Source organism: Rhipicephalus microplus, chromosome X (genome assembly GCF_043290135.1).
Source record: "Rhipicephalus microplus isolate Deutch F79 chromosome X, USDA_Rmic, whole genome shotgun sequence".
Lineage (NCBI taxonomy): Eukaryota > Metazoa > Arthropoda > Arachnida > Ixodida > Ixodidae > Rhipicephalus > Rhipicephalus microplus.
The window spans coordinates 423,643,729-423,715,817 of NC_134710.1; positions in this window are offsets into that span (position 1 = coordinate 423,643,729).

Below are 72,089 nucleotides of genomic sequence, written 5' to 3' on the forward strand. Positions count from 1 at the left end.
ACGCATGTTCACCTGCTCACTCGCTGTGACCCACTAAGTTATTAGATGGTGAATACTTATACGAAGTGCTCTCCATAAATTCCTCAGTTTGGCAGTAGTCTGTGGGGTCTTCAAAGTGTTCGCCAAAATTATTTTTGCTCAGTTGGGACACTTATTCCTTGCTTCAATTGTATTAGTATTACTGCATGCCCTTCAGCCTAGCAAGAGTACAAGTGTTTCCTGTGAATTGTTTGTCATAGCAAGCAGAAAGGATCTGTGTAAAGCACTTGAGGATTTCAAGCGCAAAATTCATGCTGAGCTTTGGTCTTTCAAGCCGTGTGAGACGAAGCCGCGCTATTTTTAGAAATAAAGGCTTTGCTTGAAGAGCCTGTTACACCGTGAAATAGTATAAAAAACTTCCAGGTGAAAATAAGCAACTTCAGATGAAAATTCAACAATTGAAACTGTATCCAAAGGCGAACTATCTTGACATGGAAGGCAACACAGATGAGGGGTTTGCCCTTTGACACTGATCAAAAGTTATGTGTGGTGATGGAAGAACCATTAACTTGTGATAATTTTGATATTTGTGACAGAGTAAGAACAAACAAATCTGATTTGAAAGACAGTAGTGCGTTTTGCCCAATGTAACAAATGAAATGTTCTGACTAAGGCAAAAAAGGCACGTCTGTCTACAGTGGCTCTTAGTTTTAGATTAAAAAGTCCTAGTCATGCCAACGAACACACATATCATAACCCACTCGTTACCATTTCTAGTTAACTGAATGCTGGAAACAGATACATTTTCCTTTGCTCTTTAAGTTGTATGTGTGAAACCAATGTATAAAGGTCAAGTTTTTCGTGTAACGGCTAAAAACAGGATAATATTCATTCAGCCCATCTTGTCTGAAGTATTTGATAATGGTATTATTGAATGGCTCATTAACCTTTTGACTAAATTATAAGGGAATTGCGTAGTGGCACTTCTGGAAAGAAAACTCTACCGCAATAGAATTATTGCAGTTGAAAAACAAAACTCTGAGCAACATAGAAAACGAACTTTTGAGTGTTGGCTTATTTAGTGATTTAAAAAAAGCATTTTACTGGGTGAATTACAATATTGTGTGCAAACTGCATGACTATGGTGTGCATTGCATTGCCTTTGAACCCGTGAAAAGCCGTGCATCATGAAGCAGTGTGAGAACATCAATGACTTCGCATCTCGATAAAATATGGGGTGCCCCAGGGGTCAAGATGGGGCTTTTGTTGTGCATAGTCTGTAATAATTATATATATGCTGTGACCGATTCACCGAAACATCTCATGCGTGCCGATGACATGAAAATTCTATTTAGGTGCGGTGCCTATCTTTGCGTAATGCAAGCATGTTTGGCTTCTATCTGCATCTAACCGCACATGTCTGGGTGCTATCATTATCATCCCCTTAACTTGGAGTACATGATAATTAGTACAGGAGGGTAAGACGGGTTGACAAATACGACGCGCGGCTCACGTCGCGAAAATTCGGCAGATCCCACGTACCTGGAAATAGACGTTATGCGAAGCATATGGAGGGAAGGTGACCATGCTGCAAATTTGTTAGCGACACGTCATTATATGACGCTAAATATATGTCCGAACGTTGCACGCAAAGACTTATGTTGAAGAGAGTCACATGTTTATATAACAAGGTGTTTGCACTTCTGCAACAACACCAACTGGAACAAGCGTAGTAGCAACACTCGAAGCTGATATGAAGCGCTGATGCTCGCGAGGATGCTGCTACATAAACCAACCTAAGCGCACAACAACTAACCACAGCATACGTTAATTCGACGTGACAGCAGTATCAAAGGTGTCCTGATAAAATTTCTTATAAAATTGGGTAGGCATCACTGCTACCACTATTGACGTTTCAAGAATATTAGCATTTATTTGAAAACTTGTTCCTAGGCCTGGCGTGGCTCTGTGGTAAAATACTTCAATGCCACGCAGAATGCTTGGGTTCAATTCAACCTTGGACCCCCGCATTTATTCTTTACATTCGTCGGATTGGCGCTACCGATCTCGTGAATTTCTTAACGCTCGCGTGTTAAAAATGACAATGTGTTCTCGTCGTTCATGGGTAGATATTCAGTGTCAATCACTTGTGGCACTCACCCGCATATCAGCGACACATACCCGTCAATGGGTATGTACCACTGTCTGGCGGGAAGTGTTTGACAATGTACGCGACGAGATTGTGACATGATTCATGTATTGACTAGCGCGTCATATTTGTCAAACCATTTTGCCCTCTATTGCTAGTTTTGGTACACGCCAAGTTAAGGGGGTGACCACGTGAGCACCCAAACGCAAGCGGCTAGGTGGATAGATAGATGGATAGATAGATACGCTCAAAGTCGCCCATCTTCACTGAGAAATACTTCACATTTATTAATTTCACAGTCTCGTCCCATACGTCGTCCGACACTTCCCAAAAAACAGTGGCACATACCAAGAAGCAGGTCTTTGCTACCAGTACGCGGGTATGTGCCACAGGTTATATGTGTTTAATATCCACCATTAGGCATTATATCTACCAAGAATCGCGTGAAAAAGCTGACATAGGCAGCATTGACCAGACAAATGATAAGAATGAATTTGTCCCAGCAGAAATTGAACTCTAGTATTGTGCTTGGCAATCAAGTACTCTACCACAGAGCCTTGCCGGCCCTCGGATATGCTTTTCAAATAGACCTTAATGTTCGTGTATCATCAACTGTAGTTGCTGTACTGGCTACCAAATTTTATAACGATTATGTATGCACTCTTATGATGCAGCCATCATGTCGAATCAAGGTCAAATGTAGTTAGGTGCCATCCTGTGAGGTATATTTGTAGCAGCGTTGAGGGCTACCATTCTCGTGAGGCCCAGCGAAAACACTGCAGCTTCTTACCAGCCTGCCACTTGTATTGTGGCTACTATCCATGTTTCTGGTGGCATTGTAACAAAACTGAAAATAACTGCAACTGTTGTCACAGGTGTAACATCTCCCCATAACTAATAAAACATATGCGGCTGTTTAGCGCATGCGTGTGTGAGGATTTGTACATATTGCCACCATTGATGAACAAGCCGCCGTGGCTCATACTCGTTCTTGGGCTGCGAAGAAGAAGAGAACAATTCCGTTGCTCTGGTGCAGGTGAACTCTTGGCTATACGTCTTGTTTTGCTCGTGACATTACTGGTGGAGACGCTGGGTGCGTGTACTTCGGCTGTGTCGGCCGTCTTGGAGAGAGCTACATCTCCCAGAGCAAGAAGCAGCCACCGCCTGCGTGGGTAACCCCCTAAATTTGGTCCCTTGGCATCGACATCCAGAAAGATGGCAACTTCCATGACAAGCCAGGCGGTCCAAACCAGCGATGTCCATGGTTCTCTTCTCGCGCATGTTTTTCATGCGCCACAGACATTAAAGCTGTTTCATGGAGACATCTTCGAGGACGTTGATGACTGGGTCGACCACTTTGATCGGTTTGCCAGTATCAACGAATGGGACGATGTTCGCAAGCTTCGCCGAGTTGACTTCTACTTGAAGGATTCTGCGAAGACGTGGTACGAGAACCACGAGGGCTCCTGTGCAACCTGGAAAGAGTTTAGCCGAAAGCTCCGTGACGCCTATCGCAACACCGAGAGGAAGGAGAGGGCCGAACAAGCCATATTCTGCAGAAACCAGCGGCCGAACAAATGAGTACCCATGTTTGTCGAGGATATGCTTCGGCTCTTCAAGCACGCGGATCCTGCCATGCCGGAGGAAAATAAGGTGCGGCATTTGATGCGTGGAGTAAAAGAACAGCTTTTCTCTGGGCTTGTGCGCAATCCACCGATGACACTCGCCAAGTTCATCAGTGAGGCAACCACGATGTAACGTACTCTGCAGCAGCGGTCGTCACATTAGAAACGCCAGATCCTGGCCACCACATGCTCTATCGGCTCTGACAGCGAGCGACAGGCCCTCGCACACTTTATTCGAAGTATCGTTCGAGACGAATTGCGACAGCTTCAGGCAGTGGGATTCCATCCACCTGTTTCAGCCCTCGCAGATATAATCAGACAAGAAGTCCGGCAGGCCGTCACACCCCTGGCTCAAATCGCACCACCGGTTCCCGAGGCCCCAGTCCTGACATATGCAGCGGCATTGCGATCCTCTGCGCCACCGGCTACAGATCCTGCTATCCGGCCAAGGTACCAGGCTATGCAGCCATTTCACGACACTGCTTCAAGCCCGCCTCTCGTCTCAAGGTTTCCGAGCACACCCACCTATCTGCCATCTGCCTCAAGACAAAGCGGTAGCAAGGCAAGCACGTGGCGCACCTTGAATAACTGTCCGCTCTGCTATCAGTGCGGCGAAGCAGGTCACGTATACCGGAACAGTCGATACCGGCAACTAGGTCTCCGCGGCTTCCACACTGATGCTCGATACCCGCGCTACTGTGAGCACCCCCACGAAATCGAAGCCTATCTTACGGGCCAGCGAACTCCTTCGACTATTCAGAACCACCAGTCGAGATCACCATCGCCTCACCGGTCTACGTTACCCAGTTTGCCCTTATCGTCTTCCGCTTCTTTTAGAAGCCGGTCACCAAGTCCCTGCAGGAGAAACTAGGGACGGCGGCTTCTGCGAGTGAAGTCGCGGCCCGGCGAACTATAAAAGACCCTCCTTCGACGCAACGAACAGACGAGGACCATTCCGGTTTTGCAGTATTCTCCGACAGCGGAAAGGTCGCTTCTGCCGAAATCGCCGTCTTCGACGACAATCATCCTGTCAGTCAACGCCCTCGTCTACACCGGTGCCGACTATTCCGTAATAAGCACCACACTGGCATCTGAACTGAAAAAGGTTACCACGCCATGGCAAAGACCCCAGTTGCGCACAATAGGTGGCCATCTTGTGATGCCTACTGGTATGTTGTGCACGGCACGCATTCGAATACGTACGTCGACATTTGCGGGCTTTTTCCTCGTATTGCGCGTGTGCTCTTGGCCAGTCATTCTAGGAATGGACTTCCTTCGTGAATACGGCGCCGTCATCAACCTCCGTGAATTACTTGTGTCTTTTTGCGCTGCAACTGAGTACACAATTCCGGAAAAGAGCGCTCCGTGTTACGGACGATTCTCTGGCTGTTCCACCTCGAAGCAGCCTCTTTGTCAAAGTAGAACTGGGACAGGACATGTCTAACGTGGTAATTTCAGAGGCCAATTTGTCTTTCCTTATTTCACGACAAATCTGTGTTGCCCGAGGAGTCATTTAGCCTAGCAACAGGCATGTTCACCTGCTGGTCATGAACTTCAGTGACGAATATCGCCGCCTAACGAGACACTGCCATTGCATATTGTGAAGAACTTGCTGATGCCGATGGTTCGTCCACGTTAGCTTCATTTTCATCGAATGACCACCCTGACGAGGCTTTCGCGAGCACTCTCTACGTAAACGAGAGACTACCTTCACCTCAACAAGAAAGCCTTTTGCGTATACTCGGCTCATTTCAAGACTGCTTTGCCACTACGTCAAAGGTTAAACAGACACCACTTGCTCAGCTTCGTATCATCACGGAACCCACTGAGAGACCCATCCGACAACAGGCCTATACAGTGTCGCAAACAGAGCAAGACGCTATACGTCAAGTCCAGCAGATGCTTCAGGACGATGTCATCCAGCCATCGACCAGTTCCTGGGCTTCGCCAGTTGTGCTAGTAAAGAAAAAAGACGGTACGTTGCGTTTTTTCGTTGATTCCAGTAAACTGAACACGGTCACCAAAAAGGACGTTTATCCTCTACCCCGGATAGATGACTCGTTTGACCATATACGCAACGCTAAATATTTGTCCTCCATGGATTTGCATAGCGGCTAATGGCAAATTGAAGTGGATGAGCGACCTACGCCGATTTCTGTGGCTCTGTGCGTATTACAGGCGCTTTGTCAAAAACTTTTCAAAGATTGCTCAACCCCTCAACAAGCTTACAAAAGATGGTGTCTCGTTTGTTTGGGGTCCTGATCACTTCCACGCGTTCGACACCCTCTGAAACCTCCTCCAGGCTCCGCCTGTACTGAGTCATTTTGACGAAAACGCCCACACAAAATTACACATTGAACTAGCAACGTTGAACTAGGAGCGGTATTAGTTCAGTGGCATAATGGCGTAGAGCGCGTGATCGCTTATGCGAGAAGAACGTTATCCCCAGCGGAGAAAAACTATTCTGCAACCGAAAAGGAATGCCTCGCTGTTGTCTGGGCCATAACAAAGTTCCGCCTATACTTGTATGACCACCAATTCAGGGTAGTTAGTGACCATCATTCCCTTTGTTGGCTCGCCGATCTCAAAGACCCCTCAGGTCGTCTAGCACAATGGAGCCTTCGGCTACAAGACTTCGATGTCGCCATCGTCTACAAATCTGGGCGAAAACACACCAACGCTGACTTTCTCTCACGTGCACCGGTAGAAAATGCCAACACTGACCTTGAAGCCGACGACACTTTTCTTTCTGCCGTAACAACAGTCCGCTTGGCTGAGCAACAGCGTCATGACGCGGAGCTCATCCCGCTCATTGACTTCCTGGAAGGACGCAATTCCCACCCTCCTCGAAGCTTCGCACGCTCGCTATCCTCCTTTTGTGTCCGCTATGGAGTGCTTTATAAAAAAAACTTTCATCCTACACAAGCTATGCACCTGCTTGTTGGGCCAACTACACTTCGCGGTGACAATTTACGTGCGTGTCATGATGAGCCATCGTCCGGACACCTCAGCTATACGCGCACGCTGCAACGGATTCAACGCTCCTACTACTGGCCCCGACTCGCAAAGACTGTGAAGCACTACGTTCGCACATGTCGCGACTGTCAGCAGCGTAAGGTTCCACCTTTACGACCAGTGGGACTGCTGCAACCAAGAGGCCCACCAAAGGCGCCCTTTCATTAGATTGGCATAGCCTTGCAGGGGTCATTCCCCACGTCTTCGTCTAGAAACCGATGGATTGTGGTCGCTACCTACTACCTAACATGCTACTGTGAAACAAAGGCACTTCTAAAAGCCACCGCAGCCGACGTCGCCCAATTTTTTGTTAACAGTATCGTCTTACGTCACGGTCCGCCAGCTGTTGTCATAACTTATCGTGGGACAGCTTTCACCGCAGAGATGCTGCAGGAAGTCTTGCGATTAAGTCCACGGAACATCGTAAAACAACGGCTTTCCACCCGCAAGCCAACGGGCTAACTGAACGACTCAATAAGACAATTGCCGACATGCTGTCAATGTATGTGGACATCGATCACAAGAACTAGGACGCCATACTTTCTTACGTAACATTTGCATATAACACTGCTGTTCAAGAAAGTACCGGTTTCACACCTTTTCGCTCAGTCCACGGTCGCGAGGTCACGACAATGATTGACGCCATGCTCCTGCCCGACAACTTGAGAATATACCACACGGATTCCGCAAAACTTGCGCATTGCGCAGGAGAGGCCCGTCGACTTGCTCGTCACGGTATTCAACATCACCAAACCGCAGACGCCCGCCGCTACAATCTCCGTCACCGTGAAGTTAATTTCAAGCCTGGTGACGAAGTCTGGGTGCAGACCCCTATCCGAGAGCGTGGCCGTTCAGAAAAGCTTCTTCGCCGCTACTTTGGCCCTTATAAGGTCGTACGACGTCTCCGCAACGTCACTTAGGAGTTTCTCCCAGAAGGCACTTCGAGAAGTTCCCGTTCCACCCCGCAAACTGAAGTCATTCACGTTTCACGGCTCAAACCATACTCTTCGCGCTGTGAATCACCAGCGAGTGACTGGCATTATTGGCAACTTCGCGTCTTTCTTTTTGTTTCGTCTTGTCCTTGCATTTTTTTCTATTTTTCTTATTTTTCATTTAACTCTTGACTCCACAACCAACTACGTTAATCCGCCTTACGCTATTTATTCAGCTTGAAAGGTAATTTTTGTCCCATTTCCTTTTTTTTGCCTTCATGTACAGCATCGAGACGATGGTTCTTGGGAGAGGGGATAATGTCACCATTGATGAAAGAGCCGCTGTGGCTCATACTCGTTTTGGGGCTGCGATGAAGAAGAGAACATTTTAGTTTCTCTGGTTCAGGTGAACTCCTGGTAGTAGGTCTTGTTTTGCTTGTGACAATATATTGAGCTCCACTTCATAAGATCACTCAATAAAAAAATTAAAATACGCCTCTTAAAATTTGTGGGATCTGCCGAATTTTTAACATCAATTTTGTACTCTAATGCTACCATAAACAATTAATTATTTGAACATGAACAACAGCTGTAGTGCAAGATACTAAGTTCTAGGTATTAAGAAAACTAAATATATTCATTACTACAGCATATATAACAGGCAAACACTAGTACCACATACATGACACACTACAGTAGACATAGACTAGAATTTGCATATTGGCACTTCACAATTCTTTACAAACCGTAATTCGCTTGAGTGTCCCATTCGGTTTCGTCAAATCAGATCTGGGCTATTACTTGACAAATAGTTTTATTTTACTAGAACCAAGCTAATGTTTCACGCGTGCATCATGCTGAAGCATTGCTCAATGGTTTCTTGTATATACATTTTCTTTTTACTATATCGTTTGCTTTTGTATGTGAAATTTGTTGTATGTGCTACCCTCTGTGGGCCCCAGATGTTCTCAAGTTGTTTACACAGAATTTTGCCTGGGGGACCCCAACAAGCATGTTTCCTGTTGAAAAGGAAGTGGATTCTGGTGATGAATTCTACTCACACAGCACTAAGAACACTCCAGCATGACTGAGTATATGGTATCTTGGACACTCTGTCTTGTGAAACTCTTGGTCATTGCTTATGTCTTTATTTTAGGCTTCCGGGTACGGATGTGCTGTAGAGAAGTAGCGTCCTGACCCCAATTATGTCGAAGGATCCAAAGTCGCTGGGGCAGCTGAAGATGGATTGTGCAAATGTTTGAACAATCACATTATAATAATCTAACACCGCTTGCATTACCTTGCCAGTATTTCTGATTTTGTAACGCACAAGTTTAGAAACACACTTTTTATATATATATAAAGGGAGAGCTGTAAATATGCCTTATGCAAGTTTGCAGTCAAGGTTTTTAGCATGATGACAAAAGAATTTTATTTAAGCACACATGTTTTACCACACAGCTACTTTCCTATGCATTTTTTTAATTGTATGGGCACTGGCAACACCCACCATATGCGCCTTTTGACTGCTGGTGCCTCTAACCTAAATTTTTATTGTTCTAAATAATTTACTTGTTACCTACTATGCAAAAAAGAAAGTCAGAATTTCAAGAGTTAAAAACGAAGTCTTCTCACAAAAAAGGTGTCTCGTAATAAGAAAAAGGTTCGAAAAACAGAAAATTGATCCTCACACAGATGTCATCGTCGCAATGCGAGCTGTTGGTCGTAGCTCATGTTAATTCTTGGCAATGTTTTTGGGTTGTATGCTGTGTACAACAAAATAGTTGATGAGACTATTTGCATCAGGTTAATTTATTTTTAATAAATTTTATTTGGGCCTAATACTTTGCATTCTCACATGCATAAAAGTTCACTTCTTCTACACATTATATACAAGAACACAATGTGGTAAAATGTTGTATTTAGTGCATATTATTTGCGTATCTTTTAAAGTGAATATACGGCTGCTGAATTGATCACTAGTATTTAAACCTTGCGAATTTTTAATTTGCAGGCATGCATCTCTGTATGATGACCAAGCATCCATAAATTGGCCATGCAAATGTGCAGGAAGGGGCCTTGGATAGATGTCATTCATTCTTGTCCAAAAATCGGTAGCTTAGGCCATATACACACTGTGGGATCAATGTGATGGCTAATAAAACACACATATTTATTCAATATAGCTTGCTTTAAGGTATATATTTAAATATTGCCCTCTTCCTCCTTGACCATTATACCATGCAGCCGGTACTCTGCAGAGTGTTTCTCGATGGCACTTGGGTAACTAGCACACAAACGTACAGACAGCTGTAAGTGGGGCCTTCACTTTGTTGACTGCTGGAGAACGGCGGCTTTGCCAAAGCACACTTCCTTTGCGGTGAAGCTAACTTTGCTCTTGCAACAGTGCAAACTTATAAATTCAGCACTGTTCTTAAGAAGTGCAGTAAGTGCGGCTTGTTTGATACAGATCGGCAAAAAAAAAACCGAGGAGCAGCACCTGGTCAGGGTGAGGCACAATTGCAGCACTTCTCAATAACAGTGCTGGTTTCTCTACTTGCCTACACATAGAAAGACCAAAACACTGCAGCCAACTTAACAGTAGCTTCACTGAAGAGCTATTGCGTTTTAAAAGACGATGACGCAGAAGCCCCACCTAGAGCTGTCACTGGGCTTCAGTGCTAGTTTCATAAGCTCCTGCGAGAGGCACTCCGTGGAGTGCTGGCCATATGGTGCACGTCTTCAGGGTGAAATAGACGTCATTGTACATCTGTTCACACCATAGTACACCATATTTGGCCAGTCACACAGCACGGCCCACATGGTATAGAGCATTCTGCATTTATAACCATCTCCAGCATCAATCCTAGGCCACGGGTACGTGGATGTGTAGCCCCCTTACAGCACCCATTTAAAAGAAAGTTATGGCATGACAGCACCCTTAGTCAAAGGGTGCACCCTCTACACCGTTTAAACTTTTTGCTGCACATTTTGTTAAGGGTGCTGAGCTCTGAACCTTTTCACGACATTCTTTTTTGAACACTCAATAGAGAGCAAAGGGTGCTCGTCTGGCGATAGGCTTATTTACACTCTTATGGATGAGATTTGGTTTAGAGCGTTGGCTTTCTGTCACTGTGAGTTTAATGATATGTTGGATAGTTTTTTAGGCGGTAGGCTATGCTGACATAATCTTAGGAATCGACCTAAATTAAGGTATTCAGCCAAAGTTTTGTGCGTGAGCGTTTGGTCATAAGACATAAACTTCTGAGAGACTTCTGCAAGAAATCCTACTTGACCCATTTACCTGCAATAGAATGCACTAGCTTGGCAAACATTTGTTTTATAGAGCGCTTCCTGGAACACTTCGTCTACAGGACACCCACCCTATATGGACCATGCATGATGGCGTTCAATCATCAAACACTTCTTCACTTGGTGACAGCTGCCAGAACCTTTGGACATCTGTGGACGCACTCAACAATTGTTTTTGAGCATAGGAACGTTAAAGATCTGAGAATGGTAACATCTGCTAAGGGAGTGCCACAGCAAGTGCTAGAGTGAATGGTAATGCTACAACAACTTGAACTTGCCATGACGTATTTCCTTTGCGGAGGAAAGTTGCACACTTTGCTCAAACTCTTCTTGGTACCCTTTAACCACAAGTGCTACACGCGTGCACGGTGCGTGCATGTTTGGCTCATGTGTACTACCTTCTGAGCGCTCAAATTAAGAAAAAAATGTATAATTCTTGGTGTTTAGATGTGTAGTTTCTGTGCAAGATCACTTTAGTTTTTAATGGAACCATGTTTACCAGTACTAGGTATAAAAGAGCCAAGAAGAGCAACAGTACAGTAATGCATACGAAAGAGAACTTTTTTGTAAATTAGAGAATACTTAAAGTAATGAATGGTGGGAATGAGAGCTTTGTATGTGTTTTAATATGTAAAAGACGTGTATGCACTGGTGAAGGCAGCAGGCTACCTCCTCACATAAAAGAGCGTTTCTATTCATAGCCAAGTGTTGTTGCCTTGACAATATCTGATGTAGCTGCACCATGCCTTCTCATTGAATTTGTTGCCGATGCCAAAGCTTACATTTGTATTTTGCCAAACCTCTTTGAAAGAGATTGAAGTGTAATATGAAGTCCTAAATCTTCTTAACTATCTAGTTGTCATGGGTTCTTTAAGTATAGGAACAGATACCCAAGTGCTTGTTTAGTGCCAAGGAAATACTAGGTAAAAAGAAAGCCACATCTGGGTGGTCTGCATACGGTAAGCATAATTTGAACTGTCCACATTTAACGGGCCAGTCGAAAAGCTCCAACTTTTTTATACATCCTCCAAACAAGCTTGCGCATCCTGCCTACGCCTGACCAACCTCCTTCCACGCGCTGTGACGTAAACTCGGCGATCGGTGAAGTTGACTTCATTACTGTTTGTTGAGACGTGGTTTAGACCAATCTACGAGCTGCATGCTGCATCACGTTGCAAGTTAACGTCACTGCGCGTGAAAAAAAATCGGTGGAGCGTAGGAAAGATGCGTGAGTTTATTTGGGGGATGTAAATAAAACTCTGAGCCTGCTGACGGGCCCTTTAAAAAGATGTCTGATGAGCATTCCCCAATTTCATGTTTAGCCGGCGCTGTTCCAATGCATTCCGTTCTCCCGTAGTTTTTCACTAGCATCCTAAATGCATTCAAGAAAACTTTGTTATGTTTATTTATGTAAATACTACTTTGTTTGCAACTACTGTACTATATTGCAATGTCTTCTGTGAACAGAGTAACTCCAGTGAAGCGCACAGCACTTGTGTAGTACCAGAGAGCATGAAGATCTGAGTCTCAGTGCTGGAGTACTGCAGTTCAAAATAAAGTCCTCATTTAAAAGCTCTGAAATGTGGGCAAGCTTGTACCTAAACATGGTGTTTAGAGCGCGTAAACAGGCAAGAAATGATCAAAAGAGTTATATAGATGAGCGCCCATCGAGAACTTTATTTCATGGCACCATTCGGTGTCGTAGAATGAAGAATTCTGTGATTGTGACAACGCACTGGCTGTGATTTTCTCACACATGCTAGGAGCTTTTCGATGAAGTGAGAGTTAGGCAAGTTGAGGCATGATATTGTTGCGGAACAAAGCGAGCTCTGTCGTCTGCCTCGCACTGAGCACATTGTTCAAGGACGGTCAGTGCTGCCGAAATTCTTCAGCATATGCGTGACATCACTGTGTGTGTTGTAGAAGTGGTAGTTTTTTTATGTTTTCTGGGGTGTTGTTACAGTTGTCTTGATCTGTGGTAGAGAAATATTTCTTAACAAAGCTAAAGTAATAACAAAAAATACAAACTTCATCTGCTCATTTCATTTGGCTCTCATGTTTGAGTACCTAAGGTGCAAGCCCTTAGCTGCAGGCAGGCCTCATAACCACAGTTCGCTCGTTTTTTATGCTTGAGTCATTTCAATCCCGTACAAAACAACTGCCGCAGCACATTGTAGCACGGCTCGTTGAACTAGTGCAAATGTTCATGTTCTCTTTGATTTAAAAACATGGCATGCAGGAACTGTAGCTAGGCCACCGCGAACTTAAACGTAAGCACCTTGTAGATTACATTTTGTAACTCGTTTCTCCTGTGATTGTAATGCACATTCGTGTTTCGTGAATAAAAACTGGCAGCCTGCAACGTGCACACATTTCACGCCACACAAAATAAAAAGAAAGTCCTTAAAACCCAGACTCTCATATTCAGAAAAAGCTTTTGTTTTTGATGCCCTAAAATGGCAAAACAAAGAAGCAAACAGCATGCACAGGAGCAAGCAGACTGTTGCCACTACAATTATATTAGTGACGTCAGGAATCAATTCTCGCTTTTGAACCACTTGTGGCTTTCAGTGACCCGAAACTTTTTATTATCAGTGCAGTTCATGGCATTCTAGGTACTCTTCTTGAAGACCTTGATAACAATTGTTGGTGATATGTGTCATGAATCCTTCACCATTTGTGTCAAGTCCTTCAGAAAGGCATGCTTTATTATGTTACTGGGCGTGCCTACCATTTGTCAGTGTAGTGTTTCTAACTGATCTTTAGTGGCTTGTTTTGGCAGACGTCGACTAGTAGAAGCTGCGATGTTATGCCGCCAAATATGATGACTTGGTGCTGCATATGGTGTACTTGTCCGCCATCCGCTGGTCAAGTTGGCAGCTGAACGCTTCATGCATGAGCATTGCTCGCAGGCCTAAACCAACGCCAGACCTCTTTGCCAGACGTGGCCGACCCAATCTGCGACAGGCTTGTCGTCATCCAGCATTTTTGTTTGTGTATACAATCACGTCATTCGGGAAAATGACTTCAAAGGATGACATCTTTTGGGAACGCCTTCTGTTTGAAAATGAGGTGCGGGAAGCTTACGTTCATCTGATGGGCTACGAAGCATTACAGTCACTTTTCTTTCGTGGCTTGATGATAACAGGCGCAGTTGCTTTGCCCCATGTTGGACGGCTATGGTGCCAGGCATCTTGAAGTGGATTGGTGAAAACTAGGATGACCACATGCCACCGGCAGCACCAACTTAAACAGAGAGGGGCACTAAAAGGGTCATGAAACAAAAGAAAACTTCCCGGTTGAAATATTCTCCGATTTTATTGGAATTACACGTCTTTATTTGAAAATATTTTGCACAATATTTATTTTGTATTTAGTGAAGCCTGTTTAAAATTACAGTTTTTTGAGTATCGCTAGCGACCATGCACGACCATAGGCTGCTATAGGTACTAATATGTGACTCCAGTGAGAGGTCAAAATGAAGGATGATACAAAATACAGTGTTATACCCGTGCCACACGGGCATAGAAAATGACATTTGGTGGCGACGGCCTTCAATTCCCAAATGACATTCGTTTTGCCAGCGCTGCTACACGTCCAAAGCGAATAACATTTCACTTGATGATGTCGATCACAGCACCTTCCAAGTGAGTATTGAGTGAATAGCAATAAAAAATTAAGAAGCATTTACAAGCTTCAAACACATCAGATAATCATCAAATGTAGAAATAAGCGTATTACGCTGTCCCAAGTTTTAGTTTCTTGCTTTGTTTTACAACGTTACAGCCGACCGTAGCAACCTAAGCCAACACTAGTCAGATCCACAGCGTAAATAGACACTAAAATTGACAAGCGTTTCATTATCAATACTTTATTTTCTTTGTATAACGTTCAAAGCACCTTTTTAAGACTTTAGTGCAAATAAAAGACGGGAAATTTCATTTTTAGTTCAATATGATTTCTTTTATATACTTTCAGGTAAATCGCACTTCGCGAGCTGTGTCGTTGAGAGTAGGCATTTCTCAGTCAACTGAGTTCTGGCGAAGGCAGTTGGTGGCGAATGGCATTCGAATGGCATTCGGATGAATGCCATTTTGTTCGCCCGTGTGGCACTGCGCGAATTGCAATAAATCTGAAGGCATTCGGGGGTAAATGCCATTTTTTCTGCCCGTGTGGCACGGGTTACCTTTATTTTCCTCGAAGGTAATACTTTATGGGACCCTAGAAAAGAAATAAATAACAGAAAATAAAGTTCTCGCGCATTAATTTGTATTCTGTGCAATTAAAATGAGTGATCTGCCCAACTAGCATCACACCTAATGAATGTAGCCGCGTGGCAACCGCACCAGTCTGGCTGTTGCAGCCAAAGGCAGCACGCGAGCGTGGCAAGAGATGCCACTGGGGGGCACCCGTCACAAGTTTGTTCCTTTCCACTCCGATATCCCTGATCGCCCTAGTTTTTGTGGATATCGTCGTTGCCGGTGACATGTCAAACATTAGGTAATCTGCTTCTGACAGTGAATAAATCACGAATAAGTAACGTGATGTCTGAAGTGTGCAATTTCTGCAAGGCAACATCCATTTCTGAACCACCAAAGAGATATCGAGCTGTGATGAAAATTCTTTTCGCAGGTAAACAGTGGCACCGGCCATTTAGGTAAACCGACCGGCTTCGTTCCCACCTTTACATCAGGGCCGTGGACAAAACCAGTTGCACAGGTAAAGCCTCATATAAGTGTGCAAGGTTTTATCGCGTTGGCAAAAAGAAGCACTCGATATTGAGTTCACGTTAGAAAGCCAACGGTGTTATATCGAGAACGTTATCTTTGCTAGTCCTACGCTCGGAGTCGAGGGTGAATGTGGGCGGCGGCGATGTTTGTCGCTCGTGAAAGCGTAGCTTTTTTGGCAATGTTATTAGACAACGAAGCATGACTGTGTAACGTTGCTTGTTTTGTGTTTCATGAAGAGGATACGATGTCTTTCAAGTGTGCAAGCTGAGGTGCCGTACGTGGGTGAGGCCTGAGCACTGATGGCTTGTTCAACGCATGTGTCATAAATCGTTGTTCACCGCCTGTGGTGTCACACGCCGGATCTGATACTGAATCGCACCTTGTGTGTAGCGCTTAGTCCTCGCTACGCAAACCATGTGCGTTGTCAGACAGTGCTGCACGCACAAATGTTTGATGAAGTTCTAACAACATTTGCTCTCACAAGCTGCCTAGATAGCCACAGCGCAGAGCAGTGTTTCCAGCTATCAATCGCGATGGCCTCCGATAGTATGGGCACACAGATTGGAGGCTCATGGTCGTGACTTCTGCAAGCGGAGGTTTTGCCATGTAGTCTCGATACGAGTGCTTGCAGGCTTGTTTGCCGTCGCTGCAGCTGCTGCTGCCTTGCTCTGACAATGGCGGATCTCTAACTCGCATGGGTACGTCGGTGCATGGCTCAAAGCCTAAAAGCCAACTCCAATCAAGCAGATGACACTGTAGTTTGGGAAGGTCGGATCGTGGTGACGGCGCCAAACAGTATGATGCTGCGAACCACTGTCAACTAAGGCTCAAAAACACCGCTGCGTCGCCATGTTGTGTCGTCGACAGAGAGACTACAAAGGATGCCTTATAATAACCTCAGCTGACAGTTGACAGGAACGTGATATGGGAAACCGAAATAGCGATTTTTCATGTATTCGTTGAGCCCAGACCATGCAACGAGTCGAGGTATAGTATTCAATGAACTGCCAGGATTTTGAATGAACACGCAGTTTAAAGTTTTTAGAGAACGTTTCATGACCTTTTTAACACTACTGATTGTTTATACACTTTGTTAGATGCAGTGCAGACGATCTCACGTTGCGGCTTCTAGGATTGGTGCTAGGATCTCACGTTGTGGCTTCTAGGATTGAAGCAGTGCATCTGATGACTGTGCAAATAATTGCTGGACGGTCCACTAGTCGTGTGCTGTGCCTGGATGTGGTTCAGACTCTCTCGAGGTGATGAAGAGGCGACATGAATGACATTGGCACATAGCTGTTCGTGAAATGTAATGTAGTCTGGATTGCTGGCTGGTAATAGGGCTTCGGAGAGACTCTCTTGCCGGACTTCTCGAAAAGGGCAAATGAAATACTTGCAGGCAGATCTAGAAAACTCTGGCTGCCACTTGAGACATTGGTAGACGGGTCGTTATTGGGTAGAATGACGTCTAGCATGTGAGCAGCAGGCACCCAATATGTTGACAAATCAAACGGCATGCAAGATGAGAGGAACTAGGTCCATGGTGTCAGCAGCGTTGCAGGCTTCAGCTATTGCTAGAGGCAGTACATAGCTGCAATCAGAGCCAGCTCAACTTCGGTCGTCAAATCATGCAAAGCAGCCGGTGCACAAAACCAGGAGTCTGTAACGGACCCGACACTCTCAAGGGAAGCACACAGTGCTGAATACATGGCGTAAAGAAGCTCCACTGGCCTTGCATACAGAACCAGGATATCGGAGGCAGGAGCGACGCTTTTTGAAGTAGCATGCCTCACAGTTGAGGAGTTCATTGAGATAGGAATGTGCTCTTCATTGCCTTCGTATCTTAGCATTTTCAGCGGGGAATAAACTGGAGTACCTGTGGTTTGAAGCATACGAAGGTTCATGTAGACGAGCTGCTTGCTGCGTGGTAATACTTCGGTTGATGGTGATGTTTGGCATTGTAGAAGTGCAGCACATCTTACAGTTCATCATGAGTGTAGGTACATGGTGCGAAAAAACTACAATGGGGTGCACGTGAAATCGGGTGAGTGGATATGCTTGAAAATTTTACATTTATTTGCTGGAGTCTGACGTCCTTGAGCTTCAGGACCACCTCAAACTGCCTGAACAAAACTTGGATGTCGGGGTTCTTAAATGGTTGCAGATACTAGCCAAATTCCAGCTGCCATTCATTGGGTAGCCAGCTACAAGCTGATGGCTTGGATTTGAAATAAATGGTTTTGTGCTGGTCACTGGCCTTTGTAATATTTGAAGTCACTAATTGTCGAGAGTGGGGAAATCAGGGTAAACCGTGCATGTGCCTCAGACAGGCTGGCCGACGTTTCGCTAGGAGGACCTATCTTTGTCAAAGCCACCTTGTCTTCTCTGGCGTGTTAGTTTTAAGGGTGCTGATAGTGCCATCAACTCTTGGTGGTGGCATGTTTCCTGGTAATAGCGGTCTGAAAAGAAAAAATCTATAAAGCAGAAGAGTGCAGCCGTCGCTTCATTGCAAATTAGATGGCAATGTTACAAAGTGTTCTCTTTTTCAGAGTTGGGGTAACAGAAGCAAAAAAGTGAAAAAAAAGGGGGAGCGGAATGCGACGTAGGAGGGGTGTGCTACAAAGCGGTGGCTGCTGCAGACACGAATGAAGGAAAGAGCATGAAATATGTATGCATGTGTCTCACAGCAAAATATTCTATTTTCGAGAACGTTCAAACCACTGTTTTCTGTTTTTTTATGCTGTAGCAGAAATGACTACGATCATTTTTGGTTAGTGAGAATTTGCTCACAGTGCTTTGCGGTGCTTCATGTGCTGGTTTCCTCGGTGGCCAAATGTATTTATAATTACAATTTTTGTAGATCACTTTAATGTTAGCATTGCTGAGATTACGAACAAATATATAGGATACTGTTGTACAACTTGATTGTTATATGCAGTGAGCTAAGTGTGCCTTTTTTATTACTTCTGTTTTGGCAGCATATCTTTAGATGGTTTTGGCAACCCATTATTGAGCCACCTGGTGTAGGACATAAAATATGGGCAAGAGCTTAATATTTTATGTCTTGGGCTGTGAGTATTGAAGTGTATCTTAGCTTGTTGTTTGTGAAGCTGTTTGTTTAGATCCTGTGAAATTGATGAATGCTTTTTACTTGGTTGATGAAATGTGTTCACATATTACACAGTGAATTTCTTGTGTGCCATGTTAATCTAACCGAAATCATGATTTAATGTCAGAACTTTCTTGCTGTAAATCAATTTCTCAACAACGTTGTACTTCCTCAATGCAAACTGATTGGCTTCTCCACTTGCTGCTCACTAAGGTGTGTGAGGCCATGAACAGCAGCACTTATGGCTGTTCATTACTACTAATAAAGATATAGGTAATTGTATGTACATTACAACAAAAAATAAACAAAATATTATAGGTGACCTTGTGTCTCATACACGTAAGCTCGAGGTATTTTTAGTATACTGGTGTCACCTGTGGTGTGTTTTCTTTTTTGCAAAACTCAGACTTCCAGTCCAAGTCATCCTTCCGTCGCTTTAGTTTATCTCTTAGTGCTTTACAGCTGAATCTTCACAACACATACGTTTGACATTCACAGAAAGGATAAATCGGCAGACATCTTTTATGCAAATTTAATTGAGTCCTCTTATGTTTTTCCATATGCTAATCAGGCTCCCACATGTGAGTTATTTAGCTAAAGTGGTTGCGTGAGCATGTTGGAACGACATGTTAGAGAGAAACAGTGTGAAAGACGATATATCAGGGCTCTTGTATGTGTTTTTTGCCTGGTCGCCCGTCTTTCACGCTGTTTCATTCCAATAGGAATTATGTAAAACACGATGCTTTTCTTTAACTGCTCATTGCTGAATAGGTCTTTTGATATAGCAGGCCTCTAGGGTTTCTTTGATGGAAGTTTTTCTTGGTTTATTGATGCTAATATTACGAGTGGAATAACACTCAGTTTTGATGAAAGGAAAAGTTTTTATGAAGCAGTTTTATGGCAAAGAAAACATGTTTTTGCTACTTGGGCTAATGTGCTACTACAAGGGTTGAGTGGATTATATTAAGTGTTTAACCGCTGCTAAAGTACTTGAGCTACTCTCATAAATGCATCTTACCTACAGACCACCTTGTAAAACTTCAGAGTAACTGATGTATGATCATAGACAAATAATTGGTGAATACGAAACTCGCATTTATTGAACTGTATCACTTGAAACAGTCAACCTGTAGAGAGCTTTTTTACTTGGAGAAGATGTGAGAGCTAACTTGGCATGTCCACTTATGATTACACACTTGTAATCATTTGAAAGGCATGAGTGTCAGTAAGAGCAGTTCATAAAGGGTTCAAGTAAACCTTTGTTCTAACATAGGCGAGTACTCATCAGTGCAAATGGGTATATAGTAAGTTCAGAAAAAATAGGTATCTCACTAATAAAATCTATTTTGTCCTTTAATGAAGCTCTTGGAGACTTGATCGCACTGAAATTTTTCTCGACCAGTCTTGATCTGTCTGTATGACTAACTTAATCACTGACCATATAACATGAAAATTGACATACATGTCCTTATTGTATGGTCTACATGCCATTATCTTCGTCACTTGTGGTAACTTATTTACCTTGATATATCGCTGAATTACTATTGCATGTCATGAGTGTACTATATGATTAACATATGTGACAGGTCGTAACATGCAAATCACTACACATGTCATGTACAGCATGATTTACATAACGTGGTCTCGGGGTAACTGGTAGCGATTTAATTAAATGAGCATGTATTAAAACTTGCTTCACAACGCATTTCTGTATGACGAACATAAATGATCAGTGACAACATGAAGACCCTAATATATATGTCATGTGCAGTGTGAATTACACACTGCTATCACGGTGCGCGCTCGACCGTCGCCGTTTGGTTAACTTGACACATACCAAATTCGGAAACGTGTGACATAGGACTGCATGACGAACCTAAACTACAGGTACATGGTGCCATAAAAACTGCAATATATTGAAGCACAATGCTCATGATGCACTAACGGTCGTTTCACTGGTTTCATAAGGCATTAATATTGGTATTATGCAACATAATTGTATGACGAACGTAACGGACCGGTGCTAACCTAAAATTCATGATATGCATGTCATGTACGACTCGAAATACATTCCACTCTCATAATGCGCTCGCAGCTGTCTTGCTAGCTTGACATATACCAAAGTTGCTTTTGCGTGACGTGACTGCATGAAGAACATAAATGAGAGGTGCTTGCTTGAAAATCATGACATGCATGTCATGACTGCTTACCTGCTATGCTCATGTCACTCATGGTAGTTTCACTAGCTTGACATGTACCAAATTTTACATCATGTTACACGATGTTATTGGGAACGTGAATGACAAGCCGTAACATGGGAGTCATGATATACATGTCACGTGTGGCATAAATAACATGACTGTCTTGGTCCGTTTTCAGCCGTTTTGTTTATATGCCTTCACAACAGTACCTGATGAACATGAATGACCGGTCACGCATTCTACATACCATATTATAAGCTTCATTGGCGGGGTGTATACTGCAATGTACATGCATGCATACATAACAATCACATGCTATAAAAAGCAGACTAGATGGCTGTCTTCGTTATTTGCCTCGAAAACAAACAATGAGGTGCTCTAATATGCAGCAATCGCTTTGAATTATATAAAAGCCCACAGTGTATGCGATTGATCTGCAAAATTTCTAGTATTTTGTATATAGTATTGTTATTTCCTGGTCACCGTGTTTGTTTATTAGCCTAATATGATCCTTTATATTATAGAACTTACAAATATCACAAGGCAGGAGTGGGATTGGAGCATAAAGCGGTAGAGGGTCTCTGCCTGGAAGAAAACAATATGAAGTGGATAGAGACTGATGAAGTGGATAGAGACTGGACAACGCGCCACGTCGCATTTCGACTGTGAGGCTCGACTGTGAAGAAGCTGCCCGGGCTCAGGATCGGGCGGCAGTATCCTTATTGTTCTTTGAGAGTTCTTTATTTTCCGGTAACTGTATTGGTCTTTCTCAGCTGAAGCGAGTCATTCCATTTTGATGTCATTTTCTTCCCCCGGCCAAGGGCACTCCCCTTGGTTAGCTTCCACTCCCGCCAAGGATTGGCCGATAGACTATTTGTTACGCAGTGGAGCGAGAAGTGTCCCTGTGGCGCTGGTACCTACAGATGGGGGCAGTATTCCGATCAAGAACCCAAAGGCCATTCAAGTGGAGCTTCGAAAAGCCACTTCGCATCCCCAGGAGATCACTGAGGTCCGCCAGTTTGGTCGCGGAGGCATCCTGTGCTGTTCCGCAGATCAGGAATGCATTCGTGAGCTCCTGCAATGTTCCGAATTCGCAGCGCATCCGGTAAGCCCATTTATTCCGGCACACCTCGCATGCTCGAAAGGATTAGTCCGCGGTGTAGACACAAGCCTGACACCTGCAGATGTGCTGGATTTTTTTTCGGTGGCGGGTGTAATTTCAGTGTACAGGTGCACCCGTACAATTGACAACATAAAATCACCAACAGAATCGGTGATAGTGACCTTTTTAGGAACAGTCTGACCTTCCGAAATGAAGGCATGGCCACTGATCTATAAGGTAGAGCCACTTTCCCCCAAACCCCTGCAGTGTTTGAAATGTTGGCGATATGGACATAGCGTCAGAGGGTGCCGATCAGTTCTTAGATGCCGTCTGTGTGGTGAAAATCATGACAGCCGCGAGTGCAGCTCTGAGAAAGAGAGGTGCTGCTTATGTAATGGAGCGCACCCTGCAGACTCCGCAGACTGTGCAGCAAAAGAAAGGGAGCTTGCCATATTGGATATTGTAGAACGCAAGAGGTGCTCTCGGAGAAAAGCCGTTGCAGAAATGCAGGAGAGATCCAAAGGATATGCCAGTGTTGCAGCACGTAATACCACCGCCATGGATGCATCTCTCGCAACATCTATCGCAGAGGCCGTAGAGAAGGCTATGGAAAAGGCAATGGAACGCCTCGCAAACAACCTTATTGAAAGCTTGGCACAATTGGTTTCCAATCAACTATCTCAAATTCTAGGTGTAGCATCTACGAACGATTGGGCTCCTCAGACATCATTGGTATCGCAGCGTACGGAAATAGAAAGTGCGACAACACGTCAGCGAGCGGTTTCTCCTGAGGCAGGGACTTCCAAAACAACGGAAGACGGTGATCTTACGGATGATTCGGAAGCATGTGCAGATATGGATATGGACTCTCATAAGGCTCTGAAGCGAACCCGATCTCCCCAATCAAAAAACTCTTCGCATAATTCAAAATCTAAAAAATATCTATCCAAAAAAGAATTCTTTGAGAACATGTCTAATAAAGACTTTTTGCGAAAAGACATTTTGGACCAAGCAGTTTCTGCGACGGTTATGTCGTCAAAATAGGTTCACTTACCATATTACAGTGGAATTGCAGATCTATATTTTCCGCAGCCACAGACCTATCATACCTTTCTTCACAACTTTCCCCGGATATTATATCACTGCAAGAAACTTGGCTTTCAACCAGCCAGAAGTTTCACCTAAAAAATTATCGGCTATTTCGATTGGACCGACCTAGCAGAGGTGGTGGGTGGGCTTGCTGTCTTGATAGCAACTAAGTTTAGTCACAAAGCTACGATCTCTTATCGTTGTGTGACTCCAAATTGTGAAATTTTGATAGTAGACATAATATTACCAGACGCTTCTCCCTTGTCGTTTGTAAATGCGTATTTCCCAGCCGGGGTGCAAGACACACGTAGTCTAGACGATATGTTCTCTGCCTGCAGAAAGGATATATTAATCACTGGAGACTTCAATTCACATCATGTGGCCTGGGGTTTTAAAACAGATTTAAGCGGAAAACGATTGTGGGAGTGGGCTATTGACAAGAATTTATCTTGTTTAAATTCGCAATCTGCTACTTTTGTCCCAGGTCTCTCTAAATCTGTAATTGACTTGACATTTTCAAGCTCATCTCTAAATATATGTTCGTGGCAAACTTTAGACTGTGCTACTAACAGTGACCACTTGCCTATTAGTTTTGTACTGAACTTTCCAAGAATACATGTCGCCGAAAAGGCCCGCTCATTCCTCAACTATAGAAAATTAGAAAAAGACTTGAGGGCTACTTTTAATCACCGCAAGGACATACAAGGTGACATTAGGGCTATGAGTCTGTGTGCAGTGTTAAAAAGATCAGTAAAAGACGCAACGTTTAAATTAGACTCGGCCACAAGAGGTTCTTTTAGTCCATGGTGGACTGAAGAGTGCACGAGGAGCTATAGAAAACGGAAAGCTGCATGGAAACAGCTGCTGGTCAACCAATGTCCAAAAAATTGGTGTGATTATAAATTCGCAGCAGCAGACTTCAAACGCACAGTAAGTACAGCAAAAGATGGTTACAATATGAAACGACATGAGTATCTTTCTAGGGCTAAAAACAAAAAAGCGCTCTTCAGATTTTTAAGATCTCAAAAGATGTTACCACCCGCTGAAAATATTGACTCTTCTGTTCTTTCCCCCCGTGAGCTCTCTGATTTAGTAGAAAATATTGCGAAAGGACTCCAAGATAGATTTATGTCAACTCTACCACTGCACATTGTGAACCCAATGGCAGGCGAGGATTTCGAGGAGGTTACTTTAGACGAGCTGGCAGAGATAATAAGGCACTTATCTCCTTCGGCACCTGGACCAGACGGGGTAACAAATTCAATGATAAAAGTAATATTCGAGATTCGTCCAACTGAAGTACTTAATCTGGTGAATTTTTCTTTGACAAAAGCTTGGATACCTGCGGAATGGAAGCTGTCTAAAGTGATTCCACTTCTTAAAAAGCAGGAAAAAAGATTCGCCTTGGACAATGTAAGGCCGATATCAATCACGTCAAATCTGGTTAAGCTAATTGAAAGAGTTTTGAATGCCCGGGTAATGAAATATATTAATAATAACGCAATATTAAACCCCAGTCAAATTGGTTTTAGATCCGGTTGCTCAATATGGTGTGCGCATGTTGATTTAGAGAGCCGAATACAACTGGCTCGGCGTCGGCGCCAATACTGTGCTTTAGTTACTTTAGATTTGGCTAAAGCGTACGATAGGGTTGAGCACTCAATTTTATTAAAACAGATGGCATATCACCACTTTCCCAACTACATCACTGCGTGGGTGTCGGAGTTTTTAAGAGGGAGAGAATACTACCGCTTTAAAGATGGGTACTCATCAAATAGATATAAGCAGACACGTGGCGTACCACAGGGGGATGTCCTGTCGCCAGTTTTATTTAACATTTTCTTAAGCTCCATTCCATCAACTAAGAATATTCAGTTATATGTGTACGCGGACGATATTGCTTTCTTCGCAAGTAATACCGACCTTCAATCATTATACGAGAGTCTACAAAATTATCTCAATATGATAGAAAGATGGCTTAAAAATATTCATATGACCCTGAACGTGAAGAAAAGTGTGCTCCTTGCATTCTCTTTTCCGCAGCCTATCAACATCTCGTTAATGTACAGTAATGAGCTCATTCCGCAGGCGAATTCCCTTAAATATTTGGGCATCATATATAATGACACATTAAATTGGAGAAGTCACATTGATGATGTGTACTCCAAGGCAACAAGGGCCATGGGGTGGCTACGGAAGCTTGCAAACCGTAAAGCGGGTTTAAGAAGAGGTGTGCTAATAATGATATATAAACTTTATGTGCGGCCCATCATGGAATTCGGATGTGTACTATTTTCTGGCAGCGCAGCCTATAAAATGAGACCCCCGATACTGCTGGAAAGAGAAGCGTTGCGTTTGTGTCTGGGTCTACCAAAGTTTGTTGCAAATAACGTGTTGTATATGGAAGCTCGCCTACCATCTCTGCTAAATAGGTTTAAAATTCTTACTGTGCAAGCATTCTTAAAGATATACAGTTCACACCAAAGACTCTCATTTTACGCTTTCATTCAAGAACCGACTTTATTTTTCGAAACCCATTGGTCGCGACTACACACCCCGCAAATAGTATTTGCACAAGCGCTACTAAAGCAACTGAATGTAAAAATTAGACATATTGGTCCAATACACAACCTAAAGTCAATGCTTAGCATACAATTCGATGATATATTTCCTCATAACGCGAAACAATTGGCATATAGGTATTTAAATGACCAGTTAGCAGATTATCTAGCCCACCTAGAGATAAGCAATATCATAGCGACTGATGCATCTGTGTCAAAAGAAAAGGCTGGGGTTGGCATCTTCTCTCCTTCTTTGGACTGGTCTTTTTCGATTCGACTCCCAGATTATACCCCGGTATTCATGGCAGAATTATTGGCCATTGTTCTTGCCCTACGCAAATTACCCTCAAGCGAATCATTAGCAGTTATCATTACAGATTCGTTATCAGTTTGTAATGCACTTTCTACGGCAGTAAATTCAGAGCTTATGAATACGTTTCGGCATTTAGTACCGAAAAACGTAAAAAAACTGCATTTGCTATGGGTACCAGGTCACCGCGGATTATATTTGAACGAAATGGCGGACTCTTTAGCAGCAGTATCCCTGGGTGGGCCCACCATCCCAGTTTTGCCAGATACGGCTTACGTAACCGCGCTAAGGTTCCGAAATGCTTGCCTGCAATGGGGAAAAGGTAATTTGGATAAATTTAAAGATTTCGAGCATTTGAGCTATTGCTGGAATAAACAGTGGTGTGTATCTCGCCAGTTAGAGGTCACTTATACCAGATTGCGCTGTGCAGTTCCACAACTAAATTATTACCTTAATAAAGTTCAGCTCAAGGCGTCACCGCTATGCATTTGGTGCAACGAAATTGAAACAATTGAACATTTCTTTTTATTCTGTCATCGTTATTCTTATCAGAGAAAAAGATTTTTAGTAACCCCATTACAAAAGCTCGGAATACAAGTAAATTTACCAGTAATTTTATCACTTGGCGGAACTTCATTTGGTTACTGCCACAGGGATGTATGCTCCGCTGTGTTTGATTACATCAATGGAACTAAACGATTACCATGCTAATGAACCACACCTTTTCAGATCTTTAGTTTATGATTCGTAGTTATGTCTTTCAAAAACAAAAGATGGTTTGACCGCTTGCTCAGCACACATTTTTGTTTTTTGGTAGTATTATTTTAAGCTACTTTTTCAGATTGGCTTCATTTTCAGTTTAGTTTCATTTAAGTATCCTGCGGCCCGGTTCTTGGCCCATCCCCCTTTGTGGGTAAGCGCCATCCATCAAAGGTCATCAGCATCAGCATCAGCATCAGACTGATGCGCGCCCGCCAGTGTGCCAGCCATTGTCGTCGCGTGTAAACACCGTAAATATCTGCAAATATACGTTTCCTTGTAAGATTACTGGTCGAGGTGCTGGGTACGCCTACCTGGCTTTCCAGGCAAACCAACACAGAACTTCGGAGTGGTCGCCACCTTCATTTTCATGCAATGGCTCAACAGGCCCACCCACAAGAGCCACAGCAGTCGCAGCATCGGCCTTCTCTGATTCTCTTGCCTCAACGAAACACCGGAACCTTCACGGGCACAGGCAAGGACAAGGTGAATGTCGAAGATTGGGTCGCATTGTACGAGTACCTGGGTGAATTCTATAGGTGGGACACCACGTTGATGCTGACCAATATTGTATTTTACATGCAGGATACGGCACTCACCTGGCATGAGACGCATGATTCGGAATTGATCAGCTGGGACATTTGCAAACTGAAGCTTGTCGAGTTGTTCAGCAGGCCATTTGGGCGACAGTAGGCCGCGAGGAAAGACCTGGAATGTCGCGTGCAGACATCGGCGGAATAGTGTGTATTCTATATACAGGACGTATTGGGCCTCTCTCAAAAGGTGGACGAGAACATGAGCGAAATTGACAAAATCGCCCACATATTCAAGGGAACCGCCGATGACGACTTCAATTTGTTGACCGTTAAAGATTGCGCCACCGTCGACGCGGTTGTGTCGAAATGGCAGCTCTTCGAGAACGCCAAGAACCGTCGCATAACCCGCCAGTTGGCGCGTCTGCCTGATACTGCAGCCACTTCGACCTGCGAAGACAGCCCCAAGTTCACGCAAGCAACATCGTCCGAAAATGTCACCCGAATCGCTCGCCGTGAACTCGAAGAAATGGCTCCTGCAGCCATCGCCTCCGACAGCCCTCCAAACAACGCATCCACCGTCTCCCTCATCCAAGCCGTCGTTCGCCAAGAAATAGCAAATCTCGGCATCGCACCTGTTTGCGCTTTTCGCACTACTGAGAGTTCGGCTTCAGTTAACCAGATCCCGGTGTACCCTTAACGCTACCCTTGCCGCTACCGGAACCCTGCTGAATGGAGGACGTTGGATGATCTACCGATCTGCTTTCACTGCTCTCACGCCGGACACATTGCGCGCTACTGTCGCAATCGTTAGACATTCAATTCACCCTGGAACACTGGGACATGGCGTCGCTTTGAAGACAACTCTCGCCGGTTTTCTACTCTGTATGATCCCCAGCCTGCTCCTACTAACTTTCAGGGCTGAAGGTTCAGCCGGTCATCATCACCCCAATGCCGCCGATCTCTCTCGCCGATGATTTCTCAATCCAGGTCCCCTGCACGGCCTTCGCCCTCAACTTCGGGAAACTAGACCATGCAGCTCCCGGAGATGACGCCGCATTAACGACCCATTCATCTAATCCTCTGTTGACGATTCCTACACGCCACAATATTTTGGACCTTTTGGTGGATGACGTAACTGTTACAGCCCTCAAAGACACTGGCGCACAGATTTCAGTTATGAGCGCTGCTCTCTGTATAGAACTGCGAGAAGGGACCACGCCTCCTATTAAGTGTACAGTAATGCTTGCCGATGGGAACACATCTACCGTTCTTGGCATGTGCACCTCTCGCGTGTATATTGCTGGCCACCAGATCGTCGTATTTTTCACCGTGCTTGAGCAGTGCCTGCATGACGTGATTCTCGGTCTCGACTTTCTCTCTGCGCACTTCGCCCTTATCGACTGCTCTACGGGCCTTCTTCAGCCGGAACTGCCTTTTGACGCCGCTGTTGGCCGTGATGCTCAAAGTTGCCTTTGTGCCACCGAGTTCCTGCATCTTCCGCCGCAAGCCGCAACTGACGTGTAGCTCATGTGTGATCCGTCTGTGCACGATGGTGACTATGTCGTTTCACCTATTACCGACGTCGTGCTAAATTCTTCCACTGCTGTCCCACACACCATCAGGAGAGTACGCCACAACCAGACCCATTTGTCTCTTTTGAACTTTGGTTTCTCCGCGCACGTGCTGCCTGCTGGTATTAAACTGGGCGTCATGTCGTCGCTGCAAGAGTGTGATATTTCTGAACTGTCAGTTGAGCAACCTACCCCGCACGTCAACTTGCTCACTGCGCCCAACCTTTCAACCATTGACATTGCCAAAATGATAGCGCCAGATCTTTCGCCCTCTGAAGCACAAGACCTCCACCGTCTCTTGACATCCTATGCGGACATATTCGATCTTGACAACCGCCCTTTAGGCCAGACATCAGTTGTGACCCATCACATCAAGACCGGCAATGCCAACCCAATACATCGCTGCCCTTACTGTGTCTCCACTGCCGAACGCTCTGTCATCCAGAAAGAGGTCGAGAAAATGCTCGCCAAAGGCGTCGTCAAACACACATCAAGTCCGTAGGCATCATGAGTCATGCTTTTCAAGAAAAAGGACAACACATGGCGGTTTCGCGTTGACTATAGACATCTCAACAAGGTCACTAAGAAGGACGTTTACCCCTTAACAAGAATAGATGACGCCCTTGACTGCCTCCATTGCGCAAAGTTTTTCTGGTCTATTGAGCTTCGATATGGTGTTTGACAGATTGCTGCTGGCCCATGGGACCGAGAAAAAACAGTATTTGTAACCCTCGATGAGGTATATCAAATAAAAAAATGCCGTTTGGGCTTTGCAATGCACCGGCCACCTTTGAGCGCATGATGGATTCCCTTCTGCGCGGCTTCAAATGGTCCACTTGCTTATGCTACTTATGATATAATTGTTTTTTCACCGACGTTCGCGAGCCATCTTGAGCGACTGTCCAGTATTCTCCAAGTATACTGCAACGCTGGTCTCCAGCTGAACTCTTCCAAGTGCCGTTTTGGCCATCGCGAAATAAGTGTACTTGGTCACCTCGTTAACGCATCTGGGGTACAGCCCGATCCGGACGAAATTCGCGCAGTGAATCAATTTCCCATACCCTCTTCTGCTAAGGATGTCCGGAGCTTCCTTGGTTTGTGCTCCTATTTTCGCATCTTCATCCAGAATTTCGCCCATATTGCGGGGCCTCTCACCAAGCTTCTTACAGATGAGTCCCATTTACTCGGAATTCGCCTCAAAGTGCTGCACTTTCGGCGCTCATTGCAGCCCTCAAAACTATGCCAACATTAGCCCACTTCGATCAGACTGCCCCGACAGAAGTTCGTACTGACGCGAGTGGCCACGGAATTGGTGCTGTTTTAGCTAGCGTCAGCATCGACGTGACTGCGTAATCGCCTATGCTAGCCGCCTTTTGTCCCCTGCCGATAAGAACTATTCTATCGCCGAAAGAGAGTGTCTTGCTCTTGTTTGGGCTGTCGCTAAAATTCGCCTGTGCCTTTTCGGCCGCAGTTTTACTGTCGTAACTGATCGTCATGCACTCTGCTGGCTTTCCTCGCTCATGGGTCTGACGGGACGTCTCGGTCGTTGGTCTCTCCACCTAAAAGAATACACCTTCTCGGTCGTGCATAAATTTGGTCACCTCCATCAAGACGCCGACTGCCTGTCATGGTATCTAATGGATCCGCCAGATGCCACAGAAAGAGCTACTAAGGCTTCCATCTTATCAACATCAGACTTTCTTTATATCGCTTCTGAGAAACGCCGTGACCCCAATTTACTTCCCATTGTAGAAAGCCTGAGTTCCGCTACTCCACCCACTTCTCTGAACTTGTATTTCCTTCATGAAGGTGTTCGCTACCGCCACAACATGCGCCCTACTGGTCCTGACCACCTTCTTGTCGCGCCTTCCTGTTTGCGTGTAGATGTTCTCCGACAGCTTCACCACGAACCTGCCACTGGTCACCTGGGAGTCAAAAGCACTTATGATCGCGTCCGGCACCGTTTTTTTTCTGGCGACGCCTATATCACTCTGTGCAAAAGTATGTCGCCAGCTGCGACCTTTGTCAACGTCGAAAACGACCAACATCGCTACTAGCTGGTCTCCTTAACCCTATGGAGATCCTTGCTTTCGCGTAGGTCCTGAGATCTATTCTACGGCGTAGGAATCAACCTTTTCGGGCCGTTTCCCACTTCTGCATCCGTGAACAAATGGCTTGCAGTGGCGACTGACTACGCAACATGTTACGCGATCAGCCGCGCTCTCCCAACCAGCTGCGCTACCGATGTCGCCGACTTTCTACTGCATGACATCATTTTGCATCACGGCGCTCCGCGACAGCTCGTTACTGACCAAGGCCGATACTTTTTATCTCGCGTCGTCTAGGATATCGTACGTTCCTCTTCCACGAACGACAAGTTCACAATGGCATACCATCCACAAACTAACGAACTTACAGAGCGCCTGAATTGCACTACCAACGACATGTTCTTGATGTATGTTTCTCCAAACCACCGTGACTGGGACGCAACGTTACCCTACGTAACCTTCGCTTACAACTCCCCCAGACATGACACTGCAGGCTATTCCCCGTTCTAACGTCTTTATGGACGTAAACCCTCTCTGCCTCTCGATACACTTCTTCCCGCTGGTTCAAGCTGCCCTGTCACATACCTCCGCTATGCCATAGCACGAGCCGACGCTGCATGACAGATTGCCCTAGAACGACTCATACTTTCTCAAGCCTCTCAGAAAGATCGATACGATCGTCACCACCATGAAGTTTCGTATGCACCCGGTTCCCTAGTACTCTTGTGGACCCCGTGTCATCACATCTGCCTCTCAGAAAAGCTTTTATTTCGCTATGATGGGCCATACAAATTCCTACGCAAGGTCACCAACCTCACCTACGAGATACAGCGAGTCGTCGATGAAGCGCCCTCAATGCTACCGCCATTTACTTTGTGCACATCGTAATACTGAAGCCTAAATGTCACCCAACACTCCCCTTTTGTGACAAGCCCCGGGTTGGCGCTTTAACGCCGTGGTGTAGTGCCACAAGGCAGTAGTGGGATTGGATCATACAGTGGTAGAGGGTCTCCGCCTGAAAGAAAAGACTACGAAGTGGATAAAGACTGGTGATAGTTATAGAACGCGTGGTTCTCGAACGCGCAAGTAGCTGGTCGTGCTTGCTCTGGGGTTTTGGCCTGGTTTTCTTTGTCTTTGTTAGGTGTTCCTATAGTGCTTCTCAGATAACTAAGCGCTTTTAGCGCCAGAAAAAGCATTCAGATGCCGTTTTCTTCACCTGGACCAGGGGCTTTTCTCTAGTCTGCTTCAAATTCCGCTACAGGAGATACCAGTGGATCAGTTTTTGCGCAAAGACATTTCCGCAGTTCCTGTGGTCCTCGTCCCTAGCAATGGCAGCTTCATTCGGATGAAGAATCCGAAAGTGGTCCAGGCGGAGCTTAGAGCTACGACAACTTACTTCCACAGCAGTTCGGCAGAGGTGGTATTTTATGTTTTTCATCTGATCAGCAGTGTCTAAGACCTACTGAAGTGCTCGAGTTTCGCGACCAATCTGGTGAGCGCCTTTATTCTTTCGCATTTGGCATGCGTGAAAGGTATTGTTCGCGGTGTCGATGTTAACTTGACCCCGTCTGAGGTATTAGAGATGTTTGTCGTGACTGATGCTCTCTCTGTTTACAGGTGTGCACGACTGGTAGAGAAGCAGAAGATCCCGACTGAGTCGATAATTGTAACCTTTGCTGGAGGGAATCTTCCAAGCGAAATCAAGGCAAGGCCACTAATACAGAGTGGAGCCACAATCACCGCGACCACTCCAGTGTACGAAGTGCTGGCGTTACAGTTACACTATTAAAGGATGCAGGTCAGAACTCAGATGCCACGTGTGATGACAACAACAAAAGAAATGACTGCAAATCCAAAGAATAAAAATGTTGTCTCTGCAACGAACAACACTGTGCAGATAGTCCTGATTGCTCAGCTAAGGCCCGAGAAATACAAATTCTTGAAGTTATAGGGCATAGGCGCTGTTCTCGACGAGAAGCCATAGAGAAAATACAGGCCAGAACTCAGGGGTATGCCAGTGTTACAACACGACATATCTCGGAAATGAATGAGTTGATTTCCATGAATATCGCAGAGGTCTTAGAAAAGGCTCTAGAAAAAGCCATGGAATGACTGGCTCCTAACCTTTATGATTATCTATCTTAAATTTTGGCTAACCAGATGGATCGCATATTTGGTACAACGGGAGAGTCAGGCCTAGTATCCCAACATGTTGAGAGTTCACGACCTATAATTGACGGTAAATCTGAAACTGCGCCATCGTATAATCCATCTGCAGGAGCCTCTGCAATAGGCGTCCATAGCCAAAATAAGGAATTTGAAACCGCACCATCGTAAGCTCCGTCTGCAGCACCTTCTGCAGTAAATATACAGAGTCAAAGTGAGGCCAAAGATACAGATACATTAGATTCAGATAACATGGATTTGGACCCTTGGTCCTGAAGCAATCTAGATCCCCTCTGTCAAGGAAAACTAACACACCAAAACAAAGAACAAAAAGTATCTGAAGGAAAACGAGAGCCTTTCAAAAAGAGATTTCTTGAAAGAAAGCATTCTAAATAAAGCTGTAGCGGAAGCAGCTCTTTCGTAACCATAGGTTCGCTTAAGATTCTTCATTGAAATTGCCGATCAATTTATTCTGCATCTAGGGATTTGGTATACTTGACTTCTAAATTCTCTCCTGATAATATAGCATTACAAGAGACATGGCTATCTGTACATACTTTGTTCCACTTAAATAACTTCCGGTCTTTTCAACTAGACCGTCCGTCGAGAGGTGGGTGTCTAGCTTTCTTTATTAATATTAGAATTAGTATGAAAGTCAAATGTTCATACAAACATACGTCGCCAGAATGCAAAATTTTGGCAGTAGACATTACATTACCCAACTACAGTCGTTTCACCCTAGTTATGTGTTTTCCGGGTGGAGTTCAAGACACACGAAGATTGGATCTAGCTACAAAGTTGTGGTGCAATGACAAAGTTTTAGTTGGAGACTTTGATTCCCACCACACGAGTTGGAGTTTTAGAACGAATCTGAGTGGAAAACGCTTGTGGGAGGGGACAATGGCTAATGACCTGACGTGCCTCAACGTCAGAACCCCCACATTTATTCGTAATCACTCCAGATCGGCCTTAGATTTAAGTTTTGTCAGTTCAGCCATTACTACTTCTTCTTGGAAAGTGCTGGACTGTGGAACCAACAGTGACCACTTACCGATAAGTTTTGAAATTTCTTGCCCGACAATCCCATCCTGTTTAAATGTGCGAGTATTTGTTAATTACACTAAATTTAAGAATGATCTGATGTCAGCATTGACTTTTCACTTGGAAGAGAGCGATGATACAAAAGCACTGAAGATAAACGCAGTCATTAAAAGATCCTACAAAAGAGCCGAATTTACTGTTGAATCCACAAAAAGGGTATATAGCCGATGGTGGAATGATGACTGTACAAGAGACCACCGACGACGTCAGGCAGCTTGGAAGCAGCTGACGACGTCAGGCAGCTTGGAAGCAGCTCTTACATGATCAATCCCCCCAAAACTGGGCCTATTATAAATTCATTGCAGCGGGCTTTAAGAGAACGGTAGCTCAAGCTAAACAAGAATATGACAGAAGACATTATGAATACCTGTCGAAGCCTGATTCATTGATTGATTGATATGTGGGGTTTAACGTCCCAAAACCACTATATGATTATAAGAGACGCCGTAGTGGAGGGCTCCGGAAATTTAGACCACCTGGGGTTCTTTAACGTGCACCCAAATCTGAGCACACGGTCCTACTACATTTCCGCCTCCATCGGAAACGCAGTACCTGTCGAAGCCTAAACATATGAAAGCACTGTTCCGATATATGAGAGCTCAGAAAATCTTGCCATCACCAGTTAATGCAGCTTGTGATAATCTGTCGGCGCAAGAAATGACCACTACATTAGAGGCAATCGGTAAAGGTCTAGAAAGCAGATTTACTTGAGTAGTGCCAAACAACTGCCGCAAGTCTACGACACAGCCTGACTTCGACGAAGCGACACAGACTGAAGTATCCAACGTGATTAAACATTTACCCTGTGCGTCTCCTGGCCCAGATGGAATCACAGTAGCTATGATTAAAATTCTGTTCAATTTATCGCCTAGTGACGTTGCTGATGTTATTAACTACTCCTTAAAAAACCCATGGGTGCCGCAGGATTGGAGGATAGCAAAGGTCATTGCTATACTAAAAAATCCGAGTGTAGGATTAACAGTAGATAATACGAGACCAATCTCTCTAACATCTAACATGGTCAAGCTAGCAGAGAGGGTCCTATGTTGCTGAGTAAGTATCTGGATGGCAGACAATTTAGTAATAATACTGAATCAAATCGGCTTTCGTAGTTATTTCTTAATTTGGTGTGCCCATGCTGATTTAGAAAGCCGAATACAGCTCGCGCGAAAAAGAAGGCAATACGCTGCTTAAGTAATGCTTGACATAGCCAAGGCGTATGACAGTGTGGAGCACTTTATTTTGTTAAATACGCTCAAGAGATTGAATTTCCCGCAATATTTTGTTAAGTGGGTGGCAGGATTTTAAAAATCAAGAGAATTTTACTGCGTCAAGTATGGATGCTCCTCATCTAGATTTAAACAAACGCGCGGAGTTCCCCAAGGAGCAGTCTTGTCTCCAGTGTTGTCTTGTCTCCAGTGTTATTTAATACTTTAGTGGGCACAATTCCAAAAGATCAATATACTACTGTCTACATTTATGCTGATGGCATTGCATTCTTTGCTGCTGACTGTGATATTTATTCACTACAACTTAAATTACAAAGATATCTTAACATGTTAGAAATTTGGTTGCAGTCGATTGCTTTATCGTTAAATGTCAACAAAAGTGCACTGCTGGTGTTTGCGCTTGCAGACCCGATTTCAATGTCAATTCTATATAAACAGGAATCCATCCAGCAAGTAGACTCTATAAAATATTTGGGAATCCTAATGACAAACTTAACTGGGGTCCACACATAGAGTAAATAACTACCAAGGCACAGCGGGCTTCAGGCGTTGCTGGACAAGCTATGTAACCAGAAATATGGGTTACGGAGGCACACCTTGATAATGTTGTACAAGAGGTACATGCGCCCCATCATGGAGTTCAGCTGCATACTATTCTCGTGTGGCCCTGCTTATAAAACACAACCTCTAGTTGTCTTGGAGCAAGACGCACTGCGAATGTGTCTGGGACTCCCTAGGTTTGTGGTGCCCCGCCGCGGTGGTCTAGTGGCTAAGGTACTCGGCTGCTGACCCGCAGGTCGCGGGTTCAAATCCCGGCTGCGGCGGCTGCATTTCCGATGGAGGCGGAAATGTCGAGGCCCGTGTGCTCAGATTTGGGTGCACGTTAAAGAACCCCAGGTGGTCAAAATTTCCGGAGCCCTCCACTACGGCGTCTCTCATAATCATATGGTGGTTTTGGGACGTTAAACCCCACAAATCAATCCCTAGGTTTGTGGCTATCAACATACTGTACCAGGAAGCGAGCCTGCCTACCCGACTTTGTCAATTTCGCATTTTGACAGTACAAGCATTTTTAAAATTTTATAGCTTACCGGCACAAAGATCCCAATATGCTTTGATCGCAAACCCCGACGCCTTCTTTCTTGCTTATTGGCCATGGTTTCACACACCATAGATGATGTTTGTACAAAAGAATCTACAAAGTATAAATGTGACCATTAGAAATGTAATTGAGACTAATGACTCAAGGTGTCATGTTACAATTGAGTACGATAATATATTCCTCCAAAACGCAAAGTTACAATCTCTCAAAATTTTAAATAACATATTATTAGATTAGTTAGAGCATCCAGAAACTAAAAATATAAAGCCACAGATGCTTCAGCAAATATTAAAAGGGCAGGTGTAGGCATTGCCTAAGATTTGCTTGACTGGTCCTTTTCAGTGAGACTGCCTGATTTTACTCAAGTGTTTGAAGCGGAACTCGTGGCGATTATTTTAGTTCTTCGAAAACTTCCGTCAAATCACAACAACGCAGTCATAATGACGGATTCTCTTTCAGTTTGTGCAGCTCTGACAGCTACAGAGAACTCTCGAATTCTAAAGACATTCAAAACATTAGTACCCCCGCAGTTGAAACTCCTGAGGTTACTAAGGGTTCCGGGACACTGTGGATTAAGACTAATTGAATTAGTCGATCCCTTAGCGCGAGCCGCACTTGATGGCCCAGTTTTATCCATACTGCCAGATGTTTAATATACTACAGCAATAAAATATTAAAAATCAGCAATCTCTACTGATACGATAAAAAACGTAACTACATGGACAGAATATAATCACCTCAAGTTTCCATGGCGACCCCACTGGAGCCAGTCCAGAAAGCTCGAAGTTTTAATTACTAAATTTCGATGTCGTGTCTCCCCCTAAGCCTGTCTCTACACAGAGCTGGTCAGACATCACTCCTCTGCGCATTCTGCGAAGAAATGGAATCAGTAGAACATTATTTTTTGTATTGTCGCCAATACGCTATACTTCGAAAAAGGCTACTAGTTATCCCATTTCTCAAAATAAGCGTTATATTGACGGCGGAAACTGCACTAAGCTTTGGTGCCTCAGTTTTAGGACATTGCCACAGAGATGGTTTCAATGCCATTTGTGATTATATTCAGGCAACCAATCGTATACCTTTGTGATCTTCTATCAAATATTTATTATTTAGTACTCCCCCCCCCAAAAAATTCTAAATGGCAAAGTGAAGTAAACACAGCTGAGTGGTATTCACAACACCTGAAATATAAAAATTTCTCAGCTTGGCTTTTCTATTTTTTTTCTCATTTGCTTTCTTTTTATGTGGTGTTCCTTACAAGAGTCATATTATAATACAAATTCATTACACATAGTTAAAATGATCACAGAAAAACTACACTACACTTGCTTGGCCAATCCCTCTGAGTGGGTACGAGCCATCAGACCAGTGAAATAAACAAACAAACAACAAACTGGTCCCAGCCTGCTTGTGTGCCAGCCATTGTCGTCGCATGTAAACATCCTGAATTTCGGCAAATATACGTTTCCTTTTAAGAATGGATATTGATATTCCATAGACAAACTAGGTACTAAAATTGTCTTTTGCTGTAAAGATGTTTTCAGCAACAGACGCACACCCATGTATCTTCCTTACGTTGAACACGATGGTTTAATTGTGGCACTATATGGGTCTTTCCATAGCAAATGCAAATCCCGTTCTTTCCATATGTCATAAGGATTCGTTTTCCTCATGGTCCGCATGAGTTTTAAAGCAGTTGCCGTATCGCCATACTGTCCGTGCGTATAACGTAAAGATTTCCTTATGTGCCATATGCTGCTTTCCGCACTTCCTTACAATTTCCGCACTTTCCGCACTTCCTTACAATTTCCTATTTGTGCCGTTTCAATGCAGCGCCTCTGAATATCCACCGAGAAGCTTCTGCGCACTTCTAGGTGCAAAGCAACTCAACCCATCGGGCGTTGAGATCCATAGAAGCTTCGAAATACAGGCAATTACGCATGACACTGTACGATATCGAGTAAACTGACGCAGTGGGGGTGAACATAGGGGCTTATCAATCGATGGTATACGCGTATGCAGAAAGTATAACAGCCGTTGAAAAAAAAAAGAACTGTGGCAATACACTGAGGTGGTGAGGGTTTAGTGTCAGGAGCGGTATTATTATTGCGTGGGGCACATGTCACGAGGGATATGTTACGAGACCAGTTGTTCATAGCAACTGACTCGACAGGCAAGATTGAAAAAGTAAGACGTAGAGGATTGCAAGGGTGCGCGTACAAAAGTATCGCCTCTTTTGGGGGGCAGTGCGCACAGACACAGGCCAGCACGCACGCACACTTGTGCACGCGCACACACACGCGCACACACAGCCACACGCGCACGCACACGCACGTACAGTGACCCAACTACACACGCAATCACATGAAAGAAAAAAGGATGAAAGGAAGAAGGAAGGAAAAAAAGAGAACTAAATGACCCCCAACTCACCCTATTTTTATTTCTGGTTGTTTGTAGTGAAGAAAACATTTCTACCCAACATGAAAACATGTTTTATACAATACCATATTTTTTTGTTGTTGTAGACGTATAAAAAGACTGTACTGTTAAGCCAGAGAGGCCAAGCTGCAACCAGTAGGCCAACATAAGAAATTTAAATGTACAAAATAGAATTTTCAGAGTGTTATCAGAGTTTGTAATGCAATAACTAATAAATATTTAGATTACTAGGAAGGTCTCAGCAAACATCCCTTATGAAAATTACTTGATTTGTCATTGTCGGGCTGTGATTGAATGATTGGCTCTATTGATCATAAATGGTTCCACAATACTCATTGACTTTCTTCAATACTTTGTCGACAATATTTTTGTTGAGGATTTTGCAATAAAAATGTCATTGATGCCTTTTTAATGAAATACCATTGAGAAAGTATTTTGTAAACGATATTTCTGTTGAGCACTTTGCAATAAGATCTTTACTGTCTCATTTCTATTAAAAAAAAACATGGACCAAATATTGCGTAAGAATATATACTTCATATCAAAAATTGAGACGCGCACCCGCTCATGTTCTCCAGCGCGCGCGCGTGAAGGAGGGGAAAAAAGAAAAAGAAAACAGAGGCGAGAGCCACGCAAGCTGAGAAGTTTCGTGTTCGTGGTGTTGCCGCTCTATAATGCATGCGTGACAGCACAGAAACACTGGCATATATGTTGATGCTTGTGTTCTAGAAAACAAACTGAACTAATGATTTTAGGAAAGCATGGGAAAAAACAAACGGAAGGCAATGAGACTAAGGAAGATTAAAATTGAAGATCAATTGGTTGATGTTTGATTAGTGGTTGCGTAGTTTGATGATGAACTTGAACACCATGTGTACAGATGTCAGGTGCAGAAGTCAGCAGGAGAGCTTATGCCACCGACATTTGCTCACTCTTTTTAATATTATGTCATAATCATCATCATTATCAGCCTGACTACGTCCACTGCAGGACAAAGGCCTCTCCCATGTTCCGCCAGTTAGCCCGGTCCTGTGCTTGCTGCTTCCAATTTATACCCGCAAACTTCTTAATCTCATCTGCCCACCTAACCTTCTGTCTCCCCCTAACCCGCTTCCCTTCTCTGGGAATCCAGTCAGTTACCCTTAATGACCAGCGGTTATCCTGTCTACGCGCTACATGCCCTACCCATGTCCATTTCTTCTTCTTGATTTCAGCTATGATATCCTTAACCCCCGTTTGTTCCCTAATCCACTCTGCTCTCTTCTTGTCTCTTAAGGTTACACCTACCATTTTTCTTTCCATTGCTCGCTGCGTCGTCCTCAATTTAAGCTGAACCCTCTTTGTAAGTCTCCAGGTTTCTGCTCCGTAGCTTACCGGCAAGATACAGCTATTATATACCTTCCTCTTGAGGGATAGTGGCAATCTACCTGTCATAATTTGAGAGTGCTTGCCGAATGTGCTCCACCCCATTCTTATTCTTCTAGTTACTTCAATCTCGTGGTTCGGCTCTGCGGTTATTACCTGCCCTAAGTAGACATAGTCTTTTACAACTTCAAGTGCACTATTACCTATCTCGAAGCGCTGCTCTTTGCCGAGGTTGTTGTACATTACTTTCGTTTTCTGCAGATTAATTTTAAGACCCACTTTTCTGCTCTCCTTGTCTAACTCCGTAATCATGAGTTGCAATTCGTCCCCCGAGTTACTCAGCAATGCAATGTCATCGGCGAAGCGCAGGTTACTAAGGTATTCTCCATTGACTCTTATCCCTAACTGTTCCCATTCTAGGCTTCTGAAAACCTCCTGTAATATTATGTAGAGTTCTCATATTCCAGCATGGATTTGTAGCAGTGAACCACGAACAAGACAACCAGTGTACTGCTGTGGAGATGATGTACCAGCTATAAAAATTTCTATTTTCTAAAGAGCAACTGCAAGTAGTATCAATAAAAATTGTCAGGTTCGTTCTGCACCATTTCTTGACCCCATCTGCACGAGTACGTTCGCGAAAGAGATGTGCAGAAGCATTATTTCTTTGGCGGAAGACCTACCTGTCTGCCGATAATTTGTGTACGTCATACTTGAGCGCCCTGCGCGCTGCGGTATTCACTTGAACAGCGGTGTGACGCTGAATAAAAGAAAGAGTAGATTCGTTAAAGATTGAAAATGAGTAAAGACCACTCTATATCGCGAAATAATCTTCATAAATTCTAATTGCAGAAATAGGTAATCGTCGAAATCCTAAAAAAGCGCTGTTGCCCCAGCGTGCAGCTCGCGGCAGTTCGCGCGAACGAAGTGCAAATGTTAGAGTAGGCACGCTAAAATACCCTTGCAACATTTACGTGCAAAAGCGCATTGTCTTCAAACAGCTCAAAATAGGCTGCTGTCAATGACACGCGTGTACCTCACGACACAAATGAGCGAAGTTGCTTACAGCACGTGCACATGCAAGAAACATACGTAGGTTTCAACAGCCGAACACAGCCTCGTCTCGCCAGTATCCGCGAATTTCGGTGAACGAAACACCCGCGGGTCACGGGGAAGCACTTAAACGACGCACTAACACGCGTTAATCGTTCTTGCAGAATGGTGCACCACGAGTCGAAGTCGGAGCCGAGAGCGCTCATCGTGGTTGCCTCGAGTTCATGAAGCCCTGCAAACTATTCGCTGATCAAATGCATGCGCAAACAAATGCATATGGCACAAATAAAGTTCAAAGTTCTGCTGTTATACATTGCAAAAAGACTTTCTTGACGTGGAGGAACTGTGGTGCAATGGGTAAGACGTATGTTTCACGTGGATGAGGTCCCGAATTTAATTCCAGTGCTGCGGTGGTCAACAAGTGTAGGTGATTCTGATAATAATGATTTTCTAATTACCTAGGGTCATAATATCTACCACATTATAGGCGAGAAACCGTCCTCGAGTGCGGTAAATAGTGATTTTTTTCGCATTGGTAATTCATTGATCGCTTTCAATTAAAAGTCGTGGGCCAATTTTAAATGCTTGTCAATAATTGCCTTTGTGATATTTCACTTGATCCACAAGATATTTGCTATCACCATTACATTTTCTCTCAATGATAAGTCTATATCGAGTTCATTGATGGCTTTCAATTGAAATCATGGGCCAATTTTCAATACTGGTGAACAATTTTCTCAACCTTATTTTAATTGAACCGTCACGTATTTTCGACTCCATCGGTTTTCACTGCTCAATAACTTCTCTTTGTTTTTTAAGTAGAATTTTTGTAAGGAATGTGTTATTAGAGAAATATTTCTAGCGCTGCGTTTGACGCTATCAACACTAGACAGCAGTGTCCACTTTCCGACACCAATTGGAATTAACTAAATAAGCAAATGGCATCAGGACGGGAAAATCACGTGAACATACGAAGGCTAGCATCTTAGTATTTGTATAAAAACGTGACACGAATGCTCCATTGTCGAATTACAGCTGTAAGTCTCAGCCTGATTCTTAAGAACTCTAGCTTTCACGTACATGCCCAACCTACGATATGATTATGAGGCATGTCAAAGTTAGAGACTCCTCTAGGAAAATTTGGCCCAGCCGGTGTTAAGTTTGGCCTAGAAATTCGTCTGAGCAGACGACATTGTGTGTAAGCCCATCCACTGGAGAGGTTCTAAATCCCTTCGGCGCCCAGTCTGACTGACGCTGCCGAAGATTTGAGCAATAATCCAGACCAAGCAGCAAGCAAAGGCGAGTTCCCGTCCTTCAAATGCGGACCCTTTTGTTGTCCCTTCAAGCAGCAGCGTGACTGATGGCCTCGGCGACTCATCGGGCGACAGGAAAGCTGGCGTGGCCGGCGCCAGAGCTGACGGCGGAGCGGCGCTTCCTTAATCCTCAGTCAAGTAGCCGACCGGCCAACTGCCTATGCCCGCCAGGCATTGTCCCTGCTGGCCGAAGGAGGAGACATCGTGTCGCCACGACGCCACGACGAAAGAGGGCAACAGGGACGGCGTCTTCCTGAAAGAGACCGCGACGGCCACCGCAGATCGCCCCGCTAATTGGGCGAGCTGTGCGGTGGACCCTTTGAAGTATGCTGCCAGGATCGTGGGAACTCTCGAATAGCGGCACACACACGAAGAGGAAGAGCCCTGCTGGCGCCACCACAGTGCAGTGTTCATGTGGACCGTGCATGCTTGTCACCCTCACCTGTTGTATGTGTGTGATTGGTGCTCCACTCGGAGAGGAGGAGCCCGACAGGGCTTAAAATGACGCCGCAGAGTGCTGGACGTCGCTCTGAACTATGTAACGTTCAACCACCACGCTCGCGGTTTGTGAAACCACTATCCCTTCTCTTCTGTAAATATGTGTAAATTAGTGACATAAACCCTGTTTTTGTTTTCCGTATCCTCCAGAATCTTAACAACTGGTGGCAGCGGTGGGATGCCATCAGCGACCCTCCTTCCTTCTGACTGCAACAACTGGTGGCAGCGGTGGGATGGCATCATCCTTGCGACCTTCCTTCCATCTCTAACAACTGGTGGCAGCGGTGGGATGGACTTCGCGGCATGGTGCTGTGCTGTGGTGAGTGCTTGGTCTTTGCTTTGACTTTCCAGGCTTCAATTGTGTGAGTTTATTAGAAGCTGGATTGTGTGTGGATTAAGGAGATTACCTTTGCTGAGTGTAGGGATCACCTAATTATGTGTGAGATGCAGGACCAAAGTACAACGGCAATCATGTCGTGGAAGGCAATGCTAAGAGATGAGCTTTTGGCTGTGAGTAAGCATCTAGGCATTGAAATAGAGGAAGAAATGGGCAGGACAGCGATTTGGAGGCTGATCTCGCAAAAAGCCAGTGAGGACGACATTAAAAAGGCAGTAGAGATTTTCGAAAAACAGGAAATGGAGGAACGGGAACGAGAACGAGAGGACGCGAAAGGGAGGCATGGAAAATGGATACAAAAGAGCGTGATCGAGCACGTGCCTTGGTGCTCGAACAATTGGAACAGAAAATTGAAGCAATGAGGCGAAAAATTCAGTCATTCTAAACTGTAGCGCACGAGAAGTGCAATAACCAAATGAGTGAGGTGCAGTTTGGAGCCAAAGAGAAGGCTAGCACGTGTGAAAATAGCAGCAGTTTCAAAGCCGAATCGAGTTTGAGAGCTGCGAAAGGTGCTGCTATAATTAGAGGGGGCGACAAAGGCCAGAGCGAGTGCGACGAGGTGCTGTGCCAGTTAACTGTAAGCGAAACAGCTACAATAGCTGTAGACAATCTGGCACAGACCTCAACTGTGTTTGTCGTGACGGTGGATCTTGCAAATGAGGTCGAAGTAGGCAAGAACACCGGAGAAAGCTCAGAAGCAGCGAATGTAGAGAGTGACGGTAACAGTGCAGTTGGCGACAGCTCCCAGCAATGCGAGCTAGAGTGTATGAGGGAAGGCAGCTGCACTGTTCCTAAGCGCGTCAAACTGTCCGCCAGTCTAGAGTGTGAAATAGGTGATTTTTTAGAAAATCATTTAGACTGCGTGGATTCGACAGCTGACGAAAGTTGTGAGAGGGTTCACGAGTGTGAGTTGCTATCGAAAAGCTTAGAAACGAATTGCAAAAATCGGCGCAGACGAAAGCGACGCCGGAGAACTGCGAACCAGACAAAAGACACTGAGGGTGTAAAGAAAAGCTCGACATCTTTGAGCGTAGTGAACAGAACTAGGGGTTCTGCAACGGCGTCAAACTCTGTTTGCATGTGTCCGAGCCACCGGACAACAAGTGAAAGAACAGCGGGTTCTTCACAAATGCAATCAAGTGGAAGGCGCCAGTTTCATGAGGTGCGTGAACAGAGGGTTAGCGCAAGTCAACCGGCCTGGCAAGGCAACACAGCCGAGAAATCAAAGTGCCGAAGTAGTAGCGCAGGTGGTGCAGAAGCACCCTCGAGCGGCAAAACCATCGTTGACGCGACCCGAGGCCAATTTCCTAACCGTGCAGGAAAAGTCGTTCGCAAACGTTGCCGTAAGAAAGCGAAGCTTCTTACGGCAACGCCGGGCGAACGAGAGAAGGGTCGACCATCGGCCCGCTCAACGAAAGGTCTTTTGAGGCCTACAGTACGGCACAGACGGCGAAACAGTAGGCCAAGGCGCAAGTCCTCGCGACGGTATGCGCGGTGGAGATTTGGAGCTTTTCGTGGAAAGGAGTGTCGACGTGGTCCTAGAAGAAAGGCCACAATAGCTAAACACCGCTCGGCTAGACCAAAGAGGACACCGTCACTCTTTCCCTTGCATTGCTCGGGTTCCCTCCGCCAGATTGACAAAAGCTCGCAGAAATCGCGAATGATGCGTGACTGCGCTGTTCAGCTTGTAGCACTTACGCGACGTTGCCTCGGGCGCCCTCGAAATCCACCAAGTCCTCGACAGCCACGAGTGCGATTGAAGTGAGGGACAACTGTAAGCTGGTGAGTGAACAAAGGAGTGTTCTTAGTAGCATGCTTTTTGCTTGTTTTTGGTTTTGAAGTAATACTCCTTTGTCCTCTTCCAGGCTAGTTTGTTTGGATACAGTTTTCTCTTCTAGATTTTCTAAGGGCATTGTAAGTGTTTTTAGTTGAGTTACAGGGAAATGGCCTATGGTTAGGTGTGCGATTGGTGTGCTAACGCTCTTTGGATGAGAGTATGATGTCGTGCTAGGGCGCACAGCAATGTGCGTTCTTTAAAAACATGGGCTGACATGAAACTACGTCACGCAAATGAGCGTGTTAGTACACGAGTTGCATTTCCCTTTATTATTTTAGTATGTGCTCAGGATCAGGTGAATTCTTTAGCGGAGCGTTATGTTATATCGAACGTTGAGATTGGAGAATGCTCACAGTTACCTTGAGTTGGGTTCAGGCTGCATTAGTGCGAAAACCATTGGAGATAGTGATGTTTCATTAAGTTAATGATAGATTAGCAGAGGTTAGTTACAACGCAGTAGTGCGGATGGTTGTAGAAATCTAGTTGTGAAAGAGTGGGATTCTCGTTATATGGGGCCAAATTGTATTTGCCTTTGTGTGCTTTTCTCACACGGCAATTTGTTCCATCTTTGGTAAGCATCTCCACATCCATGATTGTTGAAACTTTGGCGGCACCAAATTGTCTCAAAATTTTAGCGTACAGGTTTTCTTTTTTGTGTTGAGAAGCCTGGAGGGTCCTAAGCGAGTCCAATGTGCTTGGCTGCAGCATGGTATTGTGTTGTGTGGTTCGCCTTGCTGTTGTCCATCATTGTGAGCTGGTTTGAGAGTTGGTTTCGAGTTCGCAGCTGGAGGAAGAAAGCCAGGCCATCGTCCTAGTCACCAACCATTCTCTTCGTGCCCAGCGGTTGGGAGCGCTGGCCAGCCGAGATTTTCCGGACGGCGGAGGAGCTGTTAAGTTTGGCCTGGAAATTCGTCTGGGCAGACGACATTGTGTGTAAGCCCATCCAATGGATAGGTTCTAAATCTCTTCGACGCCCAGTCTGACCGACGCTGCCGAAGATTTGAGCAATTGTCCAGAACAAGCAGCAAGCAAAGGCGAGCTCGCGTCCTTCAAATGCGGACCCTTTTGTCGTCCCTTCAAGCATCAGCGTGACTGATGGCCTCGGCGACTCATCGGGCGACAGGAAAGCTGGCGTGGCCGGCGCCAGAGCTGACGGCGGAGCGGCGCTTCTTTAATCCTCAGTCAAGTAGCCGACCGGCCGACTGCCTATGCCCGCCAGGCATTGTCCCTGCTGGCCGGAGGAGGAGACGTCGTGTCGCCGCGACGCCACGACGAAAGAGGGCAACAGGGACGGCGTCTTCCTGAAAGAGACCGCGACGGCCACCGCAGATCGCCCCGCTAATTGGGCGAGCTGTGCGGTGGACCCTTTGAAGTATGCTGCCAGGATCGTGGGAACTCTCGAATAGCGGCACACACACGACGAGGAAGAGCCCTGCTGGCGCCACCACAGTGCAGTGTTCATGTGGACCGTGCATGCTTGTCACCCTCACCTGTTGTGTGTGTGTGATTGGTGCTCCACTCGGAGAGGAGGAGCCCGACAGGGCTTAAAACGACGCCGCAGAGTGCTGGACGTCGCTCTGAACTATGTAACGTTCAACCACCACGCTCGTGGTTTGTGAAACCACTATCTCTTCTTTTCTGTAAATATGTGTAAATTAGTGACATAAACCCTGTTTTTGTTTTCCGTATCCTACAGCGTTCTTCCTTCCGAATCTTAACAACTGGTGGTAGCGGTGGGATGCCATAAGCGACCCTCCTTCCTTCCGACTGCAACACCGGTAAGTTCCAAGTAAACAGGTGTATTTTTCATAGTGGTCCTATCAATGTGCCACTGCCTTGGCTGACAATCAAGCCCGCATCCTCAATCAGGCGGGAGACCTAAGCCTCAATAATACCACTGGGGAAAATAGTTATTTAGGCTGATTTGAACCAGATTTCATTCCCGTTCTTTTGCTCTTCTTTCTTTTGCGAGAGGGCAACAAGTGGCCCTCATCATAAGGCAGTATAACATGAGAGCCCGTTTTCTCATCGACCCGGACTTGCTTCCTAACTAGGGTTCTCGGTCTTAACCGAAACTCTGAATGCAGCCTCGTTTAAGATACTTTATTCAACCCGCATGTCATTTCGCAATGACGCAACAGGTGTATTTATTTCAAGGTACTTTGCGGGCCCCAGTGGTAGCAATGAGTAAGGGGGAAATACACAAAATATATGTATGTTAGATGCAAAACGTTGATGATTCGGGAGACGGGGAGTGAGAGGACTGGCATAGAAACAATGGTTACTTTAACAAAACAATGTTTATTTAGGGTAAAGTAATGAAAACGCTGGAGAGACGAGAATGCGGCGTCTCTCCAGTTGCACAGCCGTCCCTCTTCTGCCTTTTCTCCGAACCCGCGCACAGTCGCACACCCGCGCTCGCCACAGGAGGTTCACTTTTGTGTCACATTACAACTCCGGCCTCCGGCTGGCTCAGCTCGTGCAGTGGTCATGGTCTGGAGCTATCTTTCGAGTTCCGTTTTGTGGATCTCGGACGCGCACACGTACGTATGCTTTGTGTATTGACCGAGCACAGGTCAGTGGTGAAGCCATTTATTAATAAAGAAGTGTTTCTGCCACCATAGTTGAGTCATCACTGTGGAGCGAAGGCAGTTTATTTTTCTGAGCATCCGAATTCCACAAAATATTGTAAAAACCCCGAACGGATACAGACACTACTGTAGAGTGGGACTAGGCCTATCCGTCTTTTGCGTTATTACATTGTCGCCAGATCATTTATTTTATTTTATTTTAGTGCGTTTAGCATGCCAAAGTGACTCGGGCTATGAGGAGACACCGAAGTGGGGGGGGGAGGGGGGGGGGCTCTTTGTAGCTGGGATGCGGCGTTGAATGCTACTGACATCTCACAGGTTCTGGGCATCTAGCATTTCGCCTGCATCGAAATGTGACGGCCGTGGCCTGAATCAAACCAGCATCTTTTGGGTAAGCAGCCGAGTATACTATAACCACTGCCACCGCAGCGGCCCAGTGAATCGCATCAGTTTTGATTCGTCTGGGTGTACTCGCTTAATGATGCGTAACACTAAGAGACAAATCGGTATATTCACACTTATCTAAAAAAACGCACGAGGCAGTGTAGGGGGAAGAGTGTATGAAGAACAACAAGGAAACTCCGTTTCCGTGATCCGAATTGAATCTGTGGAACTGTAGAGACGCCTAGTTCGAACAAGTACATGCTAGACACTTTGTGGTACAGCTACCGAATTCCCAATGTCTCTTGAAATTAGGGTGCTACGCAGACTCTAAAAGCGGTTGATACCTGTCTGGCTCACGTGACCGAATTCAAGCCCCATTCACTCTTGCAGCAGTTTCTACCATAAATAATTTTCTGAAATAACTCCTAATCATTCATGTCGACAAAACGTGTCACCCCCACGCATGGCTTTGGTATTAGAGCAACGTTTCTTACGACGTACACGCTTCGTGAATTCGCCTCCGGTTTCTGTTAGGGGCCCTCATTCTCGTTAAAACTTCATCTAATGAAACGCATAACAGATGTTCCCCAAAAATGAAAATAAAGAGAACGAATATTACCATTCATTGGAGGTGACGGTTTTTGCATCACTTCTAAAAGCAGATGCATTACGATATCCGTTCATGTCAAAACTGTGCATAAAATTGGGCACTATTGTTTTTTATGAAAACCTAAGAAAACTTTTAGAAAACGCCAGCACCCACAGCTTATATCCAAATTTCGTCCCTTTGTCCCGAATGTACTGCACGATTCCTGACCTGGCTTTCGATTTCACCATGCATTCATCCACCGCAAGGTTGCGCTATGGTTAAAACAAACTTCGTGACTGCAAAATTATGTGTAGCAGGAGCCATGACACCCTCGCAAGATCTTCCGGGTCCCCTACGCTTAGGAAAGCTAACAGCACAAAGAATCGGTTTCGTTTCATAATATTTGGAGGGAGAAGGGCTGAAAATATTCCCATCGTCCGCCAGTACATGTGGAGTCAGGTACATCAACAACACCCATGCAGAGGATAAGTCCAATGAACTTCAGCATCTCAAGTGGCAGTACCTCTTCCCAGGAGCCGTCCCGGCGAGCGTAGGTTTGCCTGTCCAAAATATGCATCCAGGCGTATTCGTTTGTGTTATCACATAACGTCTTGAGCATTCCTGTCGTAAAAAACAATGGAAAAATCAAGCGCCCTTGAGAATCGACGCACGTCACTCCGTAGCGCTGCTGCAAGATGGGCACCAGGCAGTCTTGCGGGAGAAAACTTGAAACGTCGTGCTGCATTTGGCAAAACATCCTTGCCGTACGTTGTTGAGACCCTAAGCAAAGAAATGATACAATTGTCGTCTAATATTAAGTGCGTTTTTTTTTTCATATATGCAGCGCAAAGTCAAAAACGAAACTTACCTGATAGTACTTGAAGTCTGAGGCGTCTGGTCTGGAGTTTCATCGTCGGAACTAAAATGTCCTCACTCGAGTCGTCTGCACTTCTCAGATCAAAAAAATCATCGGTAGAAGCGGCCGAAGTGCTAGCACAGCTGGATGGATGAATGGATGGATAGATGTGGCAGTACCCTTTAGATCGGGCGGCGGCTAACGCCACCTAGCCGTAATACTTAGTGAACTAACCATTATATTTCTTTTTTTTCCTTTAAATAATGAAGTTGATGACTGTTACTTTGCAGTGAAGGGTTTAATTTTCACTCGTGTCTTGACTTTAGCCACCAATCAGATAACCTTCTTCTAGTTGATTCTACACGCTAAAAGTCTATTTTGCCCTCTCTGTCCCTAAACCACAGCGCTTTGAAAAACTCTGTGCCATCATACTGAACTATAGGGTGAAGCCATTTACAGGACATTATCAAGTGTTCGGCAGTTTCTTCTTCCTCTCCACACGCACTGCATACCGTGTCTACCCCTGCGTATTTGGCCCGATATGTCATGGTTTGCAATACTCCCGTCCTGGCATGAAACCGTAGAGAACTACCCTGAGTATTATCATAGATCCTTTCCTGGGTGATTTCCTGCCTAAAAGTTTGATAGATCTCTAGTGCGGACTTCTAAATCATGCCAATTCTCCACATATCGGTCTCAGCTTCCTTCACCTTCTTCTTAACCAATAATTCTTTTTGGTTTCGCCCCCTGCTCTTTTCCAAGTATTTACCAGTCAATTTTCTGGTTCGCTTCCTCCATTTTGTATCGACATTCTTCATGTACAAGTAGCTGAATACCCTCCTAGCCCAACACTTCTCCCCCATTTCTCTCAATCGCTTCTCAAATTTTATCTTGATGCTAGGTTCCCTGCCCTCAAATGATGTCCATCTCATATCACCTTGTACTCTCTGATTTGGTGTATTCCCGTAAGCTCCTAAGGCAAGCCTACCTATTCGACGTTGCTTAATTTCCAATCTTGTTTGAACTTCTGATCTCATGCACAAGACCGCATTGCTGAACGTCAGACAAGGAACCACGACCCCTTTCCATATTCCTCTCACAACATCATACCTATTGTAATTCCACAGTGCCCTGTTTTTCATTACCGCTGCATTCCTGTTACCTCTTTCGTCACGTATGTTTCGTGTTCCCTTAGGTACTCGGCCCCATTGCTTATCCATACGCCCAGATATTTGTATTTATCTGTTATCTCTAGCGTGACCCTCTGTATTCTAAGCTCAGTACTTTCATTGTCATTAAAAATCATGACTGCTGATTTTTCCTTTATGAATCTGAAATCTAACCTATCTCCCTCATTACCGCAGATGTCCACCAATCTCTGCAAATCTTCCTTGTTGTCGGCCATTAGCACTATATCATCTGCGTACATCAATGCTGGTGCCTGTTCAATGAGTTTTCCTTGTTTGACGAAAGAGAGGTTGAAGCACAGTCCACTTATTTATTTATTTATTTATTTAATTAGTACCCACAGCGCCCATACAGGCATTATAGTGGGGGGGGGGGGGTACAGAAAAGAACATGAAAATTGCAGGTTCACATAAGTTCACATAATTGCATTCACATAAGTAAAAAGGAGAAAAGAAGTAGATTTCCAAAATACAAAAACATACACAGTTGCACCGAGCACAGATGCGTCAGAAAAGTCATATGTATTAAAAAAAATGATGAAAATCTCATGATAATTAAAACAAAGTGCAGCATTCGTCTAGCACAAGGGCAAATTAACACCAAAACAAAACAACATAGCTTACAACCAAGATACCGTACAGATCATGGCGACTGCCAGGCGCACACGCGTAGTCTACAGGGCTTAGCGGTCCAAAGATTCAATCATTTTTATTGCAGAAAAGAACACATCCGTTGAAGAAATTTCTACAATTGTGGGAGGAAGTCGATTCCACTGACTGATAGTTCTCGGAAAAAAAGAGTTGCTGAAGGACGATGTATTACATTTATATTCTCTTATCTTGTGTTCATGATCTTTGCGGGCTGAAATGTAGTGAGGCCGGCTTATGTAGACGTCACAGGGAATTCGAGTATGAGAATAAAATATGCTGTGCAATAGCTTCAGTCGAAACGATGCCCTTCGGTGCTGCAGAGACTTCCATTTTAACTTCAGCTTAGCTTCCGTCGCACTGAATTGTCTGTCGTACATAGGTGCATTAAACACATATCTCGCCGCCATAGACTGAACTTTTTCTAATCTTTCTTTATTTGATGATGTTGCAGGGTCCCACACACAACATGCGTACTCCAGTACTGATCTCACGTATGTTTTGTATAGTACCTCTCGGGTTTGCTGTGGAAAAGCACGTGTGTTTCTTTTTAAGAATCCTAAGCTCCGACAAGCTTTATTTACAGTGTAATCCACATGCCGATTCCATGATAGAGAGGGGCAAAAGAAAACACCTAGGTATTTGTATTCGCGCACCATTTTTACCGGAGAGCTGTTTATTGTGTATTCAAATTCACCTGGGTTTCTTTTTCTGGAAAACCTCATGCCTACAGTTTTCTTAAGGTTCAGTTTCATTTCCCATCGCTGGCACCACGCGTATATTGCACATAGGTCGTTTTGGATTACGGAACAGTCAGTTTCAGAGGTAATCTGACGATATAAAATGCAGTCGTCTGCAAATAGCCTAATATGGGATTGTACGTTTTCGTTAATGTCATTTATATATAATAAGAAAAGTAATGGTCCCAGAACTGATCCCTGAGGTACCCCTGACGTAACACTAGTTATTTCAGACTGTTCGCCGTTTACAACTACATATTGTCGCCTTTCATGTAGATATTCAGCAATCCATGCAATAACTTGGTGATTAATATTAAAGCTGGTTAGTTTTTTCAGCAATAAGAAGTGTGATACAGTGTCGAACGCTTTTTGAAAGTCGAGGAAAATACAGTCGACCGAAAATTTGTCGTCCAGTGCTGCTGCTAAAACATGGGTGAACTCTACCAGTTGTGTGACGCATGATAGCCCCTGCCTAAATCCATGCTGGTTAGAGTTGAATAGGGAATTACTATCTATGTGCTTTACAATCGCAGTATATAAAATATGTTCAAGAATTTTACTGCACACAGAAGTGAGTGAGATAGGGCGGTAATTATTCACAGCATTGCGCGGGCCAGATTTATGTATAGGAGCAACAGACGCCATTTTCCAATCAGTTGGGAGAGAACTCTGTTTTAACGATTTTTCAAAAATAACTTTCAAGTACATAGACACTGCATGGGAAGAAGACTTCAACATAAAATTAGGCAAGCAATCAGGACCCACTGCTTTCGCACAATCTAGATCTCTAAGTAGTAATTCAATGCCACGAGCGTCAAGTACTACATCAGGCATGGATGTGGATTCGTGTACCAACAATTTCAAGTCTTTTTGGGGGTCAGTAGCGGCTGAGAACACTGACGTAAAATATAAATTGAACAACTTAGCCTTTTCTGTCGTATAGCTCACGGTAATATCACCGCTGGTCAAAGCGGGAATTGAAATGTTGTCTTTCTTGTTTCGTTTGATATACCTCCAAAGTTCTTTCGGGTTTTGCGTTATTTTACGTTCAATTTACTGCTGCACTCCTGTTACCTTTAGTCGTCACGTATATTTCGTGTTCCCTCAGGTACTCGGTCCCATTGCTTATCCATACGCCCAGATATTTGTATTTGTCTGTTATCTCTAGCGTGACCTCTTGTATTCTAAGCTCACTACCTTCGTTGTCATTGAAAATCATGACTGCTGATTTTTCCTTACTGAATCTAAAATCTAACCTATCTCCCTCATTACCGCAGATGTCCATCAATCTCTGCAAATCGTCCTTGTTGTTGCCATTAGCACTATATCATCTGCGTACATTAATGCTGGTAGTGCCTGATCAATAAGTTGATTGATTTGTGGGGTTTAACGTCCCAAAACCACCATATGATTATGAGAGACGCCGTAGTGGAGGGCTCCGGAAATTTTGACCACCTGGGGTTCTTTAACGTGCACCCAAATCTGAGTACACGGGCCTGCAACATTTCCGCCTCCATAGAAAATGCAGCCGCCACAGCCGGGATAGTGCCTGATCAATAAGTTTTCCTTGTTTGACTAAAAAAGAAGTTGAAGCCCAGTCCACTTCCCTCTGATTTGGCCTCTAATCCTTGTAGGTACATCATGAATAATAAGGGTGACAGGGGACACCCCTGCCTAAGCCCCCGTTTTACCCCTGGAGGCTTGGATACCTGTTTTTCCCACTTTATAATTACCTTGTTACCTTTATAGATATCCTTTAAAAGATTAGTGACTACATCTTCTACGCCTAGTGTGTCCACTATTCCCCAAAATTCCTCTTGAACCACGCTATCGTACGCTTCCTTGATATCCAAAAATGCTAGCCACAGGGGCCTGTGTTCCTTTTCTGCTATTTTGATGCACTGCGTCAGTGAGAACAGATTGTCTTCCAACCTCCTGTGTTTCCGAAACCCATTCTGCAGTTCCCCCAGCACCCCCTCATCCTCTATCCATGCCTGCAGTCTTTCCTTCATAATCTGCATCGTCAGCCTGTAGACCACTGATTGCTTAGGTCACCTTTGACCCCCTTTCCTTTATAGATCATGCTCATCCTGCTAAGTTTCCATCCATCGGGAACTTCTCCATCGATTATTATTTTGTTCACTGCCTCTCTCAAATCCTGCTTAGACTTCGGACCTAATGTCTTTATCAGCATATTTGGAATGTCATCTGGGTCTGTTGATGTACTACACGGAACCCTTTTCTCAGCCCTTTCCCACTCTCGTTGTGAAAATGGAGCCATTGCGCCACTTGATTCATCCTTGTCTATTGTGGTGCATAGCACTTCTTTGTTGAAATTTTTCTGTCACCCTTGTTCTTATATATTCAATAGCTTCGTCCCCTTCTAGCCTAGCACCTTGACCTGTAGTTATAAACCTGTGCTCAAGGCTCGTCTCATTTCTTAGGGAGTTTAGATGGTTCCAAAATTTCACAGCTGTCTTTCTATCCTTTTTATGTACTTCTGCCAGCCACTGAGCTCCCTTTCTTCTAATCTTTTCAATGATCAGAAGGGGTGCATCCCTCCTACAGCTTAGAAAGATTTCCCATTTTCTTGCAGCATCATCTGTCGGTTCACCCCACTGCTTAGCATGTCTGTGTTCCCTAGAGGCTTCCTGACGTTTTGCTATGGCTCTCTTAACTTCCTCATCCCACCAACTTTTGGGTTTGTGTCTACTTTTCCGGAGTGACTTGTCACGTGCCTTAGTAAGCTCTAGCTCAAACACTCTAATTAGATACGTGTATTTCCACACTGTTTTATTATCCTCAGTGATTACTTTCTCAATTTGTTTAGTGGCAATTTCAATTTGCCTTTCTGAATAAAAATTTCCTTTAGTTGCTCATCTTGTCTCCTTCCCACTTTCACTGCTCTTCCAAAACTTAGCTTGATACGTTTGTGATCACTACCCCGATTTCTGGAGCCCCCTTCATCTATGTGCATTCCCCTGAGCTTACCATACATCCTATGTGACATAAGTGCGTAATCTATCGTCGACTATAGCCTTCCTACCTCCCATGTTATTTGCCCTTCACACTTCTCGGTACTGTTGCAAATGATCAAATCAAGCCTTTCACACATATCCTTGATCATTTTGCCTGTCGGGTTGGTATACCCATCTATATCTTCTATGTGCGCATTCATATCTTCTAGTATAATTGTCTCGCACTCTCCTCCTAACTCCTGAATGTAATCTGTTATACACTCTACCATTGCCTGGTTTTCCTTTCTGGATTTTGCTCCCGTCCATAAGTACACGAAACCAAGGAGTGTCATTTGCCGTGCCACTTTCCCTTTCAGCCATAAATGTTCCTTGCACTCCTGCTTGACCCTTTGTCAGTCTGTACTTTTATGAATGAATGCCCCAATACCACCCCCCTTTCTCCTGCCTTCTGTTCTATTACAATATTCCCACGCATAGTCTGCATTTCAAGAGGTTGTTTCATGTCCCTGAGATGTGTTTGTACAAACCCATATACCATCAGCTTCTCCTCCCTTGACTATTTTTCTATCTCTTCCCACTTCAGCCTGTTCCTACCACCCTGCATATTAAAATACCCTATGTCTGAATTGACTCGGTGCTCGTGGCTACGTCTGTTTCTGCCCCGGACTCTACCTATCTTAGATACTGGCGCCACTTTGGAATCGTATCTGTCCATACCACCTGTCAAAGAGTATCCCTGGTTGTTTTCCTCGTTACTAGCTATCCTGCACCCCGAAGGGGCCGCTTGCCCCCCAAAAAATGCTACTGCGCGTCCTGCAAGTCGCCAACCCACCTCATGACCTAGCTGCCCATCGAAGTGAATTTTGTCTCGTTGAAAACCGCCCCACCTACACACCTCTCTGTTTATTTCCACAACCTCAAAGCATTCCTCTCGACTCATCCGCCATATCTCTTGGTTTGTGATCCCAACCGCTCTTTGCAGGTTGCCATCACACACCGGTACCTCCGGTATCGTGCGTGTCACTACCTGTATCCGAGGAGAAGTGGCGCGCATGTCATCGACGCCTTTCGCCAGTGTGGTGTCTAGTCCTGCTGTATCTTCATTTAAGACATCGGTTAAACCGTCTGAAAATATCACGAGGTTTCGTCTATCAGCTGTAGTTTTGAGTTTTGCACTCGCTTGCCTGATGACTGCTTCTAGCTTGCGTCCTGGGAACGCCCCTACTGCAACCCTCTTGTCACCACTTACCCTCTTTTTTATAGCTTCTGTGCATAGATTTAAATTCGAGTCCCCGGGGATTATCACCTGCTGTGACTTTTCAGCTGGAGCGTCCTGCTCCTGGGGGTTACTTGCACCTGTGACGCCGGCTGCTTTGTCCCCTCCCAGCCCCACCACTACTTCTCTGAAGTTGGGCCTTGCGACAATTGAACCGGCTGAACCTGTTTTTTTTTTTTTCCGAACTTGCTTGCTCTTTCTTCTCCGCTGTTCTGGTTGCCGGTTCCCTACTGTTCTCTCCGTAGGCCACTCCTCTGTTCCCTTTGGCTAGTGCTTCCTCGGCGGACTTCAGCCTTTCTCCGATAGTCCTCGTTTTCTCTTGCTCTTTCGCCAACGCAGTCTCGAGCTCTGTGATTCTCATCAGCAGGTCAATCTGGGCAACCATCATTTTCTCCATTTTGTCCTCGACCTCACATTGCCTACACTTCACGTCAGCCTCTTCTCCTTCCGCTTCTACACTTGGGTCCACTTTCAAAGCCACCCCACATCCTGAACACTTTACAGTCTTTTTAACCATGTCTTTCCGACACCAATTGTCCCTGTGCCTTGTCGCCCTCGATAATCACAAAACTCGAGCACTGCCCTACGAAAAAGAGAAAGTCACTCGTGAAACATTAGACAGACGTCACTCGTGAGACATGAGCGCCACCTGGCAGTCTTCTTGGAAAACGAAGCGCATGACTCTGAGACGGGTGTGCGCGCCCGTCTCAGAGGTGATAAGGTGAGGAACGCAAGGAGACGGGTAGGTGCCACCACCATCGCGTCTTAGCAAAGCGGCGGAAACACTCACCTTTTCGTGCAAGCGTTGCATGGTCAGCGCAGCGTGATAAGTGCTACGGTCCTTAAAATTACTTATGTATACCTTTTCTAGTAAAAGGTGCACATGCAGAATATATACGTGTTATTATGGTGCCCCAGACATGCGCAATAATTGCTTAATAATTGACAATTGCACTAGTATGAATGCTAAAGCTTGAGCAACATTGGTGGGCGCTGCGCATGGGGTCAGCCGTTTCAATTACCCGGTGCCGTTAAAAGAGGACAAACAGGCAAGTGTACAGACAGACAGACAGACCAAAATTTTTGCGTCGAAGGTCCCCAAGAAAGATTATCGTCTTTAATAATTGTTTTTATTGTTTGATTAGCGTGTCATTTTATAACTTCGCGAATATGACATTGACTCATTTCGCCTCCTCCACCCAAGTTCTGTAATGCCACAAACGACCGGCCGTCCACCTGATTTTTTGCAAATGGACACATTGTGATTTGTATTGGCTAAAGCGAGATCTTAGCCGCGAAACAGGAATGCTTAAATATCAATTTAGGTCACACCGAAGAGTGTGCCTGTGCAGTTAAATATATGTTAATATATTTCAAAAGATGTAACAGAAAACTAAGTCCTATTTCAGATGAATAGGGTAAAAGAATCAATCCCGGAGACAACGGTGCGGTGCCAGAAAGCGTTTTTTGAGTCACTGTCTGCCTTCAGCTATGCCCTGTTTCTTGCGTACTACCTGCACTGCTTAGCATTGGCTCACACTGGCTACATTATGAAAAATTTTGGCTGACATCAGCTAAATGATGGTAATGTTGGCTGTCATAAGAACGTAACGTTGTCTTTGATGAACCGATTGATACTGTTGGCCTATTTTTCTTTTTTTTTTTCGTTGCCCAAAGTACAACAGAGACGTGTCGTTATTCGTAACATATATGCACATACCGCACCATTGACGCGCCCAGTTTCACAAAAGCACCGAGTATTAAGATCTATACAAAACTCTGAATTCTGAAAGTTATACGTTAAGCGCGCACCCCTTTCCTATGAGCACCACAATTATCCGGAATAATCATCCCACTACGACCGCTACGGTATTTCTGTAAGAAATCGCCGGTATATCCACTTCATCGCGATGAAATGGAAAGTCCGATGGAGATGAGAACTACTTAAAGTGACAATGAACAGCCCCCTAAAGAAAAACAGTTGACGCAAAGCTTTTGCGAGACAGGGCTTGGGTTGAGACTCAAAGGGATAGACGCTCGAGCTTCAGAACTTTAAAAGCACGATAACGTCATACCATGAGTGCGAAGGTCTTCGTGTCACTTTCTTCTTCCTTTTGCCCACTGTTTCCAGTTATGCGCTAGTGTACCACTTACCACCGTGTCACACACTTCGGGTGAGGTCCCGCCGATCCAACATGGACGTGTGGCAGACTCGCAGGCTTCCACTTTACGCTTCGGCCTGCAACGCCTGAAGGGCCTCGAAGTGGCACATTTCAAGTTTATTTGCAGGTTGGTCGACCCGTGCGGATTTGCACGTGTGGTGATGAATGAGCCTGACCGACGGACTCACAGAGCAGACACGGAGATTTTATACAAAACGAACAAGCATTTATTTGAAGCAAGGACAAAGGCAGGAGTTAACAAAAATAACAAAGGAGGAAACTGATACGCGTGATGGAAAGAACAGCTATGCAAAAAATATGCTAAAAACACTACAAAAGATCCAAACTAAAGACAAATATGCGGAACATTAATAAAATAACAACAAGATGGAAATCGTAAAAGAGGGTTACAAGGAAATAATTACAGAATGATCATTGGTCACGCTTTTGAATTTCTACGTGCGTCGCAGCGCACACAACTACAAATAATAAAAAATGCTGGTTATGATAATTTAACAGTTTAAAAAAAGTCTCAATAAAAAGTTCCATATGGACCAGGCCAGCTCTTGGTACACGTAGGGGAGTTGACGGGTGCCGCTGGAGATCTCGCCGGCTTGGTAGACGACGAAGGTGCCCGGAATTGCAGCCGTCTCAATACGTTGCACGGGTCACTCCATGCTCGCCGCCTACGCGAGACTCACGACACCGACGACCGCACTTGTTGCTGGGTGTACGTCAACTGCCTATTCCGATGCAGTTCAAACTTTTTCGGGGGCGTACGCGTGCTCCCGTCGGGAGGTAATTTCCTTTTTTTTTTTTTTGGACCGCCCGTGCCCCTTTCGGTACAGGTGCAGGGAAGACGAGCCGGCGCCACGCTGGGTCGTTAGTCGCCAGATGTCCTCCCAACACAAAAGCGCCCTTCTTTGGAAGATGGGGCCCGCGGATGATCCGAGAATTGGAGTCGTTTGTGACACACCGTAAATTTAATACGCTGTCTTTGATTCCATAGTCATATTAGCCCCGCAGTCTCCAAGTTTTTCATGCCTGCCATTTTAGTTTTTTTCCCCTGCTGCAAATGGACAAGCCCTCAACTTTGGTTAACTCCCCTTACCTTGAAAGTGGGGCGAGCGGTTCTGCGGTATTTCTCAGTATGTTGTAGGTATTGACCTCATGGAGGAAAGTTATGACATCCGCCCTTTTGTCCCCCTCCTGCCTGCCCGATTTTCTTAATCCTCTCTGCATTTTCTTTTTTGTTTGTTTGTTTGTTTAACCGATAGTCAAACATAATCGTCAAGCGTTGTGTTGGCGTTGTCGTTCCTATTCAGAAGGTGGCCCGCGGTCGAATTCACTGAATAACTCTATAAATGTGTTCTATTAACTAATTCACTCCTAAAATTATCCGTTTCTTCTCCACAATGAAATATTGGAAGCGCAAACTAACGGGACACAGGAGCTCTCTTCTGTCCCGTTAGTTTGCGCTCCCAATATTTCATTATAAAGATGTACCAACTAGCCAGCCTATGAACCCTTCTGCCGTTTCTTCTCCGTGCGCTGCAGATGAACAAAAAATCGGAGCCGCACCCACTCGCTTCGTCCCAATGAATACAACGTTCAACGCCGGGTGGGTTATGTTTAGACTTTATCAAAAGGCATGACGCTCAGATATATAACATACATGTAGGTAATGTGTGATCCCGACAGCGATATCTCGAGCTTATAAGTGTTCACTGACACATGCGCGGTATTGTTAACCTTCCATGTGTTCACCTATAGCTGTTTACTCGCTCAGTCCACATTCGTGTGGCATTCAGTTGTCACATTTAATGGGTATGAGGGAGACTTCCTCAATTCCCCGCCGCGCACCATGACGTCAGGCCTTACTTTTGTGGCTCGTAAAAAGGATCGTCTATGCGCCATACTCGCTTTCATACTGTATTACAAGTGTTTTGTTTTTCTCATATGATAAAGTACTTTTCTTGGAGAAGGTCAGACACGGAAATAAGTAATGAACTTAAAGTAATTAGGTTGCCTTTTTCTGTACAGTGATGTAATAAAAAACTTCTTAGGGCTGGTAATCAAGTATGCTAATGAATTAGAGCAAGCGAGTAACTGTCCTAAAATTTTCTATTGCTTTTGACTGAAATGTAGTGTGTCTTGTTCCTTTTCGGTAAAAAGAAATTAACCAAACAAACTAGAAAAAATAACAAAGTCAAGTTAATCTATGGGCCGAACCTCAATCATGAGAAGTTGAGCAAAGTTTTCTGATATATATATATATATATATATATATATATATATATATATATATATATATATATATATATATATATAGCAAATTGACTTTTTATTGACATTCCATTTGTTCTACTAACTTCCCCTATACATTCCTTGGCATTACTGTCTGTTAGATCTCATTAATATTGTGTCAAAACACGAAAAAACGAGCCCTTAGGCATACACCTCTTTCCCTTATTCATTAACGAGGGTCTCGTACTGGCAGATGGCAGACTTGGTGTCATTAGGTTGTTTACGAGGGACTATTAGTCAGCTGCCCGCTCGTAATAAGTTTACGTGCTACGTGGCGCCACACATGCGCATTGTTGTAATTGTTGTAAAAGAGTGTTTCACACTCACTGCTTGGCTTATAGATGGCGCTGACCGACACTCCTATTTGTAAATTTACATATAAACCCAAAAAAGAGGGGTGAGGGTAGGCCGCTGTGATAGCTCAGTGGTTAGAGCATCGAACGCGTTATTCAAAGGTCGTAGGTTCGATTCCTGCTCACAGCTGGTTATTCTTTCACCCACTTTTCTTTCTTCTTATTGACATTCCACTATACATTCCTTGGCATTACTGTCTGTTAGATCTCATTATTATTGTGTCAAAACACGAAAAAACGAGCCCTTAGGTACACACCTCTTTCCCTTATATATATATATATATATATATATATATATATATATATATATATATATATATATATATATATATATATGTGTGTGTGTGTGTGTGTGTGTGTGTGTGTGTGTGTGTGTGTGTGTGTGTGTGTGTGTGTGAACGGACCAATCAATAGTTTACCTCTTCACGACTTCGCAAGACGAGTGCTGCCTATAAGAGACGCGAACTCCACGACAGAAAACAAAAAAAAAGCGCGCCCGTTCCTTGCGTCTTCAGAGGTTGTTTATATAAAAGCTCCTTACGTGAAATAGGCACAACGGCGTCGTGTTAAACCTCATACTTCCAAATACGAAACTCGCTACTACATATGGCTGAACGAATTCTCTACTTCCAGCTGTCTAGAAAACCTCGCTCCGCCACAGTTGAGGTCCACAAACAATGCACGTCCATTGTCCCGCGAGTGCTGCTAATTGAGCGACGACTTGGGTGGCCTCCAGCAGCGATCGACGACCACGACACAATGGCAGGCCGTCAAAAGACGTGGTTGTTGCGCCAAGACATTGCATCACAATCGTGCATTCGCGCGCCTGTCGTGTTTCAGGGTGGAACGCATGCGGAATTTAAAGCACGCCAGGGGGCTTGCGTGTTCGACGAGCAGCTACGGGCAGGAACTTTCGCAACGCGCCACTGAAACCCTGCATCATCCTGGAAGTCAGTTCAGTCGTGGCATTCTCCCTACTTAGGCGTCGCGATGGGGCTGTCATCACACTTACAGCACCCAGGACAATCGCTATTGTGACAGCGTGACTACAGCTCGATATTAACCAACGTTCGTTGGCTAATGTAGCTTTCCGTTTCCGTAAGCAGCAGTGTTTCAGAATGCGAAGTTTATAGTGAGCGGAAGAAGCTAAATCATGTCGACGTAACAAGCGAAGTTTTGAATCATCTATGACAGGACAAGACTGTCCGTAATCTGGAAGTGTCAGAGTGTGAGTGCTTTGCATGATTGGACGAGGAGTCGTGTTTGCTTGAATGTCTTATCTCTTATTTTGATCGTAACCCTAGCGGCTTCTGTCGGCAAAATTGGGACAATAAATGGGATGCTAAGCAGCGCCCTCTGGTCATAGCGTCATCGTCGATGGCGAAGGTCAGCAACCATAAACTATTCTCACCCATGCTGAAGTGCGGAATATCTTTACTGCATCCACAGTTCCCAACCATCGCAACACATTGTCGTGAGACGGAATTAAGACGAAATGTTTAAACGGACCTCTTCGGCACGGAACTATTGTAATCTGCGCCGCCAACGCGACATATAACATCCGGGCATGCGTCCGCCTTTTGCACTACGACGACTGGCCAAGTCACCGCAGCGAAGTGACAGCGGTGACAGCTCCGAAAGCGAGCCAGCAGAAGGTGCCCGCCGAGTGAAATTCTGGGGGCGCAGCGATCGCTTACAGCGCAGCGCCCCACTCTTCTTCACACGACGGCGACGTCACACGCACGACACATAACACACACGCTCACTCGAGCTGCGCGCAGACCTCGCCCGGAAATGAGATAGCAGCAGAAGAAACGACGCATACTATATATACATCAGATATATCACGTTTCCGGTCGCCCCACGTAACGCCCGGTCCCGCTCGAGCGACGCGGACACAGCGTGCCCCAGCCGACCACTCCTTTTCGCTGCCTCCGCCCTGGCTGCACACCCTGCGTCTGTTGTGTGGCGTGGAGGTCCTTGTAACATCCGATTCCATTCATGGCGCTAGCCGGCGGCCGGTTGAGGCAGCGAGGTCGGTCTTCCTCCGACGCTCTGTTCCGCCCGTCTTTGTGCGGCAGTATACTGCGATGGAAGCCAGTTGTATTTGACCTCCGCGCAACTTTAAATGGCGCACGTCACGCTGGCCTTGGGGAGGACACACTTATGGAGGAACCCTGCCCTAACGTGGCGAGAGAGCGGGTAAAAGATGGTCACAACACCTCTCGAACCACCACCTTTCGTACTCAAAGCCGCCGTTCTCTACGTAGCATTCACGAACGTCATTGTCGTTGTCTTTGCGCAAGCAAAACAAAAAGGCTCAGAGAAAGCACGAAGCAAGCGCTCGTATGACTACAGTAATTCATTTTAGGGTGGATGCGCGCTTTAACATATATGAGAACTCAAACTCACTGAACGCGAGACTTATTGATACTGTACTACACACGAGACTTATTGAATGCGAGACTTATTGATATTGAGACTTACTGAGTCATTTTCATAATTTAAGGGAAAAGGCAGCAGTCCCAAGCAAATGGCAACAACTCGTGTACGTTTATTTCAACAAAAGGACAGGGTTCCGTAATGACGTCCGATGATGGACTGTGAGAGGCAGGCAATGTCTCCGTGATCTGCCTTCGTAATTACAGAACCCTATAGTTGCTCAGGCAAGACAATAAGAGCCTTGAGTTTACGATTCGCAGCAGTTAACTGCATGGCGTTGCGAGACGTTTACGATTCACATTCTCGATACATCTATTCAAAAAATGCACACGGCGCACGTGTAGATTATAACTAACCAGAAGTGAAGCCACGCACAGCAGATAACCGATTTCAATCAAGTGCCTGGATATGGTGGGAAATTATATCTTCCGTGGTAATGTGAGAATGAATCAGCCTTTAAAAAACACCCGAAACACCAAACACGCACACGCACACACACACACACACACACACACACACACACAACGATTTATGAGCAAGCATGGGGTGAAGGCACGGGTGTTCGCCACATGTTTTCGTGTGCAGGTGCAGCAATGCTTCCCAAGATGTGTCTGAACAGTCCTTTTTTTATCAGTAATCCGTCACATGTGGTATCAGTATCTTAGGGCCAAAATTATAATAACGGTGTCACACAGGCACTTTTAATCGCGATCAGTGTCGATCCGGATTATCTAAGATCCAGGTTTGGTGCGGCTACATGGTCACTTTTAATAACGATCAGGCGTGATCGGGATGAAGACTGTCGCAATCCGCACATAGCGATCTGCTAGAGATCGCGATTATGCTGTCGTCTACAACCACTACCTGAGCTAGTTGAAAGCACAATAAACAAGAAAATCAAGCATAGTTCAATAAAAACGTTTTGAAGCAGCTAGATTTTTATTTAAAAAAAGCAAATTCTACACTGTTTAAATTGAAACAGTATCTAAAGTATTGCATATTTTAGGATTCGCATCGACCGCACGAAGCAGACGACAAGCAGTCGACCGTTGCTTTCACAGCGCTTAGTTCAACTCTCGCTCCGTCGGAGCTGTTGGAGCACCTGCAAGCAAACTTATTATTAGTGTCGCAAGCTTTTTTGACCACGTCGCAACATACGCGCACTTCGTGGTCGAAAGAAAATATCTTTACAGCAACTTTACAGGAGCGACTGGAGCAGACTTGAGGCGCCATGGCGCGTACAACGAGGCTGACGCTTCGCTGCGCGGTTACGAGCGGGGGCCATCAGAAATAAAATCGAAGGTTAAAAATCTCACACAGCAGTACAGGTAAGTGCTGGGAAAATTTTATAGAGTGATGGATTTATGAAATTACTATCGTAGTGGCGTGCAAAGTTTTTGACGTTCTTGCACGAATAACATTGCTGATAAAGGGCTCTACAGATATACCGGGTGTTCAAAATTAAGCTTTATGATTTTTTTAAAATTAGGCGCTCGAAGGCACGTGAGAACCACTTGTGCAAATAAGTTAAGCGGCCAGGGGGACAGAAAGTTAGATGATAATTATCGCTGTCAGCAGCCCAATTAACTAAAATTTAATAATTAACTTTTTACTGGCTGCGGTAAGTTGGCATGTTTATATTGAAAAAATGTAGGCAGTGGTGTTTGTACACAGTTTCAGTTGGAAGATTTTTTCTAGCACGCCTGTGTTCCGAGATATCCGGCTCCAAAGTTTAATTGTCTTTCGCACGATTACGCATGCAAGAGGGTGAGGGTCCGCGCAAAGCTCCTCCCTAAAGTGACGCATCTGTTGCGTGTGGTGTTTAGTGTGTGAAGAGGGTGGAAGCGTAGGCATAGGTGATAGCAATTACCCTTGCCCTCTTCGGCCGGCGAAATCAAAAATCGAAGAACGCTTGCAACCAGTGTCGTAACACGCAACTGCAGAGCCTCTAACGATAGTGGCAGATACCATGCCGAGATAATGGTGCGAGCGGAGAATCTGGATGCCAGTGCGCGTGCGTAATAATCACTAGAGAAGCATGCGTGGTCGTTGCCTGGGCTACGCGAATAGCGTGACTGCTGATGTCCGAGTACTGTAACTTTTATTGAAACAAGAGCAACAACTCCACCAATAATAACTGAAACAGTTTTATCCTTGCTAACGCATATTTCCTGCTGCTACATAAGCATATTTCGGTCATGCACAAATCTCATCGAAACTCTTCACCTCTCAAGACGTCAATGCCCCAAAAAGTGTTCAAAATGCCTGCCTTCGGCAGCAACGCAAAGCATGAACCGCTGTCGCGTCGACTCGATGACTCGGCGCAGTACTTCTGCAGGAATACTCGCACAGGCAGATGTTATCCTGTCCTTCATGTCATTAACATCGCTGGGCTCTGTTACGTAAACTCGATCTTTAACGTAGCCCCAAAGGAAAAAGTCGAGCGGAGAAAGGTCAGGTGATCTTGGTGGCCAAAACATCGCTCCTGCGCGCCCAATCCACTGTTGTGGAAAACGTCTGTCCAACCAGTTCTTCGCCCTGGTAGAAAAATGTGGTGGTGCTCCATCGTGCTGAAACCATACTTGGCGCAGGTCATTCAGGGAAAGACTGCAGACAAGATCATCAATGACAACACCTAATATTTCTTCTGTGTACATCTTTCCGTTCAAGTTGTCCTCAAAAAAGTGAGGTCCGATGATCCTGTCCCCGAGTATGCCGCACCACACATTCACACTCCAGCGAACTTGATGCTTGTGCTGCCTCAGCCAGTGTGGGTTTTCTTGTGCCCAATAATGGGCGTTGTGAAGATTAACACTTCCATTTCGGCAAAACCGAGCTTCATCAGTCCAAATTATTCTGTGCAAAAAGTCATTTTCTTGATCAGTTTTGATGAGGCCCCAATTGCAGAAGTCAACTCGCCTTTCAAAGTCCGCCTCATTTAGGTCCTGATGAAGGTAAACGTGATATGGATGGAACTTGTGCTTTCTTAAAACATTTGTGACTGTTCCGATGCTGCGACCGCACTGATCGGCAATCTGTCGGATGCTGAGCTCTGGCATCGAGGTTACGCACGCGACAACGTCGATTTCAAAGTCTTCATCGACGATTGCCTTCCTGGTCCGTCTCGGAAGGTGGACAGAGCCTGTTGTGCAGAAGCGTCGAAACAGGTTTGTGAAAGTGGGCCTTGTTGGAAGGGGACGGTGTGGGTGGCGAGACGCGTAAAGCTCCATTGCTAACGAAGCGTTGCCATTCATTTCAGCCATTGCAAGCACCACGTCTACTTTTACTTTGGTAGAATACCTCACGCCAGAAGCAGCCATATTAGCTCGAAAGGACTCCACGTGGATTTCCTTGGTAGACCTTCAATGCAGAGACGCTGTGCTCTAACCGGAGGCACCCTAGTGCAGGACGGTCCTGCTAACGCGTTCACAAGAAGATGTCTCAGTGTGATCTAAAGTCACGAAAAAACGTCGCGAAAAATGGTCTCCTGTTATCGCGTTCATCAGGATCATGCGTAAGGCTCATGGCGCACCGCGCTGTCACATTTTGATTTCGCCGGCCGAAGAGGGCAAGGGTAATTGCTATCACCTATGCCTACGCTTCCACCCTCTTCACACACTAAACACCACACGCAACAGATGCGTCACTTTAGGGAGGAGCTTTGCGCGGACCCTCACCCTCTTGCATGCGTAATCGTGCGAAAGACAATTAAACTTTGGAGCCGGATATCTCGGAACACAGGCGTGCTAGAAAAAATCTTCCAACTGAAACTGTGTACAAACACCACTGCCTACATTTTTTCAATATAAACATGCCAACTTACCGCAGCCAGTAAAAAGTTAATTATTAAATTTTAGTTAATTGGGCTGCTGACAGCGATAATTATCATCTAACTTTCTGTCCCCCTGGCCGCTTAACTTATTTGCACAAGTGGTTCTCACGTGCCTTCGAGCGCCTAATTTTAAAAAAATCATAAAGCTTAATTTTGAACACCCGGTATACCGTACGCCTAGTTTTGTCAGTGGCACGTATTACGGCACGCAAATTTCACCTGGGGCATTTCATCTGACTCAATCTCGTACCGGATTAGCTTGGGCCGTGTAGCAGCGGTGATAAAGTTGATCGCCATCAAGAGAACTGATCCGGGTCGCACTGATCGCGATTATAAGTGCCAGTGTGACACCGGTATAACACATCTGCCTACGTGTTCGCACGTATTGTTAAGGTGATTCTTTGTTGACCGGTAGAGTAGTGCTTACAAGAACTGTTGTTACCAATATGCTAATTAACTTCCCTGTGTGAACTTGTGCATCTGCGTGTCCGTCGTTCGTTCTCCACTGTGCGCATATCAATGCGATCGACTGAGATCGAAAAGGTAGTGCCATAAGTGTCTCTCAAACTGCGGCTTGTTATGCCTAGAGCGGAATCCGACCGGCAACGATAGTCTATAGTTGTTATGGCGCTCCACCGCTGTCCTGAAGGTCGTGATAGAGCATTCCCGGCCGTGCATCTCGGCGGCCGCCTATCGATGGAGGCGAAGAATGCCTGAGGTCAGCCTATACTTAGATTTAGGTGAACGATAAAGAGTATCATATAACCTGTACTTCCACAGTCCAGCACTGAGGCGTCCCCTTTAATAATACAGTCTCGGGTGAATCGAGTTTAACTGTGTTTATTAACAGATGAGGTCGCGGAAGGAGAGGCGATGATGCTTGCTTGCTTGATTGATGCTTGCTTGATTGTACAAGTGGCTCGTACCCACTGCGGGGGATTAGCCTTTTATACAGGCATTTATTATAAGGAAAATTTAAAGTTCAGATGAAGAAAAGTTAATTGATCGGTCGTGTAAAAATTACATAAGTATAGAGTTTAAGTGTGCAATAGTGCGAATTAGTGTGCATAACTTAACAAAAGCTATTTGATTCTCTCCATAATCAGAAGCAGCTATAGCTTCCTCCTCATTAGTCCGTGTCGTGGGCCAGCTCGTACCACAGCATTCCCAGGTTCACCGATGCTCATGGGACGTAAAACAACAGCAATTATCATTATTACAAATGTTATCCCCGATCGTTTAATCCAAAAAAATAACTGCTGGGTCTAACGTCCCCAAACCGCCATGTGATTCTGAGAAACACTGTAAAGGGGAGGGGCCCCGGAAATTTCGACACCTGGGGTTGTTTAACAATTACCTACATTTATAAGTACACGGGCCTTAAGCATTTTCGTCTCCATCGAAAAATGCGGCCGCTGGGGCCGGGATTCGTTCACGACCTACAGCTCAGCATGTCGAGCACCAATGACCGCTTCAGTGAAAAGACCACCGCGGCGGGTGCCATGTGAATGCACTGTTCGTTCTAACATGCATCCACATTACACGCGCGTACAATGTATTGTGGAAGCGAGATAAGGTAAAATGAAACAAACGACGATTGTTTTCTGACTAGGCCTACACCCCGGTTCATGAAAAACGGTACAGCAACACTGGGGTCAACAAGAACAACTCAAAACTACTGAATTCAAATACATTACTACGATAAATTCCAAAAGACTTTAACACAGTTACATTTGAACTTAAGCAATAAAGATAATAGAAAATAAAGAAATTCAACGCCGATATATTTCGTTTATAATATCATAAATAAGCATTATCAAATGAAGATTAAAAGAAGTGTATCGAGTTATCAACTCTAACGATGTATAGGATCTTACCGTTGTAATGTATAGTGAACTGCAGTTAAGTGATACAGAGGAAGGTGAATGCATGTACGTGGACGCGTAATAATAATAATAATAATAATAATAATAATAATAATAATAATAATAATAATAATAATAATAATAAAGGATTGAAAGCGCCCCAGTCAAGAACATGAAGTAATCATTGGGTGTGTTCCAATACGCACCGCAGACGGCTAAGTAGACAGCTGAATGAACGGCGGCCATCTAAGTCACATTCCCATTTTCACGTAGCCGGCAATATAGACAGCTCCGAGAAGACCACATCGTAGACAAATACGATGCAGGCTACTTTGCTGTCGAAACAAGATGGCGGCTCAACGAATCGCTCAGATAGATCAAATCTCGCCGGAATGATCATCTGCACACAAGCAGACACTTCCTTAGACGCTCAATGTGAGTAACATTTACTTTTTTTATTTCAACACGAAATAAGCCAAAAATTAAAACTGTTACTTTTCTTTAATTAAGCTTCTTCTTTTCTACACGAGGTGGCGCATCGTTGCGTGAAAGCCATCTAAATGTGTTCCATTTCTCGGACAGCATGGGCTCGATGCTGTCTTCTAAGCAGTCCTCGTAGACTGTCTGCATGCTGTCTAAGAATTGGAACCAGCGTAGTGTATAAGTGTTCTGTGGCCTGAGATGGTACACAGATGTGGTCAACTGTGCGATTTCCACTGCAGTGTGCAGCAGGCTTTCATGTTCTTGTGTTGCAGAGGGCACTTAAATTTCTTGGGCAGCAATGAGTGCGAAACGTATCAGAGCTGTACGGTATCAGAACGCGGGACATCAAGCGATGGGTTCGTCCTGTTGGATGAGTCCTGCAACCATGAAGCCACATAGGAGTGTGCACAGAAAGAGGCAAAGCGGAGGCCTCCGGTTTCCGCCCCCTCTCTCCAAGTAAGTTAAGGGGGTCGCCCGTCTGACCCAGGGCCGTACTCAGGAATTTTTTCGGGGGGTGTGGTTGCGTAGAACGGCTTATTTTGGCAAGTGGTGTCGATGTGAAGCAAAGTAAATACTTTGGTATCATCCGAAAAGTTAAAGCACGATGAAACTCAGGTAGTAAGGGGGGGAGGGGGGGGGGGGAGCCTGAATTTCTTCAACTCCCCCCTAGTTATGGCCCTAGTCTGCCCTGTACATTTACTTCATCCCACCGGTTCGGTCATCGTTTAAAGTGCAGGGTGAGTGGCCACGCAGGTTTGTTTACTATAATGGCGGCCGACGACCGTTAAGGCTGCAATGCGAGAACTGTTTATTTCCCAGAAACATTTACGAGTATCCCTACCCAATCCTTTCTCCGTGCACTTAAGACAGGCCGTCGTGAAAAAGCCGTCGTCGCCTTGCTTTTTCCTTTTCCCATCCACTACGAAGCTTGAAATTTTTTGGACGCTACCGGGGGAAGGCAGTGGCGTAACCAGGGGAAAGCACACTGAGCCCGTGCCTCTCCTCCTCAAAATCCCCCCCCCCCCCGAAATCAAGGAAGTGCCTCTCCTCTCTCGCAAAAAAAAAGCTGCCTACGCCCCTGGGAGGAAGGGGAACTTGACATCCCCCACAATTGGGAGCCCCGCACATACATATATGCGTCAAGCCGATGAATTACATGGTTATCAGCTGTCCTCACAAGATCAAAAAGGAGCTGAAAGCAATGCCGGAATGCGTGCGTCAGTAAAGCTTCCTTAGTATGTGTCGATTAGGGCATTTACATTTCCACGCGTGGACATGGGGCTGATCTACGGGCGTCAGCAATCGGATGAGTCGATTTCACTTATACAAGCACTTACGCTTGCTCACACGTGTGTTCTGTGACCCACGAGGCAGTACGAAAGAAATTGTATATAGGAAGGACGAATGAAAAAAAACATATATTACCAGAAAGGAGTTCGTGTTGCAGGGCCAGCTAGTCCGCAAGTCTCATCTAGCAGTGCTGGCTGTCCTCAGTCCAGAACGATACAGGTGGTCGCCACACTGTGGTTGCCACCCTGCGTGCCCTATCGAACCAACTGATCTCATCGTCAATGCTATCGCTAATCGGCAACTCCTCCACGCTCGCTCGGTGAATGGGACGGTGATACGGAGGGGAGGGAAAAGTCCCGGCAGTAATATATACGCAGTGTCAGTGAAGGCACTGAAGGCACTGAATCGCGACGACGCTTGTCCCATCCTACGCCTGCATGGACCTCAGACTGCTTTTTTTTTTGTTATTGCTCTACATAGTTATAGCCTCATATAAGTGCTTACATAAGCACATCACCAGCACGCAATAACAAACGTCCCTCGCATCGATGTAAAACTGGCCCCGTTTTCATTTG